This window comes from Lotus japonicus, chromosome 1 (assembly GCF_012489685.1).
Source record: "Lotus japonicus ecotype B-129 chromosome 1, LjGifu_v1.2".
Taxonomy (NCBI): Eukaryota; Viridiplantae; Streptophyta; class Magnoliopsida; order Fabales; family Fabaceae; genus Lotus; species Lotus japonicus.
Window position 1 is genome coordinate 48,289,759 of NC_080041.1, and position 70,661 is coordinate 48,360,419.

General features: G+C 36.5%; 7 protein-coding genes and 1 long non-coding RNA gene across 19 annotated transcripts in view; 6 read left to right on the top strand and 2 right to left on the bottom strand.

Moving 5' to 3' along the window:
* Positions 1–4,256, top strand: part of LOC130740254 (microtubule-associated protein RP/EB family member 1B-like) — a 4,790-nt gene extending 534 nt beyond the window's left edge. The window contains exons 2-8 of the mRNA XM_057592821.1: positions 556–624; positions 714–800; positions 2,071–2,177; positions 2,624–2,763; positions 2,886–2,962; positions 3,322–3,435; positions 3,884–4,256. Coding sequence (XP_057448804.1) covers positions 556–624; positions 714–800; positions 2,071–2,177; positions 2,624–2,763; positions 2,886–2,962; positions 3,322–3,435; positions 3,884–4,033 — 744 coding nt within the window. The 3' untranslated portion in view covers positions 4,034–4,256. The remainder of the gene's footprint in view (positions 1–555; positions 625–713; positions 801–2,070; positions 2,178–2,623; positions 2,764–2,885; positions 2,963–3,321; positions 3,436–3,883) is intronic.
* A 10,841-nt stretch (positions 4,257–15,097) lies between these two features.
* LOC130737357 (uncharacterized) lies at positions 15,098–16,081 on the top strand. Its single transcript, XM_057589105.1, has one exon. The coding sequence runs from the start codon at positions 15,098–15,100 to the stop codon at positions 16,079–16,081; it is 984 nt and encodes a 327-aa protein (XP_057445088.1).
* Positions 16,082–20,529: 4,448 nt separating this feature from the next.
* LOC130731880 (HVA22-like protein a) lies at positions 20,530–22,872 on the bottom strand. The gene is made up of 5 exons (XM_057584062.1): positions 22,702–22,872; positions 22,261–22,287; positions 21,978–22,100; positions 20,887–21,130; positions 20,530–20,800 (listed from the first exon to the last, which is right to left on the bottom strand). Exons 1-5 carry the CDS (start codon positions 22,761–22,763, stop codon positions 20,762–20,764), a joined length of 495 nt encoding a protein of 164 aa, XP_057440045.1. The 5' UTR covers positions 22,764–22,872; the 3' UTR covers positions 20,530–20,761.
* A 2,357-nt stretch (positions 22,873–25,229) lies between these two features.
* On the bottom strand, positions 25,230–32,810 carry LOC130740330 (uncharacterized). Of its 6 annotated transcripts, none has more exons than XM_057593006.1 (10): positions 32,604–32,808; positions 32,185–32,351; positions 32,046–32,110; positions 29,022–29,062; positions 28,780–28,868; positions 28,584–28,697; positions 27,963–28,072; positions 27,559–27,618; positions 26,993–27,073; positions 25,230–25,603 (listed from the first exon to the last, which is right to left on the bottom strand). In XM_057593006.1, exons 1-10 carry the CDS (start codon positions 32,761–32,763, stop codon positions 25,546–25,548), a joined length of 945 nt encoding a protein of 314 aa, XP_057448989.1. In that variant the 5' UTR covers positions 32,764–32,808; the 3' UTR covers positions 25,230–25,545. The 6 variants fall into 6 exon arrangements, with proteins under 6 accessions (XP_057448989.1, XP_057448915.1, XP_057449197.1 ...); XM_057592932.1 differs by having other exon boundaries at positions 27,995–28,072; positions 32,604–32,805; XM_057593214.1 differs by lacking the exon at positions 26,993–27,073 and having other exon boundaries at positions 32,604–32,810.
* A 305-nt stretch (positions 32,811–33,115) lies between these two features.
* On the top strand, positions 33,116–40,757 carry LOC130740673 (protein FAR1-RELATED SEQUENCE 5-like). 6 transcript variants are annotated; one of them, XM_057593443.1, is made up of 10 exons: positions 33,116–33,469; positions 34,906–34,978; positions 35,381–37,661; positions 37,758–37,841; positions 37,962–38,090; positions 38,461–38,544; positions 38,786–38,869; positions 39,836–40,162; positions 40,252–40,339; positions 40,433–40,757. In XM_057593443.1, exons 3-10 carry the CDS (start codon positions 35,391–35,393, stop codon positions 40,507–40,509), a joined length of 3,144 nt encoding a protein of 1,047 aa, XP_057449426.1. In that variant the 5' UTR covers positions 33,116–33,469; positions 34,906–34,978; positions 35,381–35,390; the 3' UTR covers positions 40,510–40,757. The 6 variants fall into 6 exon arrangements, with proteins under 6 accessions (XP_057449426.1, XP_057449360.1, XP_057449724.1 ...); XM_057593377.1 differs by having other exon boundaries at positions 35,391–37,661; XM_057593741.1 differs by having other exon boundaries at positions 35,391–37,661; positions 40,442–40,757.
* Positions 40,758–55,528: 14,771 nt separating this feature from the next.
* LOC130741131 (succinate dehydrogenase [ubiquinone] iron-sulfur subunit 2, mitochondrial-like) lies at positions 55,529–57,223 on the top strand (the record flags this gene model as incomplete). Its single annotated transcript, XM_057593968.1, has 1 exon — positions 55,529–57,223. A coding segment is annotated over one exon (711 nt), but the record flags the coding sequence as incomplete, so codon positions are not given.
* On the top strand, positions 57,223–60,469 carry LOC130741047 (uncharacterized). The gene is made up of 13 exons (XM_057593856.1): positions 57,223–57,358; positions 57,460–57,532; positions 57,645–57,728; positions 57,825–57,887; positions 57,965–58,201; positions 58,544–58,641; positions 58,733–58,817; positions 58,907–58,993; positions 59,088–59,174; positions 59,268–59,408; positions 59,504–59,625; positions 59,718–59,790; positions 59,891–60,469. Exons 2-13 carry the CDS (start codon positions 57,461–57,463, stop codon positions 60,035–60,037), a joined length of 1,296 nt encoding a protein of 431 aa, XP_057449839.1. The 5' UTR covers positions 57,223–57,358; position 57,460; the 3' UTR covers positions 60,038–60,469.
* Positions 60,470–65,198: 4,729 nt separating this feature from the next.
* LOC130741213 (uncharacterized) lies at positions 65,199–68,923 on the top strand. 2 transcript variants are annotated; one of them, XR_009020353.1, is made up of 5 exons: positions 65,199–65,712; positions 65,798–65,853; positions 66,571–66,668; positions 67,861–67,942; positions 68,456–68,923. It is a non-coding gene; the product is annotated as an uncharacterized LOC130741213 (long non-coding RNA). The 2 variants fall into 2 exon arrangements; XR_009020348.1 differs by having other exon boundaries at positions 65,200–65,681.
* Positions 68,924–70,661: the final 1,738 nt, after the last annotated feature.

Here is a 70,661-nt window from a genome sequence, read left to right on the forward strand (position 1 = left end):
TCTCTAATGCCGTTGGTTTTTACCTTGTGGGGTGTTATGTTTTGCATTTTTTTGGGGACCCTTTTTGGCTTGTTCAATTTTCAACGTGTTTGGGAAGACTGTTGTTATCTCCTTGTGCGTTAGAAGAATGAGAAACTGGGAAGATGGTAGTTATGGTTTCATTGAAAATGGTGGAATAAGCAAACCTTTGAAATGTTAATTGATTGTGATCTGTCTCACCCTAGCAATTGTTTGATTAGGTTTTTGAAGAAACCACAATGATACTGTTTCAGGGTTTCTGTAATTTAGATGGTTAATTTATGATACCCTGACCCTGAGGTCCCTGACCCTTTTCACCTAATGATAAAAATTTACACCCTTTTCCCCTCAAGTTACTACTTACTAGTTATAGAGTATGCACCACTTGGTACAGGTTTCAAAACAATGTGGACAGTTAAGGGTGTTGATTATCCCATTTCGGAACTATTTCGTGTTAATAGCGTGTTAATTGAACCTATTATCTATGATAAAAACTACTTTTGGGTTCTAATGGAGCTATGCCTTGCTCTTGGTTAGGCGGCATCTGGTGCCGTACAATGCCAGATGATGGACATGACATTTCCAGGGGTTGTTCCAATGCACAAGGTGACAGCATGACTTTGGTTTTAGTTTCTTTTATGCTCTTATGGTAACTCATTTCCATGGAATTTTTTTAATTTGGGGTTTCATTCTAGGTGAATTTCGATGCAAAGTCAGAGTATGATATGATCCAAAATTACAAAGTTCTGCAGGAAGTGTTCAACAAACTGAAAATTGAGAAGGTATGGGTTTCTTCTCTCGCAATTGTAATAGTAAGAAGAATGTTTGGAAGAAACTTGAGAGCTTTGTTGTAGTAAATATGAAAGAAAGAAATGACGACAGGATGGCTCATTATAACTTATTATTATAGTATTGAAGTCAACATTACTTCTTTGTAGTTTTAAATTTTCAATGGAATGATTTACCGGATAACATATTACCATTTCAATGAAGGTTAAGTTTGATAGTTAGGTTCTTCCATTTTGTTAGAGATATAATAAAAATCATTTATGAGTCCTAATCTAATAGCCAAGGTAGTCAAAATCACGCTTCAATGCACTAAATTGTAAGCTTTGGCAATTCTGGACCCTTGGGCGATTTGAGCGACATCTAATCGCAAATCTACCTAGATCGTAGCTGAATTGTCCCTAAATCGCAGAATCGCACCTGAATTGCGATTTTGAAAGATTTTCCGCTTTAGCTTGGTTCCAATAGGGAAGGGTCTTTAGAGGAACCTGATGATTTTAACTTGGCAAATTTCCTAGCTTAAGTTGGATGTTTAAGTTTTATGCTTTGATGAGAACCTGATGTTTAAGTTTTATGCTTTTTTAGTTTTATGGTGTTTGGATTAATACTTTCTGACTCATGTATGACATTCCTATGAATTATGTTTTACGACACTTTATGATGTATGTATGACATTCCTATTTGTTATTTATGCTATTTTAAATGCATATAAGAATTTATATGCATTAAATAAATATAAATAGCAAAATCTACTAAATCTTACGATTTATGCTCCGATTTAGCGATTCACAATTTACAATTTACTACCCTTCTCCAATTTAGATCTAGATCTCGATTTTGACCACCTTGCTAATAGCTTAAGGTTTTGGATTGGTTCGTGAGAATAAGTGGTTTAGAGTTTTGTTACCCGCATTCTTCTAATAATAAGTTGAATTTCTAAACAAGCAGGGTAAGCCCGTACATTGTCCATGCTTCGAGCTCAAATAATTCTTGCATGAGAGCGCATGTTAACGATATGATATAAAACTGCATGTATATCAACTTGAACTTTTGAAATTGTTGGTTAAGCTTCATTTCCATATAACTGAGAGTATTTATATTTCCATCCTGGCTTCCTCTCTGCCTTCCCCTTCCTCTCCCAGTTTCATATCTTTCTTTCATTGGCTGCATGTGTTTTATAGTGAACGTACTTTCAGATTGTAGCTTAGATTTGGCACAATCAATAGTTGATTCTTGCATTGGGCTAACTTGACTACCATGTGGCAGCATATTGAAGTTAGCAGGCTTGTTAAAGGTCGGCCATTGGATAACTTAGAGTTCCTACAGTGGATGAAGCGTTACTGTGATTCTGTCAATGGTGGCATTATGAACGAGTATGCTATTTTCACTTTCGCTTCTGATCTTTTAAACATGCTTAGCTGTCTTGTGCACATCTTTACTAATATTCAAACATACAACATTATGCCATACATATATGTTCTCATAGTGTATTGCATATGTTAAAAATATAATTTAAAACTATTCACATGTCTTCACTTAATAACTTCAACATTTGAGATAATTGGTCTATGATATGGTATCATATGCTTTATGACCCAATGATATAGAATTAGACCCTTGTCCTCATTCCTCTACTAAAAAGTTAAATTCAATACGAGATAGGTCGGTTTATGTCTTGTCCATGCTTTGAGCTCGAATGGATCTTGGATGAGGGGACATTTTTAATATGATATAAAATCATGTGTCTTCTTCACATTACAACTTAAACTTTTGGGATTAGTTCATGTCATACATTTTACCAACTCTTTCTTTTTTGAAGGAACTATAATCCTGTGGAGCGTAGGTGTAAGGGTGGAAAGGACCGAAATAATAGGAGTTTAAAAAGTGCAAAGTCGCTGCCGGTAAATACTATGAATAATTCTGGTTCAGGCCATACACTCAGTCCAAATAAAACCTGTGGTTAGCCTCTTGTTGTCTTTGATCCTGAATTCTTTTACATTTTTTCCTAATGGTTTCTCTATGTTACTCTACCTTTTTCCCCGTTGCTTTACTGTTTTCGGTTTTGGGTTTATGTGGTGAAGGACCCAAACAATCAAGATCAAGTGGAGGAGCAGGTGCGGCTAGCTCATTGGCGGAGATTCAGGCTTTGTCCAAGCAGGTATGACTATCAAAATTATGTTTGCTGTGTCTGCGACAATTATAGAAATAAAAATGACATACAAGTTAAACCTCCTTCAAGCATTGAAGCATTACTGGGTACATATTACCTAGCCAAAGAAGCCCTAGGGCTTAAAATATACTATAGCATGAAATTGCTACATGTTTGTACTATGTAGACATTGATGATTTTCCTGATGCTTGTGCCTGATGGCATATATAATGCCTTTGTTTGACGGGCTCAATCACCTTTACTTTTTATATAGGTATCTGCATTGAAAAGTTGTTAATTTAATGGAAACATTATGTACCTTTAGTTTGTTCACTCATTGTTCACTTTATTCTTCTTCTTTTTTTCAGGTTACTGATCTCAAACTCTCAGTGGATCTCTTGGAAAAAGAACGAGACTTTTACTTTTCAAAACTAAGGGATATAGAAATTCTTTGTCAAACTACAGAACTGGAGAATGAACCTGTAAGAATTCTCACGAAGGCTTGTATTTTTGTTTAGCTTAGTTTATTCACAGTAGATTGGAGGACTTTTCCTTTTCCTTTTCATCGTGCCTGACATCTTGTCTAACTTCTATTTGCTTCAGCAAATGTGTCATTTTACTCATGATTTAGTCAAAAAAATTCTTTTATCTAAATATCTTGATACCTTTGACTTTAGTTGACTAGTAATGGGGGAAAGAACCATTAAAATATCTGGTTTTGGCAATGGCATTTATTCTTGTAGAAGCTGTTTTGTATCAATCATGGTTTGGTTAACTGGGTAGGATAAGGCATGGTCTTTGTTCAGTTCTGAATTTATTCTCCAGTCAAATAAAAAAATGGTACTTGAACATCAGGCTTGTTAGAAAGTAAATTTAGCACTCATTTGAAATGAATTATACAAACCAAATAATTTTTATGTATGTATGCAGATGTCTGTAGCAGTTAAAAAGATTTTGTATGCCGCTGATGCATCTGAATCACCATTAGAGGAAGCTCAGGAGTACCTTAATCAAACTTTGCATGCTGTTGAAGAAGAACCAGAACCCGAACCAGAACCAGAAACTGAAACTGAAGCTTGATCACTCTGAAAACTCCTTGTCGAACAAGCTCAGTGCAATCTGTGATGATGATACTGGTAATCCTCCCCATGCAATGGCCATAAAAAGTGCCATGTAATTTAATCACATAGTTGTAGCTATTATGATGCTTTTTGTTTTGTTCTTGTAAAAGCGTGGATGGATAATCAGATGATATTCTAGCTGATCTTTCCATGAATAAAGCTCATCTCATCTTCCTTTTTCATGTTTTCAACAAGAAACTTGCGTAATCAACATTGCGTTGGAAATGGATTTGGTATAATAGCCTATGTACTCCCTCCGTCCCTAATTATAAGCTAAAGTTGTAAAAATCACGCTTATTAAGAAAGTCTTAATTAATGCATTGGTTTTCAAAAAAAAGGTATAACTTTCCATGTCTACCCCTATTTAAGATAGCACTTTTTAATCATTATACTACTAATAGTGCTCCATTAACAATAAATGCAAGGATAAATATGGAAAGAAATATTAGCTTTTACAACTTTAGCTTATATTTAGTGACAAAACAAAAGTCTCAACTTTAGCTTATAATTAGGGACGGAGGGAGTATTTCTTTAGAATTGGAGGCTAAACTCTGTTTGAAATGACTTCCCCAGCTGAGTACTTGGTGATTGGAAATTTTCTGATTTGAAATGGCTCAATTATTTTTCATTGGCCACATTCGAAGTTATAACTTTTCATGAGAGTTTAGGTTGAAGTTGTAAGTTTAAATTGTGCAACTCTTGCTTATGACTTTGTAGTGTCTACCTTCTAAGTGTGTGTTTGGAATTTCGGTAAAATTATGATAAAAGAGAGTTTGAATGTGAAATGATTTATGTCTGGATCCATTTATGAGAAAAATGATCCAGAATGAAATTCAGTTGTGAAATCTCGTATTTAATTATGTCACCACTCAAGTTAGGATTTGCATATTCACCACATGATTGATGATGAAGGCAGAATTAATTGTAAAAGGAAACATGATACGCCCCAAGTTGATGCAAGGGCTGCAATGGATCGTCTAGGATTGATCTTGGATGATGAGAACTCTGAAATGTGAGAAAGAAGAAGAAGAATTTCGTGATGGAAGGGAAATGGACAGAAAAGAGGGGAAGTTTTAGTGAAATGGAAGATGAAGACTTCACACAAAGGTGGTGACAAACCCTTGATAAGCCTAATTCTTGAATCACTCAAGAACTATGAGAATCACTCTCACAAATCTGAATCACTCAGAAAAGAAAATACTAATTCATTCATAATCTGTCTATTACATTGAAGGAGTGGTCCTTATAAAGAAGAAGGAAATTCAGCCTTGTTACAAAAAATGATGAGGTGTAATTTCTCTAGAAGAATCCTAGGCTAGGAGTTACAAATTAAAAGAGGAAGATAGTGATTTGCTTCAGCCCTGAACGTGTATTTGGTGGCTGATTGCTTCATGTAACTCCCTTTCTTGATTGTTATTCTGACCAGAGAATATAGCATTCAATGCTCTTTATGAACTTAATTTCCCTTTCTTTGTAACTCCATTCTTGGCTTTGAAAGCTCTTCAATCCTTTGACTTTGCTGATGTAACTCCTCCATTCAGAACTTATTGAAATTCAAACACATTCAAAGAGTTTTAAGAAAGGAATGGATCCCTCCTTTTAAGCCCTTCATGCGCCACATGCAATCACATACCACTTGAAGTGGATTAAACACACTAAAATAAAATTCAGCAACATAATGCATTTGGATCCAACTTATTCAATTGGTCCTTTGCATTTTTATTGAAATAAAATAAAACAAAACATCACATGGCAGCCCCTATGCGTGGGCTGGCTCTTCTTCTTGGGCCTGAATGATCATCATGATTTTTGGTTCCATCTCTTCTACCACTTTGTCTTCAAGAATGGTTGCCACTACTTGCTGAAGAGTCTCTTTGGCCTTTTTAGCTCTAGCCCTTGTCATTGGTCCTCCAAGTCCTTTTAGTGCTCCATGACCCTTGTCCTTGTCCTTGTCCTCATCATTCCCTCCCTCTTGAAAAGGATTTGACCTCAAATCAAATTCTCCGCCATCTGCATCAAAGAGAGATAAATCAGAGACATTAAAGGTTGAGCTGATGTTATACTCACCTGGAAGCTCTATTTTGTAGGCATTGTGATTGATTCTCTCAAGCACTTGAAAAGGTCCATCCCCTCTAGGTTGGAGTTTGGATTTCCTTTGTTCTGGAAACCTTTCCTTCCTCATGTGCACCCAAACCCAATCTCCGGGTTGGAACACCACCTCCTTTCTTCCCTTGTTAGCTTGCCTAGCATAACTCTCATTCTTTCTCTCAATTTGAGCCTTCACACGCTCATGCATCTTCTTGACATATTCAGCTTTGCCCTGTCCTTCCTTGTGCTTGAAAACAGAAATGTTAGGCATAGGCAACAAATCAAGAGGAGTCAAAGGGTTAAATCCATACACTACTTCAAATGGAGAGCAATTGGTAGTGCTATGGACAGCCCTATTGTAAGCAAATTCAACATGAGGCAAACACGCCTCCCAAGCCTTTAAATTGGCCTTAAGGACAGTCCTAAGCAAGGTGCCTAGGGTCCTATTAACCACCTCAGTTTGCCCATCAGTTTGTGGGTGGCAAGTGGTAGAGAACAAAAGTTTGGTGCCTAACTTCCCCCATAAAGTCCTCCAGAAGTGACTTAGGAACTTGGTGTCCCTATCACTAACTATGCTTCTAGGCATCCCATGAAGTCTTACAACTTCTTTAAAGAACAAATCAGCAACGTGACAAGCATCATCAGCTTTCCTGCAAGGAATAAAGTGAGCCATTTTTGAAAACCTATCAACAACCACAAAAATGGAATCCTTACCATTCTTTGTTCTAGGGAGGCCTAAAACAAAGTCCATAGACAAGTCAACCCAAGGGTATTCAGGGATTGGCAAAGAAGTATACAAACCATGTGGCATCACCTTAGACTTAGCCTTCTTGCAAACAATGCAATGTTCACAAAACTTGATCACATCATGTTTCATTTTGGGCCAATAGAAATGTTCCTGTAAAGTTTCTAGAGTCTTTTGGACTCCAAAATGACCCATTAATCCCCCAGCATGGGATTCTTTAACAAGCAGTTCTCTAATGGAACTTTTAGGCACACACAACCTGTTTTCCTTAAATAAAAATCCATTGTGCCTATAGAATCCATTTTGAGAAACTTTCTCACAAGCCACAAAAATTTCAGCAAAGTTATCATCTTTTTCATACATTTCTTTCACATGTTCAAGTCCTAGCAATTTAGTCTCTAACATGGAAAGCAACACGTGTCTCCTGGATAAAGCATCAGCCACAATGTTACTTTTCCCTTTTTTGTGTTTTATGACATAGGGAAATTGTTCCAAAAATTCAACCCATTTGGCATGCCTTTTGTTCAACTTACCTTGCCCCTTCAAGTATTTCAGCGACTCATGATCACTATGAATCACGAATTCCTTGGGCAAAAGATAATGCTGCCAAGTCTTCAAAGCTCTCACCAAAGCATACAATTCCTTATCATAAGTAGAATAGTTAAGGGCAGCTCCGCTTAACTTTTCACTAAAATAAGCAATTGGGTGGCCTTCTTGAAGCAACACAGCACCAATACCTACATTTGAAGCATCACATTCAAGTTCAAAAGATTTAGCAAAGTTAGGTAAAGCAAGTATAGGTGCATGGGTAAGCTTATGCTTTAGGGCAGCAAAGGCCTCTTCTTGATTCTTTCCCCAATGAAAACCCACATTCTTTTTCACCACTTCATTTAGGGGTGCTGCCAAGGTACTAAAGTCCTTTACAAACCTCCTGTAGAAACTGGCCAAGCCATGAAAACTTCTTACATCACCCACGGATTTAGGAGTGGGCCACTCTTGAATGGCTTTGATCTTTTCCTCATCAACCTGCACTCCTTCCGAACTCACAACAAAACCAAGAAACACAACATGGTCAGTGCAAAAAGTGCATTTCTCAAGATTGGCAAACAATTGTTCCTTTCTAAGCATACTCAAGACGGATCTTAAGTGCTCAACATGCAGCTCAAGAGTAGTGCTATAGACCAAAATATCATCAAAGTACACAACCACAAATTTCCCAATGAATTCCCTCAAAACATGGTTCATTAGTCTCATAAAAGTACTAGGTGCATTAGTTAAACCAAAAGGCATAACCAACCATTCATACAAACCATATTTAGTTTTGAAAGCAGTTTTCCATTCATCCCCTTCTTTAATCCTTATCTGATTGTAACCACTTTTCAAATCAATTTTAGAAAAATAACATGCTCCATGCAATTCATCAAGCAAATCATCAAGTCTAGGAATAGGGTGCCTATACTTAATGGTGATGTTATTCAAGGCTCTACAATCAGAGCACATTCTCCAAGTCCCATCTTTCTTTGGTACCAAAATCACCGGTACAGCACAAGAACTCATGCTATTTCTTACCCACCCTTTGTTCAAGAGTTCTTCCACTTGTCTTTGAATTTCAGTGGTTTCTTGTGGGTTGCTTCTATATGCTGGCCTATTAGGCAAAGAAGCTCCCGGAATGAGATCAATTTGATGCTCAATTCCTCTCAGTGGTGGTAGACCACTTGGAACACTTGTTGGAAACACATCCTCATAATCCTGCAAAAGAGATTTAACACTAGAAGGCAGCTCAAAATTTTCAAAAGTGTTAGTGTTCAAAATCTGATTTTTGCAAAACATCAAGTATAGGATCTGTTTTGAAGCTATCATCCTTTTCACCTCTCTCTTTTTGATCAAACAAATTTCTTTTCTCTCAAGTATTTCACTCTTTTCTTTTTGCTCTCTCTCAAGTGTTTCACTCTTTTCTTTTTGCTTTCTCTCAAGTGTCTCACTCTTTTCTTTTCTCTCTTGTTCAATCTTTTCTCTCATTTTCTTTTGATCCTCACGCACCTCCCTAGGGCTCAAAGGTTTGAGCGTAATTTTCTGGCCATGATGTTGGAATGAGATCTTGTTGGTGCTTCCATTATGATCAGAGTTGGTGTCATATTGCCATGGTCTTCCCAGCAGTATGTGACTAGCCTCCATGGGAACAACATCACAAAGAACCTTATCCCTGTATTTGCCAATGGAAAAGTCAACTTCAACTTGCTTACTTACTTGTATTTCTCCATAGTGGCTGAGCCATTGAAGTTTGTATGGCCAAGGATGTGGTTTTGTGACCAGGTTCAGCTTCTCCACCATTCTTTCACTAGCCACATTAGTACAGCTTCCGCCATCAACAATCATCAAGCAAATCTGCCCATTGACAGAACATCTTGTGTGAAAGATATTCTCTCTTTGGCTTTCTTTCTTTGGCTTTTGTTGGCTACCAAGCATTCTTCGGATCATCAACAGTTCACCATTCATGGCTGCCTCCTCTTCTTCTTCACTTTGTTCTCCTTCGGACTCACTGGTGTAGTCTCCATCATCCTTAAGAATCATGGTCTTTTTGGAGGCACATTCATAAGCATAATGTCCCATACCTTGGCATTTGAAGCACTTGACCTCTTTGCTCTTTTTGGATGGTTGTTCAAGAGGTTTTGAAGAAGCTGAAGCTTGTGGTTTGGTGGCTGGTTTGCTAAGGGTGCTCGGCCCTTCATTCTTCATTCTGTCTCTCCAAGATGAATTGGAATTGGTAGAACTCTTCCTTGCAAGCCCTTTCCTTTTGAGTTGTTGCTCAACTTTAGTGGCCTTGTGCAGCAATTCTTCCATGTCTACATATTCCTGAAGTTCTACAATATCTCTAACATCATTAGACAGACCATTAATAAATCGAATCATGGTTACCTCTTCATCCTCCTCAAGATTGGCTTGCAACATAAGCACCTCAAGTTCTTTGTAATACTCCTCAACACTCTTGCTGCCTTGGGTAAGTTTTTGAAGTTTAAATTTTACATCCCTAGCATGGCTTGAAGGGACATATCTTTTCCTCATGATTCGTTTCATTTCAGCCCATGTTTCCACCGCTGGCTCCTCATTTCTCAATCTCTCTTTTGCAAACTTATTCCACCAAACAAGAGCATAGTCTGAAAAGTGAGCAGCTGCAAGTTTCACCTTTTGGTCCTCCTCATAGCTGTTGCAAGCAAAGACATGCTCTATTTTGAGTTCCCACTCCAAGTATGCCTCTGGATCACTCTTTCCCTTAAAAGGAGGAATTTGGAATTTGACTCCTTCAATCCGAGCAGGTCTAGGATTTTCATGAATTCGTCGTGGCCTCCCGCCTTCACTGTCACTATTGTTCCGGTTCTCCATTTGATCCAGCCTTTCGTGGATCTCTTCAGTTTGCCTCCTCATTAAGTTTTCCAGATGTTGTGTAAGAGCCCGCATTTCGATGGTCGAGAGTCGCACTGCTGGTTGCTCCTCCTCTTCTCCTGACATCTTTGACAAATGAAAAGATTCAAGTAGAACAAACAAATGTTAGTGTTTACCTCACTTCTCTCGTGTTTCCCTCAAATTGGCTTTTCTATGATGTGCACTCTTGCCTTTTTCCACTCAAAAATTCTCACAATCTCTTGAGTAAATCAAAGTTAAGACACACAAAGAATTATGCCACCAAATTTGTGTAGAGTCACACAGATTAGAATAGACTTTAGAATATGAAACAAAAGAAGACAAGACAAATCACCACAGAAATGGAAAGGACTCAAAATATTTAGAGACTAAAGAAGAATTCAAGAACAAACAGAAAGAAGAAAATAAATTGGAATGCTAGCAACAAAATTACCTTGAACAATTGAATTTGGCTAATTAAACAAGAACCATTCAGCCATTTTTTTTTTGAATTTTCGTTTTTTTTTTTTTTGAATTTTCGTTTTGTAATTTGTTTTTGATTCTGAACAATTAACAAGGCTTAACTTTTGCAATGGTTCAGCCAAAAGAAACAAAAACTAAAATCAAGGTAACAAGAAATGATAAAGAGTTGCAAACCAGAATTCCAGATAAGAAAAGAAACCAAAATCCTAGAACCGGAGCTCTGATTACCAAATGATACGCCCCAAGTTGATGCAAGGGCTGCAATGGATCGTCTAGGATTGATCTTGGATGATGAGAACTCTGAAATGTGAGAAAGAAGAAGAAGAATTTCGTGATGGAAGGGAAATGGACAGAAAAGAGGGGAAGTTTTAGTGAAATGGAAGATGAAGACTTCACACAAAGGTGGTGACAAACCCTTGATAAGCCTAATTCTTGAATCACTCAAGAACTATGAGAATCACTCTCACAAATCTGAATCACTCAGAAAAGAAAATACTAATTCATTCATAATCTGTCTATTACATTGAAGGAGTGGTCCTTATAAAGAAGAAGGAAATTCAGCCTTGTTACAAAAAATGATGAGGTGTAATTTCTCTAGAAGAATCCTAGGCTAGGAGTTACAAATTAAAAGAGGAAGATAGTGATTTGCTTCAGCCCTGAACGTGTATTTGGTGGCTGATTGCTTCATGTAACTCCCTTTCTTGATTGTTATTCTGACCAGGGAATATAGCATTCAATGCTCTTTATGAACTTAATTTCCCTTTCTTTGTAACTCCATTCTTGGCTTTGAAAGCTCTTCAATCCTTTGACTTTGCTGATGTAACTCCTCCATTCAGAACTTATTGAAATTCAAACACATTCAAAGAGTTTTAAGAAAGGAATGGATCCCTCCCTTTAAGCCCTTCATGCGCCACATGCAATCACATACCACTTGAAGTGGATTAAACACACTAAAATAAAATTCAGCAACATAATGCATTTGGATCCAACTTATTCAATTGGTCCTTTGCATTTTTATTGAAATAAAATAAAACAAAACATCACATGGCAGCCCCTATGCGTGGGCTGGCTCTTCTTCTTGGGCCTGAATGATCATCATGATTTTTGGTTCCATCTCTTCTACCACTTTGTCTTCAAGAATGGTTGCCACTACTTGCTGAAGAGTCTCTTTGGCCTTTTTAGCTCTAGCCCTTGTCATTGGTCCTCCAAGTCCTTTTAGTGCTCCATGACCCTTGTCCTTGTCCTTGTCCTCATCAAAACATCCAAACACCAAAACTTAATTTTGACAGCAGGGAATCAATTGCAGTACTTAAAAATGTGAAACCAAACATGCTTTCAGTTTTTTTTGAAAAAAGTGTGATGATTCCACCATATTACCTAAAAATTGATTGAAATATGAAGCAAAAAGAAATGAAAAGGAAATAAGAAAGGAGTGAAGGAAATGAAAAGAGAATCGGAGGATAATTAATAAGTTACTTTTCCTCCTTTATTTGTGTATTTAAAAATCATTCCAAGTCAAATATTTTCGTGACTTAAAGGCAATGTTTGGATGGTTATGCGGAAAGGGAAAAAGATAGTGACAGTTTATAGTTATAGATTTTTGTCAAGGAAAACAAATACTTCCAAAATAATTAATTTTGGGAGAGTAGAAACGGACAAACAAACCGAATGAGTGTTTTGCAAGAAATTGTGAAAATGTCATTGAGCATCACTAGAAATTCTATCATGTAATATATATTATTTTCAAAATCAAAAAGGAACAACTCCGACAAGTGCCACTCTCTCATTTTATGTCTTTTTTTATAAGTTTTCTCTCTCATACTATAATTAGTAGGTAGATAATGTCATATTTATATTTTCTGATTTTTTTAATAATTAAAATATTAAATAATTCTATATTTTCAAAAATCATTAATCTATTAATATTGCATTTAATAGTTATGATTTTTTTTTGATAAAAAAGATGATGCACCGTCAGTGCATAGATATTAAACTCATTTTTTTTGGTACATCGAAAAGATAAATTGCATCCGACAAGAATTGATCCCTGGAGTCCTGGACCTCCCCTTACCCAACCCATATGTCCCCAGCTCCTACCACTTGAGCTATACTACGGGATGATATTATCGTAATTAACAAAAGTCAATTGTGACTTTTTTTTTGAAAATAACAACCGTATTAATTTGACATTTAATGGTTTTTAATGACATTATAATAATTAATAAAAGTCAATTGTGACTTTTCTTCCATTAAGATGTATGCTGACAATTTTTTTTTTAATGATTATAGATTACAAAATATATTTTTTTGAATATAATATTTTATGTTCAAAATGATATTAAATATGCCAAAAAAAATTGATATCAAATAATTTTTAGGGATTGATTTTGAAATTAACTCAAAAGATTTGTATTTTATGTATTCATACATACTTCTGAAAGGTTAAAATGATTTTGCTATATTAATTCAAAGCATAACAAAATAGAAAAAAGAGACAATTAGAATGTAATTAGAAAAAAAATTTAAAGTTTGATGTATGTTGACAAAGTACTTTTATTTCATCCGTGCACGACGCGAGATCAATACTAATTATGATTACTCTTCTTTTTGAAAGTATTTAGAATGAAGGAAAATGGAGTTATCAGGTTCAGCCTAATTAAGAAGTTAAATATATGAGATTTGTGTCAATTTACATATATTTGGTATTTACCACTAACAGGAATACTAGTAATTAAATATAGCTTTTTTGGTTACATAGGAAAATACTAGTAGGTATAGCTTTCGGATTAACTTTTGGGTCAAGTAAGGTTTAAAAACAAAACTTTTGGGTCAAGTAGGTGGTAAGGTAAAGTTTTCTCTAATGCGACCACTGTGAGATTTGGCTTATTGATGTGAAAAATGTAAACACTAGATACTAGATAGCAATCTAAGAGGGGACTGAATTAGGTTTTCAAAAATATTACTAATTAAGAATTGTAAACTTAGAATTTTTAAAGTTATAGACGCGTAAAATAAAAGTTAGAACAAAATTACTCAATAATATTAATAGAATGAAATTATCAAGATAATGAAAGTAAAGAGTAAGGGATGAGGAAAATTTCTCAAAGTCATGTATCATGCTTCACTTTCATCAACCAATTGAAGGTTACGTTCAGTCCCCTTTCTGATTCAAGGATTTTTCTATTATGTTATTGATGTTTAGTAGAAGCTTCACACTGAGACTCTCGAGAGCATCCCCAAAAAAGCACCTCCCTTTCTTGTTACACATCATTCACCAAACCCTATAGTAGACTCTGAATCACCGTGACTCAGTACGTTTTCACTATTACCAAACCCAATGGTGGACCAAGAATCAAACTGATGATTCAAGATGAAGAAAAAGCTTTTACAATGGCTTAGATTTCAACTTTAACTAAGGGTTTTTTTCAAAAGAAAATTATAAATCAATAAATGAGTCTTTAAACTAGCATATCCTTTTTTTTAAAGGTTAAATTAGCATAACCTTAATCAACAACCATTCTAAAATGGAGGGATTACTTGTTAACCATCATTGTTTGATCTCGTAAACAGAATGTACCTATTGCCATTATTTTTGTTATAACTTACAAATAAACAATTAAGGGGAGAACACCATTGCAATTAAAGTAAATAGAGTATGAGAAACTTGTGAATTTTTGCTACCGTTGCGGACGGCTGAACCATATTGCTCGTTACTGTGAGTTGGAGGAGATGGTGCCACCTGCCTATGGCCCGTGGTTGAGGGCAGAGGGGGAGGGTAGTGGTTTGGGTCACCGTGGGGCAATTGGAAGAAGGAGGAAGCCATACCCTATGGTGATGGCGATGAGCACGAGGAAGAGGATAACGTTGAGGAAGAAGACAAGGAACAAGACTTTGACAACAAGAGGGTGGCGGAGGAAAATAATGATGGGGAGGCTCCATTTGAAATAAACAAAGAAAAAATTCTTGCTGCCCTGTGTCTGATTTGGCAGTGGGAGAGAATTCTAGCGGTGTGGGGAAGTTGGCAGGTGTGGCTTTGAAGGACCTAAAGGACTTGGGGAAATCTCCACAACCGTTTTATTTTGACAGCAAAAAAGTTCCAAAGCAAGTGGGGAAACAAGTGGTAAGGAGGGGGCTGGGAGTGCAAATCCGTGAGCCACATGACAATGAAATAAATGGCAGGAAAAGAGATACTGTGGCTTCATCTTTGGCAGGTCATTTGCCTACTTGTTTTTCACCACCGTTGAAGAAATCTAATACCGATTCTGGATTGGGGATGGCGGAGACTGCTAAGCAGTCCCGCCCACCTCAATGAAGATCCTATCGTGGAACTGCCGTGGGCTTGGGAACCTACGAGCAGTACGGGCCCTCAAAAGGCTCATCCACTCAAAAGATCATGATGTGGTTCTAGTTATGGAGACAAGGTTGTATAGTGCTGAGGCATCGAGACATAGAGGTATTGGTGGTTTGCAGAATGTTTTCCCAGTTCAGTGTGCGGGACAAGGTAGATCAAGAGCAGGAGGTTTATGTCTATTCTGGGGTAATGAGGTTGAGGTGGAGGTAATATCAGCTTCTTTAAATCATATTTTATTTAATGTTGTTAATTCAGATGACAGGTCAGAGATGAGGTGCTTGGGAGTTTATGGCTTCCCAGATGAGAGGAAGAAAGCGACTTGGGATATGATCCGACGCTATACTCCATCGAGTTCTATTCCTTTCATGTGTTTTGGAGATTTTAATGATACTCTCTCCCCGGCAGATAAACTGGGTGGGGATCCACCGGATGTTGAGAGATTGCAGGAGGTGTCGCAGGCGTGTGTTGATTGTGCTCTACATGAGGTGGATTTTTCGGGTTACCGTTTCACATGGTCAAATAAAAGGAAGAGGCCTGGGACGATTGAGGAGAGATTGGACTATGCACTTGTTAATGAGGCGTGGAGATCTATTTGGCCAGTTACTTCTGTATACCATTTGCCTCGATATAGATCTGACCATAATCCGATTTTGATCTTTAGTGGCTCTCGGAAAATGCGGAAGGAGATGGCTAGGGCTAATTTGTTCCGTTTTGAGCAGTTGTGGCTTCAAGAGGGAGAGGAGTGTGCGGAGGTTGTGACAGAGACATGGGGGAGGCTTCAGGCGGACCTTCCATCTAAGATTTCTCAGGTGGGAGATGCCCTTCAGGGGTGGGGAAAAGAGAAGTTTGGGGACTTACCGAGGAAAATTTCCGATCAGAGAGGACTTCTTGAGAGGCTTCAGAGGAGGGATCAGATCGGAGGAGGTGGTGGAGATAACTAAGGAGGCTGAGAGAGTGTTAGACGGTTTACTTGAGCAGGAGGAGATTCTTTGGGCCCAGAGGTCGAGAGCAAATTGGCTTAAATTTGGGGACCGAAATACAGGTTTCTTTCATCAGAAAGCATCCCAGAGGAGGCGCAGGAATCTGATTGAGATGATTAAGGAGATCGAGGTAGAAAATATGAGGATGACAGAGACATATCCAGGGTAGGGTTGGCAATGGGCCCCGTGGGTGCGGGTTTGGCCATTCCCACACCCAAACCCAAACTTAACACCCAAACCCAAATCCAAACCCAAATTCAATATGGGTGCAAAAGTTAAACCCAAACCCAAATCTCTGGGTTTCGGGTTACCCGAACCCAAACCCAAAACCCAATGTGAGCATCGAACCGACAAAAAATCAAAAATATCAATCCGGAAACAACATGTACATAAGAGAACAACATGAACATAAGCTGATTAAACCTCATTATCATTCCAATACAAAGGAAAAAATATAGTTCATGAACATAAGCCTACTTAGTAACTTTAAAAAAAACTCTACTTAGTAGCTTTAATAGTATATATATAAGGGTTGGTAATTACATGCATAAGACTTCGGGTTTGGGTTTGGGTTTGGGTGCGGGTTTAATCAATCCCACACCCAAACCCAAACATGTTTTAAAATTTGGGTGAAACCCAAACCCGCGGGTTTGAGTTTTCCTGCCATCTCTAATCCAGGGTGCTCTCAGAGTACTTTGTTACTTTATTTTCTACCTCCAATCCGGTTGGGGTGGATGAGACGACTGAGCTGGTTTCTGGCAGGATATCTGCGGCCCATTTGGGGATTTTAGCTCAACCTTTCACGAAGGAGGATATTGAGGAGGCCCTTTTCCAGATGCATCCGACAAAGGCTCCGGGGATTGATGGCTTGCCGGTTTTCTTCTATCAGAGATTTTGGCATATTTTAGGAGATGATGTGACCCAATTCTGTTTAGAGATCTTGAGTGGAGCACGCTCACCAGGTACTATTAACCAGACTTTGCTTGTTTTAATCCCTAAGATTAAAAAGTCTGTGCATGCAAATCAATTTAAACCTATTAGCTTGTGTTGTGTGCTTTTTAAAATCATCACTAAAACAATTGCAAATCGTTTGAAAATGATTTTGCCTGATTTAATTTGTCACTCCCAAAGTACATTTATACCTGGGCGTTTAATTACAAATAATGCTTTGATTGCGTTCGAATGCTTCAACTATATGAAGAAGAAAATTAATGGCTGAAATGGCATGATGACTCTAAAATTAGACATGTCAAAGGCTTACGACAGAATTGAGTGGCCTTTCTTAAGGTCGGTTTTAGTGAAAATGGGCTTCCCACTCTGTTGGGTTAATTTGATTATGAGCTGTGTCTCATCAGTTAACTTTTCAATTATGTTAAATGGGAACCCCCAACCTCATTTTACACCAGAGAGGGGATTAAGACAGGGGGATCCTTTATCTCCTTATTTGTTCATCCTTTGTGGTGAGGTTTTTTCTGCTCTCATTGAGCGGCAGGTGTTTTCTTCCAGTATGCATGGTATTAAAATTGCTCGTTCTACACCTACTATTTCCCATCTTTTGTTTGCAGAAGATAGTATTGTGTTTTCCCGTGCTGATGCTCGTGAAGCAGAATGCGTGAGAACCATTCTGCGGACCTATGAACTAGCATCGGGTCAAGTGATAAATTTAGATAAATCAATGCTTTCAGTTAGCCGAAATGTGACAGATAATTGTTTTTATGAGCTTACACAGCTGTTGGGAGTAAAGGCAGTAGAAAGTTTTGATAAATATCTGGGTTTACCCACGATCATTAGGAAGTCAAAAAAACAAATTTTTAATTTTGTTAAAGAAGGAGTTTGGAAAAAATTAAAAGGTTGGAAAGAAAAAGCTCTTTCTCGTGCTGGAAGGGAAATACTTAGTAAGTCAGTGGCTCAAGCTATTCCATCTTATGTTATGTCATGTTTCATTTTGCCTGATGGTATTTGTGCAGATATTGACAGTATGATTGCTCGCTTCTTTTGAGGCGGTGATGTGTCTCGGCGGGGACTACACTAGACAAAGTGGGAGAATCTTTGTAAAAATAAGTGTGATGGAGGTCTTGGTTTTAGGGACTTCCGAGCTTTTAATGAGGCACTAGTGGCAAAAAATTGGTGGAGATTATATATGTACCCGGATTCTTTGTTGGGTAAGGTTTTTAAAGCAGTTTACTACCCAGCTGGGTCTCTAATGGAAGCAAAAAAAGGGTATCGACCGAGCTATGTGTGGTATAGTATTTTAAAGGCAGGAGCTAGAATTGAAGGAGGCTTGAGATGGCGAGTGGGAGATGGTGCCCGGATAAAATTTTTGCAAGACAGATGGCTCCCAGATGGGTCCTCACTAGTTTATAGACAGGATGCTATTGAAAGTCTAGGATTGGAAAAGGTGGCAGATTTAGTGGTTAATGGAAGCTGGAATACAGAGTTATTGGATGAGGTTTTCAGCCCTCTAACAGTCCAGAAAATTATGGCAATTCCCCTTTCAATCCAAGGTAACTTGGACGTTCTTTATTGGCATGGAACCTCTAATGGTATTTATGAATGTAAATCTGGTTACAATTATATCAGGAGCTTGGTCACTCGAGAGGAGGCTTCTAGTTCCTCACGTCCGCTGTTGTCCGCTAGTCATTGGCGTCGGTTCTGGTCGAGCACAGCTCTTCCACGGTGCAAGGATGTAGCGTGGCGAGCGGTGCAAAATTTTCTCCCGGTGAGAGGTGAGTTGGCAAGGCGCGGAATGCAGCTGGACCCTTGTTGTGCTTTCTGTGAATTAGAGATAGAAACGTGTGAACATCTGTTCTTGAAATGTCCAGCGGTTGAAAGAGTGTGGTTTGCTTCAGACATGGCAATTAGGACGGAAAATTTCAGCTCCATGCATGCGTTGATGGCTGCGGTTCTTGAAGAGGATGATGATGACTTCACAGCAGCGGTCCAGCGGCTGATTTACGTCACTTGGGAAGCCCGCAACTCCTTGGTTTTCAATGGACGACGCTTGGAGGTGGTGGACGTGCTCCGTAGAGCTGCCACGCTCATGCCATGGAATGATGGAGTTCAAGTTCCAGGTCAAGCCACGGGTTCAAGCTGTGCATCTTGGAAGAGGCCAGAGGTAGGAGTTATTAAACTTAATTTTGATGCTGCAATTAAGAATGGTTTGGGGGGCTTTGGTATGGTGGCAAGAGACTCATATGGGGAGGTTTTAGGGGCTGCTGCTTTATACCCCGTAAATGCTCCTTCTCCTTTGCTTGGTGAAGCTTCTAGTTTCCAGTGGGCGTTACAATTAGCGGTGGATTTTGGCTTCCGTTCAGTGTGCTTTGAAACGGATTGCTTACAGCTTTTTGAGTGGTGGAAGAAGGGGAGAACTAGCTTATCTTATCTGGATACTATTGTTAGGGATTGTCGTTTACTAGCTACGGTTTTTAGTTCATTTAATTTGCTTTTGTAAGACGCACTGGTAATTTAGTTGTAGATTTGCTGGCTAAGCATGCATCTGACTTCCCCAACTCTGTGTGGGTGGAGGAAGTTCCGCATGCTGTAGATCACTTGGTGCTCAATGATGTAATGACGTCTGTTTTGATTTAATTTAATTGCAGGTCAATTTCAAAAAAAATAAATAAATAGAGTAACTTGCGAGTATAATAACTTATTTGGCATTGCTGCAGCAGGAGTTTTGTTCTTTTAATTTCTTAGTTAAATTTTGTTGAGTTTTCTTTTTTCTGCCATGGTGACAATTGTGTTGCAGATTTTTAGTTGTAACGTTGGTTCTTTAGCTATTATGTTTGAGTCGGCTTGTAACTGCGGATATGTTGGCTTGGCGCCCTTGTCTTAAGAAAATATAATAGATGGATGGCTTTACTTCACGGTTAAGTTAGAGAGATAGCCTCAACTGAGCTTACCTTCATCAATCGCCATGTAAGAGTACCTAACGCTAACAGCCCTGGTATGATCACCTAAGTGTACATTGTGTAATCACAGTCTTGAAGGCTACGAAGCACATTAGACAGAATTGCAGAATAATGTGTAGATTCGATTTCATTTAATATTTCGAATTAAAAGCAAAAAATACAATTAATTTTCTTAAAGAAAATTCTTTTGGTCAAAACTCAAAAGGCCTTTATGTTTTTTTCTTGGACGGTTGGTGAAAAGATATAACGGAAAAGAATCAACAAGCTGATTTGTGCCTCCATTATACACAATTCTATATAACCTCAGTTGTCATTATAGCCACACGACAAAACATAGATGACAAAGTGAGTGTTTGGATGACCATTAGCAGAAATAATTTTGGATAGAATTGATTTTACTAAAATTGTGTATGGTAAAATAATGTGATTTATGTGTGAATAATTTTATGAAAAACATGATTTTTGTAGGGTAGTAATATGAAATTCAGTTGTAAAAGCTCATAATTTATATGTTGAAAGCAGAATGAACTATTTGTTGTGGCAAGGAGAATTGATTCTTGACATGTAATTAATTTTAATGGTACACACAAACACCAATTTACTAGTTAGAATTAATTCTGCTTTCCAAACATGAACTAAGCACGAGATAGTTGCACTCTAACAAGATTTCAATCAGGTAAACCTTTCCATGCTCCTCCTAAGTAGTGATTATTGCATGCAGTAGCTCCCATCACAATGCATGAGTATGTTTCTTACTTGATTTATCAGCCTGCATGGTAATGGGAGTACATCAGGTCAGAAACAAAAGATAGAATAATTCTGTAATAACTGAATTTTACCTAATGAAATAAATACCTTTGTGATCATATTCTCAAATGCTTCAGTTCCATTCTCTTGAATGTACTTCTCTGCTGCAGTTAGAATGTCACCTGGCTTACCTGAAGGGTCCTTTTTGCTTGGAACATACCAGATGTTAACGGTCTGAGGATTGACAATGAAAGGTCTAACATAATGGTGATAAACATAGGCAGCACCACTGAAGTAAGGAAGGACCAACCAGCCGGTTATCATCAGCTTTGCATATGGCCAGATAGGAATCCTGAAATATAGAATGAGACAATTTAGTGGTACTCTGCCCCCATCCAATTATCTCTCTAGACAGTCACCATGGTTGTTAATGGCTGACAAATAATGATGGTAGATGGCAGATTATGGTGGGATAACGGCCATGGAATAGAGCCAAAAACTAGCCATGAAATTCCGCCAGCAAGACTACCATAATTGTTTGTCCGCCAGAGCGATCAATGCCCTTATCCCTATCATGGGATTTCTCCAGAGCGATCAAGTCAACGAGAGGCTCAATATTGGTTCTAGTCTATGCCATGATACCATATTGGAATTCATGATGAAACTAATTCTACCTAGCTCAAAGATGGGGATTGTCCAACCATTTATAAGTTCTTCATTAGCCATATCTCTAGACAATGTGAGACTTAACAGTCTTGCATGAACTCAGGGGCAGGCTATCATTTATAAACTATCCTTGTATTTTTCTTACATATTGCTTATAAGTAAATTACTTTAAATGCTTCAGATTATACAATTATGACAGCAAGACTACCAAAATGGACAAATACAGCCACAGGTTTTACATGTCAAGTAAGAACACTCTAAACAAAATTAAACTTGCATTCAGAGGCTGGAATGCTACTTTTACTAAGACCACAAAACAGTGGTCAAGACTCAAGACTCAAGAGTAAAGCTATCAACAACATTAGCTAGGAAAAAACCACTTTTATCTCCAAATATGAAGTTTCAACCCTCAATGTAACAATTGTGGGTCAAAGTCTTAGGTTTTTTGCATCATATTTAGTGATTACAAAAAATTAGGTTAAGAAAACAAGAAAAATGAGGAAAATGATTCAGGTAAAGGGAAGCTTAGTTACCATTGAAGAAATTTGGCAAAAGTTAGCTCAAAGAGTGTGATCATGGAATACAGAACCCAATAAGGAAGCCATTGCTGGTCATCAACAGGAGATTTGGTCTCAATTGCCCTAACTGAGGCATATCTGTGACATTGTAAAAAAAGCCACTCAAACCATGAATAATCCATTATCAAACAATAGCTTAACCCATCCTGCAGGGGCAATAAAATAAGTGCAAGAAAAATATACATTACAAAGTAGCTAACTTCTTAACATTTTTTTGTGTTTTGAACAGAACACTTACAGAGGATATGCAAGACTAAGAACAGGCCTGCAAGAGAAACTCCAAAGTCAGGGGTCTCAGTGAAGAAAGGCATGAAGGAAAAACAAAGTGAACTCAAAAAATACAATTAATTTTGTTATTTGGGGTGCTGTCTGAAGCCCTGTAATACATAATTAAATGTTATTATATAAAAAGGAATAAAATATAGAGCACTGAGTTTAACACTAAGAAGGTGGGGCAACCCAACTGGTCTCACTGTCTTAGGTTTAAGGTTTAACTTTCACCTCTCATCATTTAAAAAAAAAAAACTTTCACCTCTCATAAGTTGAGAGTTCATAAGTTGAGAGTTCGAATTCCCTACTCAAAGTAAAATCTCACTTGGAAGATCCTAAACCATTTTTATAATATAAAAAAATGCTAAGAAGGTGGTTTCTTAGAAAAGGTGGAAAAAGTCCAACATACCCAACAATTACATCAAAATTCTTGAGAACCAACTTCAGGAAATTTCCAGCTCCAGATCCCATAATAGTATCTCTATAACAAAGGGAAGGGAGTATGTGAAACTAAAGCGGTGTTGATTTTCAGTATTTGCTGCTAGTTGTCTGTAAGAGAACAAATCAAAGTAACTTTTATATGCTTGTCTTCCAGCTTTGTTGGTTAAGGTTAGAGAAACAGCCACAAAAAAAAAGTGGATGTTGATATGTCCCACTCTATTCTATGTCGACGCATCTTTTCCTTTGTTTTTTAATAATAGGGTTAAAAGGAAAGGTTTTTCCATTACAAATAATTTTGCAACAGAACCTACGAGAACCAAGCATTCAGTGCAGGAAAAAGGATGTGTGACCATTAATAGTGTCGACATCCATATTTTGTAGACTTATGACACTCAGAGTGGAAATATGGTCCTTACTTAAAATTGTTCAATTTGTGACGAGAAAACAGCTACAAAAATACATATTAATGTGATTTGTATTAGAATTTCTTCTACCTCTTGATTTATGAAATTATGGAAGTTCAAAAAAAAAAAAAATTTCTTACTTTTTAGAGTATTATGTTTTTTTTCCCCGTAGGATAGCTCAAGTGGTAGGAGCTGGGGGACATATGAGTTAGGTAGGGGGAGGTCTAGGAATCAATTCATGGCGAATGCAATTTATCTTTCCGATGTAAAAAAAAAAGAGTATTATCTTTTATATATTCTTCCCAATCACATTAATTATCTTAGCACAAATTTCTCTCTTTTACCTCTTTACAAACAATTATATAATAAACAATTTCTCTTCACCTAAAAGTTTAAAGGGAAAAGAGTACCACTACCGACATGATCAGTTCACCAATATTGTCTTCAATTTTACGCAACGCCACCGATCCGTGCAATTATTCAAAGAATTGTACAACAAGCAAGCCTACAGTGTTCAAGAGATGTTAATTAAATTATATTGTCAACTCCTTTTACTCAATAGATTCACTCAATAGATTCATGGGCAATTCTTTTAAGTTGATTTTCTTTTAATGGTTACTTTATCATGTTATTGTTTCTTTTTATAAAGTTGTATTCACACTTTTTTTTTTCACCCAAAGTTCGAGTGTTATAAGAAGAGAAGCGATAGAAATAAAAGATACGATAGAAAAATTAAAATAGATAATAAAAGAAAGTGTTGGGAATTGGAATTGAAGAAAAAATTTAGTGTGAATGAATTAAAACCGTTTTTAAAGACTATTATTTTACTGTTGAATCATAAGGTTTTTGGAAAATTCTTAAAGAGCAATGCTATATAGTACGAGAGTGCACGTACGAAGAATGCACGAGAGTAATTTTGTGGCGGTTTTAAACGGCCACAAAATTACAACTGCCAAAAAAAAAGCAAACCTACTATTTCTGGCGGTTCAAAACCGCCACAAAATTACAACTGTCAAAATAAAAAGAAAAGCTACGGTTTCTGGCGGTTTCTAACCGCCAGAAAATGCTTCGTGCGTGGTGCACGAGCCCCAAGGTCGTGCCCCACAGCATTTTCCATTCTTAAATTCAATTATGACAGGTAAAACAACTTCTACAATTTTTTTAAGAAAGCAATGCCTATAAATAAAACTTATTCATTTGGTTAGTCCAAAATGCTATTAGGCCCCAATATATTGTTTAAGTGAGAGACATTGGTCAGTGTCAAGACAACCAGAAGTGAGTTCTTATCATCCATAAACCAAACAGATTTATGTCAACACACTTATAACATCATTATAAGGTTGCCTATGAGCAGTCATACATAAGACTTCACTAAAACTTAATGCCTCTTGTAGGTCTCGATCTCACCATGTGTATAAATATATTCTTGAGCTAAGCTTTAAATTCCATTCTCATTTATTGAGTTGAGAAACCAGAGTTTGTTAGATTTGAAGTTATTTCTTGTAAAATATCTTATTATTTTTAACCTAAAGATGCCTTAGAAGAATACTTTTGTAAAGTCTAGAGGCATGAGCAGAATTATTGGTTGTAAGTTCAAAGAGTCACTGACGAATACTTATATCTTTAAGAAGATAGTGAAAATCTCAAATATTTTTTGGGGATTGAAGGTCTATGGCTGAATAAACCGGGATAAATATCTTCGCATGATCGTTTATCTATTTATCTCTCACATTTTCATTTCCTCTAGCCCTCATAAAAACAAAAATAATTCTGAATCCGTTACTAGGCGACCCCAAGTTGAATGGAGACTTCCATAAAGGAGTAATGAGCAAACTCTCAAGGGTTACACAATTTATGAGTATAACTCTGATTTACGATATTTAAGTGTTTCCATGATTAGGGCTCCTCCCTCAGGAGATTTTAGCACAAGTTAAAGGATTGTTCTCTTTAACTTCTTCAGTATGTATAGGGTGTTGGATGGGATTAGGAAAATCATGAAACTTATACTGCCTTGTACAACACAAGTCCCTTGCATCGTTATTAGTTCAAACTTGTGGGACATGACATTTAACAGCAGACATAACCGCAAAACTTTGGGAAAATGCAGTACATTAACCATTTAAAAGATTAGTGATGCTAAATGCACAATCAATGTTACATTAGTACCAGCTACGATATCTAATACATATTTGTATGAGTAAATTACACTCCACTACCTTAAGGTTTTCTTAAACTCCAAACATACTCAAATATTACACTTCACCCCATTTTTCTCATGTAGGTAACAAATTCTTTAACAATATTTCCTAACAAAAAAGGGGTGATGCATCCGGTAAATCTAACATGCTTGTCTAAACTTCAATCTCTTGAGCACCCAAGTTTGAATTTGCGAACGTTCATTCTTCCATTTAGTGCAAGGGCAAGCACATCATATTCCTCCACGTACCAGAGTTCGGACACCACTGCCTGGATGTTTGGAGGGACGTCAAAGAATGTAAAATAAAGGTTAGGGATCCATGTAACTATAGGCAAAACAGTTTCAACACCAACTGCTAAAAAACCATTTTAGATTTCAACTTTTTAACTGTTATTCCTATTGTTCCTTACTAGAGAATTTCGACTAGGTCACTTCAATATTGTACTTGTAGATATCCCATGATGGGCATAATGACATTGACTTAACCTCCTTGTAGATATCTCATGATGGGAATATGGACATTTCGATCAATTTGAAATTGGTCATATCCACACTCCACACGTCATGTCCTGGGTGTGAGGGGGGTTTGACTAGAGATAAGACTAATGATATACTTATAAATGGGAGGACAATTGTAACCCTGAGCTAGTTTTTGAGGTAGAGTTAGGCTCAACCCAAATTCTAATATGGTATCAGAGTCTATCCTAGATCCATTTTTCTGTCATTTGTTAACTGATCGTTATGGAGATATCCCATGATGGGGATAACAACATTGACCTGATCAGCCAAGTAGATATCTCACAATTGAGATATGGGCATTCTAATGATGTCCTCCGCAATCAGATAACCAGTCCTGGGCATAGGGAGAGTCTTAAGTCGAACATTGTCTAGAGATATGACTAATGAAGTACTTACAATTGAGGTTGGGTCAAACTATGACCCCAAAACTAGCTTAGAGATGAGGATTACTTTGCTATGTATAAGTACTTCACTAACCATATATCTAGACAATGTGAGACTTAACACGCCCCTCACACATGAGATTGGTTATCTAGAGAGTCGACGTCATCATCAGAATGCCCATATGGCCATATCCCCATCATAGGATATCTACCGGAACAATGGGTCTAGACAATGTGAGACTAAACACCCCCTCATGCAGAGACTAGACGTCTGGAGCGCAGACGTCATCATCAAAATGCCCATATCCCCACCATAGGATATCTATCGGGCGGGTCAAGTCAATTTTTTTATTTCGAATTTCAATGGGTGGCTCAACAATGGGTCTAGGATAGAAACAACGCATCTAGTCATATTAGAATTGAGCCCGCCAAACTCTACCCCAAAAACTAGCTCAAAGGTGAGAATTGACCGGCCATTTATAAGATACTTCATTAGCTATATCTCAAGACTATATGAGACTTAACATTCCTACCCTATAAAATAACAAAGAAGAGGGCTAGCAACTCACTCTTTTGAACATATTCTCTCAAACACTTCATGCGATTGGTCTATTTGAGAAAAAATATTCAACACATTTGTCTCATTTTTCAAAAAATATTGACTTTTTAAAAATAAACCAATCACATGGTGTGTGCAGAAGAATGTGTTGAAAAGAGTGGATTGGTAGCATTTCTTAATAGAATATAATCACAAACCTTGAATCCATGTATCTGATTATTAAGTCGATTAACAAGTTCATGGAAAAATTGAACATCATCTGATGTTTCAAGTCGTTCCTGTATATCACAAGAACTAAAAGTAAATAATGACGTGATTAATATGATACAGATATCCATCTACCAAGAAATAAGAGATATTCCTTGGTATAGCATCTTGTGCAACCAATTTAAATTTGTAATGTAATTCCTTGGTATACTTTATTTCATATTCATTTCATCAAACTTGGATGTCAATAAGAAATTTGCATATCATATAATCATTCAAAGCGTAAAAATATCACATTATTGGTCTATTTATATAAAGCCAATCAACCATGTAACTAAATACCAAATAACAATAAAAAAATACAAACTTAAAAACCCTAATTATGAAATTTAAACCCCAAATAAGATAATAAAATTAGATGACAGAATTTACATTGCTACAGGTAAAGGACAATTGTGCTAATGTCCAAGTCAGGACCAAATGAAATTCTAAATGAGCAATGATGTCCCTCAACAGTTAACTCTAATAAATTTGAAGAACTAGAGTATATGTGCACCTTAGTCGACGACGGACCCAAAAGCCTTGCAAATGTAGTGTGAAGAATAGAAGCATCATACTGTAGATAAAAACAAAGTCAGATCATCAAGTCCCGCAAAGCAATGCAATTTTCGTGGCGGCATATAAGATTTCGAGCCACCAATTAACTTAAGAAAAAACATAGGATTAGATTTCATAGAGGAATCTAGTAATCATAAAAAGAACTCTAAAGAGGATATCTAAAATTAACGCAACACTAAGGACATGAGATTTCTGATTCATGGAAAGCCAGGACCCCTGATTTTATTCCCAAAGCTTCCAAGTTTGCATATGGATAACATAATGTTCTAATTACATCTTGAAATTCACAAGGTAAAGCCATAGCAATTCACTAGATACAAGACATATCTTTGTTGCACTGACATAGCTAAACTGTGTCGTTCAATGAAGCTTACAAGTTGCTTCTCTGGTGCACGAGGAAGCACATTCTTCAACTTAGCACGAATGGTTATGGGATCTGTCCCTGAGATTACCTGTGAAACAAATATAAAATCGATAATCTAGGCTTGCTACACAAGTCCAACTGTTATACGTGAAAATGAACCTTTTTTTATATAATGAGTGATGCACAGGTTGAAAGTTCTGTTACTGCCAACGAACCAAGCAAACATGAAACTTAATAATCAGAAATAGGTTTTACTCAAAGGCATTAATAACAGGCAAAGCTTTTCCAAGAATCAGCAAATCAGAAAATACTGAATGAATCATACAAATCAAACTGAAATAGAAGTATACAACTCCTGTTGTAAAAAAGAAAACTTAGAAAACTGAACCACTTAAGGCTAAAAGCTAATAATCTTTATGCTGATCAAGCTTCCCCATTATAAATTTTCACTTGACAGGACTCAGTATATCACACTGCTTTGATTTGTATGAGAAAGAAGAGAGTAGACAGAGGGGAAGAAAGGCAGTGCCTAGGACGTATGCAACTCAATACATGAGTGAAGGATAAGGAGACAAGTTGTTAAGATTATGAAAAACAACCTGCCAGCAACCCAGGAGCACTCCAGTTGAAGTCAAAACCACCCTGTCTAAAACGATTTTCAAAGGGCAAAGCATTGCAGCAACAGCTTTCACAGAAGATGCTTCAACTTCTATCTGAAACAAAAATGGTTCTCATGAGTTAGGTCAGCAAACTGCTAAGATGAAACAAAGACATCGATACATAATTGAAGTATACCTCTTCTTTGCTGGCAGGTACAGGTACAATATGGTGAGAGGCGTGGAACATGCTAAAATGGTACATAGTAGAGTTCTGAAACCAGATTGCTAATTGAAACACATGTAAGAATGCCAATAAAATAAAAAGCAATATAAAGAGAAGGTTGAAGAAACACAAAAAGGTTGCAACATACAGACCAGTGAATAAATAAGAACTCTACTATCATTTTCAAGGTATAAATTGATCCAACTACAGCTTACCTTTCTCAAAGTGAGGACTAAAAATACTTTTGACAGCCTCCCTGCATCATGCAAACCAAGCACACGTTATATGCACGCAAATGAAGTAATGAAAAATCAGACTAGAGAAGATAAACACAAGAAAGAGTGACATGTTAAGGTGACGATATAATGATCATCATCATTGACAGAAGTACTATAATATTCCCTATTTATCAAGAAAGCAAAAGAAAAATTTAATACTTTTTACACAACAAGTTTCAAAATGACGCACTACATTCCTCGAATCTTCAAAAATACAGCAAGTGATCTTTATTTTCTTTTCCTTGTGTCTACTATAAACAGAACAATATTCATCATGATTGATTGAGAAATGTCTTTTATGCATAATATTATAAGAAAACATTTGTTCAGTGGTAAATTTGAAGAAAAAAGAGAATTTGAGGACTGAATCTCCCAGTCCCAAAATAGTAGAAAAGAGAAAAAGTTAGGAAAGGCATTATCCTCTGTTGATGAATTTTTGGCAAAGAAAATGATTGTTGGTGTGGCAGACAGCCTCTCATTTCAGTATTGACTAAATTATTCAGAGTTTTAGATTCTGAAATCTGAAACTTCAAGGATGTTCAAAGAAGGAAACGGATATATTTCTGAAACATGAAGTGGGTATTTTTAAACTTGGTGTACTGAAATTAATTGAAAATAGCCATTCTCTTTTCTTCCCAGATCTTGTCTTATATTTTTCTGTTTGAGGGTCTGGTGAGAGTTATAATTTTCTCTTATATTTTACTTAGCCGTTAGTCTCAGATATGACCTTGTTTTGCTTTTTGTTGGGTCTGATGATTAAAGGATCCACAAATCCTGTACTGTTCGAGCAGCACCCTTTGCAACACATGGCCTCCGTAATTCCCATGATCCATCTATCAGTCCCGGTGCCATGTCAATTCAATATACTGATTTTTTGAGGTGGTTTACAGAGTGCCAACTCTCGAGCCCTCTTAAATCACTTGATGCCTATACTGATTTCTTAAAGTGCTTGGAGCGTCATTAGATCATCAGTTATGGCCTCTATTGGGCATACAGGCAATGGACTCTGTGCTACTGATTACATTTTTAGTAATAAATCTTTATTTTCTCACCTATCAACCTCTGGCTAGTTACCTTCGGTTACCTAGGCAAATGGTTCCCAAACACAATCTGAGATGGGCACTATCCATCCTCTAACCTCCCTATCCGTTGACTCAGTTTGTATGTTCCAGGTTTCCCCTTTAATTTGTTTTCCATTGGCTGTTTGGATTACACTCCTGATTCGTTATTTATTGTACTAAAGATTCTGTTTTTCTACCAGACCAGAGTTCAGGGTGGATGATGGCGTTGGATGAGTTCAACAGTATAATCCAACAGTCTCTACCAACTCTCTAGGAAACCTTGTATTTGCACTGGTTCGTCTCTCCAATTACATGCTCAATCCGGTCATCATGGCCTTGCCAATTTACAAAAATTGGTACCAAGTTTGTGTGAGTTATCCACCTTGTCTTGTGAGTCTTGTCAACTAGGGGCACATAGTCTCAAAATAGAATCTATAGCTGAGCCAAATCTCCATTTGCTTTGGTCTATTCTGATGTTTAGGGTCCTAGTCGTCTAGGTTTTAGATACTTTGTCATCTTCTTTGAGTCTACTTGTTTTATCCAAAATCTCAGTTCTGGTCTCAATAAACTTTCTGCTCAGTCTCACACACGTGTCTCCCTGAGTTATAGTTGATCTCATAAAGGATATCAATGTTACTCCCCAACTCTTCGCTCTTACTTGATTTCGGTTGATGTTACCTTTTTTGAGTCTGTTCCATTCTTTGCGTCCACCTCTGAATTTGAGTCTGTCTCCACCACCTTACCCCTTCCTCCTCTTGTCTCTACCACCCATTAGAAATGTCTAATTTTCCAAATAATCCAGCACTACTATCGCCTCCTCTGCGGGTGTATGACCATTGGCAACTTCACCCCTCTCTACCACAACCAACTATTGACGGACTCACTGACTCACATCCGGAGCCAACACTTCCAGTCCCGCCACCAGAGCCCTATCTCCCTATTGCACTTTGAAAAGGTGTACACTCAACTCGAAATCCTTCTCCTCACAATGTTACCTTGAGCTACTATCACTGTTTGTCTTCTTTGTATTATACTTATCTCTCTTCCTTGTGTCCGTGTTTATTCCTATATAGGCTTATGAAAAAGCCTCGACGTTGTTTATTTATTAATTTGGCCTGGTCTCTCTTGGGTCTAACCTATTTCCATACCTACTCTTCCATAACCTGATAAGAACTGGAAGAATTGGAAGATGAAAGAGAATTATTATAAAGATAATAGAGAATAATTCTCTTGATAATTACAACTAAGGTTTTCGAGAGCCTGTCTCTCGACAACTACCATTCCCTCACAATTTCTCAATCCCTCCATAATCAGATTTTCCCCCTATTTATAATAATTGAATATACCCATTCCTAACACTCATAATTGTCCAGTCATAACTACTCCTAACAGTCATAACTGCTCCTAATAGACATACTAGTTCAGTCATATTTGTTCAGAACTGATGTACTTGTTCCTTCCTTGTTCCGGGTTTGTTCGGCCGCACTCCCCTGTATCAGCCATGGTGGGTCACACCCCCTATCATTACCCCATTTTAATGTAAGGATGGAAAGAGAGACATACGAGCTCAAGAAGATAGTCTACTAAGAAACAACATAGTTTTCAAATTCCCCCATAATATTAAATCTTGTTCTCATCATGAGCAATAGCGCTATAGCCTATAGTATGAATCCTCTCAAAGGCTATCTTATAATGCAAGTTTTCAACATGTCAAGCTAAAAGAATATAAGAGGCAATTTGATGATGGCATAAAGGAAAAAACAATTTTTAAATGAGTAGCAAAGTTTGATCTTCCTATTTAAAACCATGGCCAAATTCAGAAATATCATATCTTCATGGAAGCATAGTTGCATGGAATGATCATTAATAACAATCCAGGAGCCAAATTATTAATGCTTACGCTATGGGGACAGAGAACTCAGTGCTCAAATACAATATATTAGCTCGAACTGGAGGATTTGCGGCCTGCATATGAAAAATTATCATCAGTTGCTGCCCAAGTAACCCCATGAAACTCTGCTTCAATTGTTACATGTTACCTTTAGTACAGGTGTCACATATCCATCTTTCACTGTGAAGATATCTGAAATAGTCAAGGACTGAGAGGTTTCACCATGTTTCATGAAAGCAGCTCCATGCTCATCGAGATCTCTCGCCATCTTGTCATATAACTTGGATCTTTGCTCAGTGTTTAAATTTGGAGAATCTAAGACAGACCCATTATATGTTAGTACCAAGCTCACATATATCTCCACCCAAAATCAAATTTTGACAAATAATCCGCAATTTGACAAATTTTAGTGACCCAAATTGAAGAAACTCTCATCTGCTATTACAAAAGGGAAAGAACTCATACATAAAGAACAAAACAAAACCTAACTGAACCAGGTGTAGGCAAAAACATTAAAGCAAAGATTGAAAATTGATTGGCGAAATGGAGAGAATAACAAGCAATTACCAGATGAATTTGATGAAAGGGTTTCTGATGAGTTGCGGAGGGCCATTTGGAACAAGGTGTAGAAGAAGAAGGCAGAGATGAGCCAGATCAAAGCCACCGTTTTAGAATGACTCCACCATGTCAAGTTTACAGTCCTTCCTGTCATAACGTCGAACCGCATATAGTGACTGGGTGAGTAGAGTCACAACCATGCTTGAGTCATCAATACATCATCATCAATCAATACATATATTAAAACAGGGTGACCTCTTGAGTATTGTCTTATTTAAGACAGTTTTAAAACAGTCTCAAATGCAACCAATAAATGCATAACACGTGTTAATTTTTTTTAATTTTTAATAGTAATTAGATATTCAATCTTTTAACACCATCATTTGATTAAACTAAATTTTAGTCTCAACTAATCTACATTATTATACTTTCTTCTCAAGATATCATAAATTATAATTTAACCCATAACATTTATCAAATTATATTTTAAATCTTCAGCAATCAATATTTTATGTTGTATTTTAAAAACTATCACAAATCTTGACTTTGTAAAAAACAATTCAACCACGTTAAAAAAATAGAAACTTCATCGTTAACATCATCTCCGGCAAACGCCGCCGCCGCCGGTGACGCTAGCCGCCTACAAATCCTCTCGCCATACGCGCCGCTCGACTTGTTGACGCCGTCATTAGCCCTCTTTCCACTTGAATCGCCGCATCCTACTGTTGTTGCTCGCCCCAAGCCGCGACTTGCCCCTTGCCTCTCGCCGATCAGCGCTTTCCGCTGGCTGCTTTCTGCTCGCTTGCCCCAGAGAACACTTGCGACTCAGCATCACTTGCCCCTACTAGAGCCACCATTCAATCCCTATCTTGAAGGTATTTCTTTTTCGTTTTTTTTTTATTATGTTACAGTTTTTAGGGCCAGTTTTAAATATGAACTGTGTGGGTTTGAAGAAAAAATTTGTTGGCTAATAGAATTTGATGCTAAGTAGAATCAGAGGCAGCAGAGCCACTAGTCAATCCTCCATGGTTCTGCACTAGAAGATAAACTTCATTTTTTTGTTTGCAATTAATTCTTTTCATCCTTTGTTAGTGTAGTGGGGTCTATTGATTATCATGTACAATTATCATATGTGAATATATGCATCTCTGTTACCTATTTGTCGAAAGGTTCTCTTGGGTGGCTTAATTGCGTCATACTGCTTCCAAGAGTCTCCTTGTGGCAAGTGCAGTGGCTGATCTTGGCCTAAATATTTGAGGGGCTAAAATAATAAAGAATGTTTTTTAACAAACAAATTTTCAACCTTTTAATGAGATTATTGGTACACTCTTCTGATTTTATTTATTGAGAATTCCTTTGACTACATAATTCATTGATTTTATTATTTGGATTTGTTTTTGAAGTTTGCATCAGACTGTGTATGAATGTATTTTGGATTTTTCAGATAAGCTTGCATATACTAGGATTGGGATTGCAAAAATAAAAATGGATAATCTCAGCATTTAGTACTCATCATTATCTAATGTGCAAGGTGAAATAGATATTCAAATAAAAGTCAAGAAAGTGATTCTTTCAACTATAAATTATTTTGCTGCATCCCAAACCCAAATTTTCAGAATGAGGTTAACAGAGAAATTGAGACTAAGAAATTTTTGAAACAGAGAACTCTTTTTCATGGTACTTGAGTGATGAAGGATTGACTTGCATAAACAAGTAGTTCCCAGCAAAAAGATCACCAAAATGAACCTTGTTATCCTTGAACCTTTTAAACACTTTAGCATATGGAATTCTCATGGCAGATACTAGCTTTGCCCTTTTACTCCTGAGTCTTCTTAAGCTTGGAATTTTCAGCTTGAACCTTCTCCTAATTTGAATCCTTCTGAACCTGAACCAACAACTCTTTGGTTCTGAATCAGTACTGTGCCCCTTTCAATTTCATCCCCAACTTCATGTCTGAGCCTTTGGTAAAGAAACTTGCTCACTGATCCAATCTTAAACAGAGTTCCCTTTTGATCACCCTCCCCTGTAATCATCATGTGTTCAACACCAACAAAAGAAAGTTCCCCCAAAATCAATGAGAGACATTACAAGTATCACAAGGGCTCTTGTATGCAATGTAAAGAGTTACTTGCCTAGGTTTAGGAGAAAAATAGAATGATTATGTGTTATGGACAATCTAGAAAAATTAGTAGTTGAAGGTGCTAAAACGATGAGTATGTAAATTAAGTGTTTTTTTCATCTTTTATAACTTTGTCACCAATTTTTGCTTATTTCAATTTTTTTATATACCTAAAGTAACTCTTTTTTATAGTTTTTGCAGAGGTGCCATTGAGAGTCTTACAACTTTGAAGGCACCTGTTGGATGATTTATGTTTGTTTTTTAGGTGAGTTTTTTTTACTGTTCAATAGGTGTTGTGTGTAGGTGTCTAGGTGCAGCTGTTTTTTTATGGCCTATCACTTTCTTTATTTGTGCATTCTTGTCATGGAGAAAGTTATCTTTCCCTCTGAAATCTTGAAGGGTTATTTGTACATCCCTGTCATTGTGTGTGTGTGTGTTTTTTAGTGTTGATAAGCATCCTGATGAAACTTGTTCTGTTCAACACCCAAAGTTACTAAAAGTGAAAGTCATAGAGAAACTTGTCAGTTTATGAATTGTGTTTTAGCCAAATTTATTTCTCAATGAACTTCAAATTTATTACTTTTTTCCGTACCAGAAACTTTTGCTCTCTGATTATTATGTTTTTTTGAAATCTATAATTTATCGTATGAAGTAATAATGTTATTAGATTGGTGCAGATGGCTAGCTCAGATGATGATTCATTTATTAATTCAGACGATGGTAGAGATCTTGATAATAATTCTGATAGTAATTGTGACGAAAGTGGTAGTGAAGGAGACAATGAAGCGGACAATGAGCAACCAGTCTTATATACAACACATGTCGGTCACAAAAAGATAGTCGATCTAACGGTCGATGATATACTTGGTCTAAAGTTCAGCCGACAAGAGGAAGCTTATAAATTTTATTCTGCATATGCAAAACTGCATGGGTTTGTTGTGAGAAAAGACATTCGAAGGCGAGATGAAAATGGTGACTTTATTGTTCAGCAGTATGTATGTAACAAAGAGGGATTGAGGAATAAAAAGCATTTGATGAGGGTGGATAGGAAAATGGATCATAGACCACTCACTCGTACGGGCTGTCATGCTAAGCTACGGGTACGCTTTGATTACAAGATATCTTGTTGGAAAGTGGTTTCTTTTAAGGAGGGTCATAACCATGAACTATACCCGGCAAGTGCAGTTCCTTTAATCCCTGCTTACCGTGCGATCAGTGACGCTGATAAAGCTCAGGTGGATAGCTTGAATTCACAAGGTGTCAAAACTTGTCATATTATGGGTTACTTGTTGGCACAGAAAGGGGGATATGCAGGTGTTGGTTTTCTGAAAGAGGATTTATACAATTATTTTCACCGCCAAAAGCGTGATAAGATCAAAGATGGGGATGCACGAATTAGCTTAACTTATCTTCAAGGAAAGGCAGACAATGATGGCATGTTTTTTTCAAGATACACCACTACGGATGATTGTAGACTCCAGAATCTATTTTGGGCAGATAGCACTAGCATAACAGATTTTCAATGCTTTGGTGATGTCCTTGCTTTTGATACCACGTACAATAAGAACAAATATAATCTTCCCCTTGTTATATTCAGTGGATGTAATCATCATTCGCAAACTGTTATTTTTGGTTGTGGTTTGTTAATCAATGAAACTGCAGAGACATATAAGTGGGTGTTAGAAACCTTTTTGGCAGCAATGCGCAATAAGCACCCAAGAGCTGTGGTGACAGATGGTGATAGTGCTATGAGGAAGGCCATCAAGCAGGTATTTCCGAATGCAACACATCGACTTTGTGCTTGGCACTTACACAGAAATGCAAAAGGTAAAACAATGAATGATTCATTTGTGGATGATTTCGAAAAAGCGTTGTATCATAATATGGGCATTGATGAATTCGAAGAGTTTTGGAAGCAGATGGTTGCCAAACATGGGCTTGAAGGAAACGAATGGGTTCGTAAGACTTATGAGAAAAAGTCAATGTGGGCCAATGCATATCTTCGTGATCAGTTTTTTGCTGGTATACGGACTACGTCACGATGTGAAGGAATTAATTCCTATATAAAGTCATATGTTGAGAGAAAAAATAGCGTCGTTGAGCTCTTGCATAGTATGGAGGAAGCATTGAGAGGATATAGACACAACGAGCTTGTTGCTGATTTTAATTCTCTTTTTACTGAACCGGTTATGACCACTTCTCTCCACATGTACGAGCGGGAGGCTTCAAAAATTTTCACATTAGAGATTTTCAGAGAAGTCAAATTTGAGATTGAAGAGGTAGGTGCATTAATGATCATGGAGCGGATAGAAAATGGAGACAGTGTAATGTTTAAGATGAGTAAATTGTTTCAACCCAATAGGATTATTGGTGTTGTTTATGATACTGTGAATTCTTCATTCTCATGTGACTGTCGTCTATTTCAGTCCCGTGGCATTCCATGCTCTCATGTTTTTTGTGCCATGAAACGTGAGCACATGAAATCAATTCCTAGCAGTCTTATTTGCAAACGGTGGACAAAATCTGTCAAGAGTGAGTTCTTCTCATCAGATCAATTAGATGAAATGGATCCTGATGTAACCAAAATTACCCGCCGTGGGGCTGCAGCTGCTGCATGTAATAGGCTTTGTGAGATTGCATCAAAAAATGGTAAGTACTTCGATGAAATCAGAGATGAAATCTTAAAGTTGACTTCTAAGTATGACAACAAAAAGGGGTCAAGTAGAACTCAAGGTGATAATTTTAATGATATTCGTGATCCCACTACGGTACCGACTAAAGGCGGCCGTCCTTCAAAGAAGCGGTACAGTAGGACGAGAAGAAGATGTACAAATTGTAGAAAGACTGGACATACATTGAGGACATGTCCCAAGCGCATTGGTACAAAAGATGAGCATATTGCGCATGATGCATCATCACCTCATGAGGATAATGAGATGAGAAGACAAGTACAAAATATAATTTTCATACTTTTATGAATTATGTTTTTCATATTAATTTCTTAAGTGCATGTGTTGAAAATTCTAATTATGATTTTTATGCAGGATAATGAGGACAACACAACATTTAATGATGACAATGTCCAGCACAATGATCACAGTACCCAATATTCAAACTATGCTGAAAATGTATTGGCAATTTATATGTATTTCATTTGCTTACGCAACTGAATTTGTAGAAGCATATTTCAGTTTCTGATTTTTGTTCTACTTCGTATTTTGTTAATTCTAATTGTTACTTTTATGCAGGATAAAGAGGGAACAACACTCAATGAATGCAATATCAAACACAAGGACACAGAGCCGAGTAGTAAGAAAGGAAAAGAAAGAAAGGAAAAGAAAGTTAAACGTTCCACACAAAATTCAATCAATGACTCTGTATGTTCTATTTGAACACAAATGACTTTTTATTTTTGTAATTATACCCTGGTATATGATCAAGGATTTGGTGCAACAAATAGTTATACAATAATAATAGGCCAAACAATCATGATAGTCCATACATAGAACTTATCTTGAATCTATATGTGCATTTCTTTTCTGATTTTTCTTTTTGCTCTAGGCTTTCATGTGCCCATTAAGTTGAAGCCTTGCGATCCTATAGTTTGAAAATTGTCATAGTTTTTCTTTCTCTTTCTTTTTTTAACATGGACTCTACATTGAACCGGAGCATTTGAAGTGTAATGGAAATATTCATTTTTTAACACTGATTTAGATGATATCTTGTGTTTACTCTTGTTTGTTATAGGGAAAGCAACCCACTTTGTCTGCTCAGAGACCGCATCTAGAAGCTTATAAAGTTCAACAAACTGGTCTCACAACCCATCATACTGTAAGTTCTATCTGAACACAAATGGATGCAAATGGTTGATATAATGTTTTTTGATTATTTCTTGTGCCCATTAAGTTGAAGTCTTGCGATCCTATAGTTTGAAACTATCGATTGGTTGTCTGTCTTCTTTGTTTTAGTTACATGGATTGTAGGTTGATCACAGAATGTGGAGTGCAATAGAAATATTCAGTTTTTAATATTGACTTAGCAGTTATCTTGTGTTTACTCTTGTTTGTTATAGGGAAAACAACCTATTTCTTCAGCTCAAAAACCGCATTCGGAAACTCATAAAGTCCAACACACTGGTCACACAATCCATCATATTGTAAGTGGTATATGAACACAAATGGATGCAAATTGTTGATATAATGTTTTCTTTTATTAGTGTTTAAATACTTAGGCCCCGTCTGGAAGAGTTTATGACCAGCTTATTTGAGCTAATTCTATAAAATAAGCTTTTATGCGTGTGTTTGGGAAAACTTATTAAAATAGCTTATAAGCTCCCAATAAGCTGTTTGTAGCTTATTTCAATAAGCTCATAGTAATAGCTTATGGTAAACATTTACGGAGCTTATTCCCATACCCCCCATCGAATCCTGCCCACCCCACTTTTGTTACTTATTTTTTTGCCCCCAAAACAGTTAACAGTGACGGCATAGCGTGCACGAACCCACTCACTGGCGCCTCTCTTCATATCTTTGCAGCACCTCATATGTTTTTACATGATTTTCTCATTAATAAGTGTTATTATGTAATCTATGTTTTCCGAATTTAAGGTGTTGAAGGTGCTAATGAAATGTTTGTTATGTGCTGGTTTTATGTCGTCCTCTTCCTCAACCATTTGCCATTGTTTTCTATTTCTATAATCGGGTTAGAATTATTTCGTAGTGAAGCTTTGCGTTGGAACAAGCTTATGCTTAAAACTGTAACACGAATTTTTGGCTCCTGATTATCTCATCTCGTTCTTGTAGTTAATCTAGTTCTTGTTCTGGTGAAAAGTTTCATCCACGAATTTTATTTTGACTACTGTTTGAAACCGATTGGGAATCTAAACATGAATTCTTTCCATCCAATAGATTGCATTATACCTGTATAAGTGTTTATGTAAAAATGCATCCAAATGGTTTAATTTTGTATAAGCTACTTTTTATTATGTGCATCCAAACACAAACAACTTATTAAATTTAAGCACTTATGACATAAGCTCTTATCTGATAAGTGCTTATTCAATTAGAGCTTAATTAAACGAGACCTTATTAACTGATATTGTGTTTACTCTTGTTTGGTACAGGGAAAACAAACCATTGATTTTTCCAATAAAGGGAATCCGGAAATTACTCATCGGGTATTGGTTGCACCCCCACCCCCACCGGGGAATGTTGCATTTGCTTATGGCACATCAAACTCACACCTAACATCTTCAAATGATTATGGCACATCAAGCATACCCCATAACATACCATCTGGTTATGGTGCCCTAATCCAGGGGATGCCTATGCCTCCCTTACCATCTAGTTATGGTGCACTTAGTCATGAGATGCCTATGCCTCCCTTTCACGGTGCAGGTCCTTCACGCCCCCAATTTCCCAAATTCCTTGCCGCAATTCACATGTCACAGGTTCGTATGGCCTTTGTCACATTTTTTTATTATGTTTTATTTTGTCTCGACTCAATTGCTAAAACAACTCACATAAAATGTTGTTTCAGTATATGGGTGGAGTGCAAAATCTTCATGGTGGTACAAACTTGAGTCATTTGCTTCAAAAAGAAGTAAAAAAAAAAAAAATTGGAACAAGTAAGTGTGATTTATTTGGCAGTTCTCTAAATATAACCTGTGAAATATTTTTTTGTAATTTCAAACAAGACTTATTACTAACAATTTACTTAGCTATTGCAGGTAATAAAGATGAAGCTGACTCAAGCAAAGAGCAACAGAATATGAACAAGCCAGATGGTGATAAGTAGTATATTGGTAGTGATGTGTAGCATTGGAAGAAGTAAAAGATAAAATTGTGAAATTATTGTTGAAGTGTTGTCGGAGATATTTTTATTATCTATGGACAGACTTAGTTTGCCTATATTATTTTTCTTTTCGATGCAGATTTTTTAATGTTTTTATTTTTGAGATAATCTACTTAATACTATACTACCACTCTCTACAAATTTGAAATTGTATGATTTAAAATATTTTGTTTAGTTGGTTAATTGTCAAAGTTCATGGTGTGCTATAACTGATTTTTTTGTGCTTTTCTCCTTGCTGGTTGCCTAGTTATATTGCTCAGGTGCAAGTTATGTAATAGAAGCCTCTGTAAGTTTCGTTTTTATTTTTTATTCATTTTACTTTGCTATTTTTTAATCTCAGACTTTAACTCACTATTATTATTAATATTATTTTTAGTATTTTGTCAGTCACTTTATGGAACTTTTTTTTTTCGTTGAACTACTCTTTAGGGAGCATTATAAAAAGCATTAAACCAACTTTTTTCATTTTATCATCTATTAAAATACATTTAATTATTATGTTTTTTTAAAATAATATAAAATTGAAAATAAAAACATAGATAATTTGATTTTAAAAAAATATCACATAAAGATAGGAGCCGCACCCTTGATACGCCCCTGTCTATATATAACCTTACTAAAGTTAAAATATTTACTATGGCATACTTACAACTTCAATCTTATGTCAATGAGCTTTATGAACCCACTAAAAATCCTCATTTTGTAAGTTAAGTACTTTGTCACTATAAAAAAAAAGTTAATCTATTGGTTTTCTCCTCAAAAAGAGTTAACCCATTATCTATTCAATATATTTCTCTTTTCAAAAAAAAACAAAACATGTTCAATTAAGCAGTATATCCTAGGTGGTAAAACAATTAATGAGGAAAAAGTGGTTGTTGAAACGGAAATTAAAAGATATGACGAGAAAAAAAATATTAATTTTGAAATGAAGCTGATTTGGGGAGAGGTTTTTTTTTTTTTTTAAGAGATTGGGGAAAGGTCAAGGTAAAATAGTTTAGGAATTTTGAGATATATACACATTCAAATATCCATATCTCAAAGTGATGATGATGAAATCAGTTAGTGTAACAAATATTTTTTTTTTAACATCAGTTAGTGTAACAAATAAATGTGGAAAAAGAGGACAAATAAATAATACAATAATACCTCACTTTTGTTACGCCGAATTTAGATAATTGCGTTAAAAAAAAGAATGGAGATAATTGAGGTTGAAGAAAATACGCAAGTTATAATGGATCCACACACGTTCTTCATTGTGGGATATCAATATTCAAGGAAAGTGGCACAAGGAAGGAGAAGATGGGAGAGGTGGAGAGAATATCACGTCTCCTGCAGATTTTATTTTGTAACTCCTTTGATCCCCACTATGAACATGTTGATTAATTTGGCTCCCAACTTTCCCATTTACACGTATTTGTTTTCCATTATAAATCATTCTTTAACTCCTTCATTATAAATCATTCTATAACTCCTTCAGGTGCTGCCACCTTTGGTAAAAGTATTTCTTTGCTCCCAGCTGCAAACTTTTCTCTTAGGTAAGTTTTTTTTGTCTTCAATGTAGCTGAAACCAGTCTATATACTCACACATTCTCACCCACAAAGCTCTAAATACCTCTTGATGATTTTCTTTTTGAAAATTGAAACCTAACTAGCCTGTCACTAGTATTTCTCAACTTTATTACTCTTTTATACAGAAATTATTCGCTCCCAATTAAACATGAAAAGACCATGGAGCTGCGAAATTATTGATATAAGGTCTCCTTCTAACTTCTTTTTTTCACTTACATAGATTTATATAAGATTACTTTAAAAAAAGATCAATTGTTGTTTCAGTGACAGCGACTCTGAGGATATGCCAAACATAGAACCAAAAAAGGACACATTAGTATTCGACATGTTGGCAAAACAAAGCATGGATATTGCGGCCTTAACATCAATGGTTCAAATTGCCCTAGCTGATATTAACTCCATAAAAAATGTGATGGTGGCGGGCGACATATGCAACAGTCCATGTCAACCTCCATGCCCCCCTTCAACTGTTTCGACGGTTAAAACCAACAAAGGTGAAGGGATTGATGAAGGGTTGCCAAAATCAAAACAACCGAAAAATATAACTGCAAAGAAATTGTTCTCTCCCGCCAAAGAACCATCCAAAACACCTCCCATTTCCCTAAGTTACACTGATTATGCACCGCGCCATGCAACAAATTATGTCAAGCGGACATCAGGAGTGACTATACCACCCGTAAGTCATGTGTCTTCAGTTTATTTAGATTGTATTAAAGTCTCAACATAACAATTACAATATTTTTTTTTTCTGTTTCAGTGGATACCTGTGGTGTTTACACCACCAAAGGAGTTCATACTAGATGAGATGCAAGCTGCTGTGGTAGCTTACATATTTGGCAAAAACAAAGATGATGCTAGGTGTTCCATTTCTTTCAAATATCATACATTTAACAAAAACTATAAAGGGCGTAAGTGCTAATTTTTGAATAATCTAATTTTGCACATATTGCAGAGAAGAAGTCATTATTGAAACAAGTGTTGTCTTTGTGACCAGAAATGCATTGTTATCTCTTGCTCCGAAACAAAGAGTTTATCAAGATGTTAGATTCTAATTTATCAATCTTATTTTTTTATCTAAATTTAGTTTATTATTTCTGTCAAACGTTTTTTCACTTTTTTTTTATTCATACTTACTAGGTGCTGAACTGGGTTGCATATTCATTAACATGTAAACAAGACAGGACAATTATGGACTACCCAGATGTGTGGTTCTTACCTACCATGTTTTCGGTATACTTCGTTGATCTTTTATGACATGTTTATGAGCAAGATTTAATTTTCTCCATATAAGTGTTTTTTTTGTCAATGGCAGCAATGTGTGAAGGTGTGAAAAACGACTAGAAGGGGGGTTGAATAGCGTTTTCAATATAAAAACTTTCCCCTTAAGATTTAAAGTAAATCTTTTCGGTTTCTCTACGATAGATGGTGCAGCGGATAAAGATAGAGAGAAGAGAGAAGCACACAAGTATTTTATCCTGGTTCACTTGATAAATCCCTCAAGCTAATCCAGTCCACCCGTTAAGGTGATTTCTTCCTTCTTAGAATGAAGGCAATCCACTAATCAGATAATTGTTACAACTGCACTTGAAACCTACAAGTGACTAACAATACACTGACTTAGCTCACACTAAGATTCACTCTCTTAGTCTTCTCTAGGATCCGATCAACCTTGATCTCCTAAAGGAATCACCACTAAGATTCACTCTCTTAGTCTTCTTAAGGATACTGACCTACCCGGTCCCTTAAGGAAAATCAAACAACTGTTTGAGGTTGGTGTTTACAAAGGTTTGCTTCTAAATAAGCTGAGTGTAAACTAAATAAGAACAGATGAAGAAAGTAGAAGCTTGAATCTTTTCTTGTATTGCAGCTCTTGATCTCTCTCTCTTAGCTTTCTTCTTTTTCTTCAGCCTTTTATAGTCCAAGGTGCAAAGGATATTTCTGTTGAGAGAATATGACCGTTGGAGGGCATTTCTGGAACTTCCAGAACCTGCTGTGGCTGAACCTTGGTAGGTAGGCTTTTCAGAATAGTACACTGCTCTTGTACTTCTTGATAGAGACATTTGCCTTTAACCAATGACTTCTGATCAGAGGAATACTTCGTGTTGGAACTTGTGAAGCTTGGTGATCAGAGTCAGAGGGATGCTTGGATCCTCTGACCTTCGTAACTTCTGCTTCTGGACCTTCAGAGCTTCTGGACCTTCAGAGCCTCTGGTCCCTCAGAGCTTCTGGTCTTCAGATCTTCTGATCCTCAGATCTTCTGATCCTCTGATCTTCTGATCCTCTGATCCTCAGATCCTCTGATCTTCAGATCTTCTGATCTTCAGATCCTCTGATCCTCAGATCCTCTGATCTTTAGATCTTCTGATCTTCAGAACTTCTGACGAATATATCTTCTGGTGTCAGAATCAGAACCTGTTTGTCAAAACACTCAAGACAAACATTAGAGTATCATAGTTGTTCATCCACAAATAAATACTTGTTATCATCAAAACATAGAGTTGTACCACATGACCAAATCTTGATCTTACAATCTCCCCCTTTTTGATGATGACAAAACCATGTATTTTGATGAACAACTCTAAACAAATAAACTGAATACACTCAGAGTATAAGGTATCAGAGTTAAAACTTATCCTGATGTGTATAGTTTTTCTTGCTCCTTCTGAATCCAAGACTCGTGCTTGATTCTGAGCTAAGCTCCCCCTGAATCTAATACTTAATATCAACGTTAGTAATATCTAGATTCTGAGCTAAATAATATAGGAGTTGTCAAGATACTATCAGTTCTCCCCCTTTTTGTCATAAGCAAAAAGAATGAAGGTGGGAAAAAAATAGTAAGAGCATAAGACGAAATACTCCCCCTCAGAAGGAATACCAAGGGATACTTGGCTTCTGATTAGCATATCTTCTGATGAGAGCAGAAGTGTGGTTCTGGTGACATCTCCGTTCTGGACAAAATTTCATCTTCAGATACTTCAGAATGAGAAGCTAGGAACCTACTCTTCTTCTGATGACGCAAGTCAGAAGTTGTAGTAGCATCTTCTGATGTTGTTGCTTCTGGTTCGACAAGTTCTGAGTCTTTGTTTCTTTCTGAAACGGTCATGCTCATCTCTGCAAGCTTTTTCAGCTAGCTTTGACTTGACCAAATCTTACTCTACTGATGCCTCCAAGATCAACTTCACCTTCAGGTTCAAGTTTTGGATCTTGGGACATATGCCTTTCTCCCGTCATGTGTTGCCTGCATCCACTGTCCAGGTTCCATGGTTGGAGTTTCGATGGACCTATTGAAGATATCTGCAACATATATAATCTTATCCCTAGGTACCCACTTTCTGGGTCCTTTCTTGTTAGTTAGCCCAGAAGTTCTGACAACTTTGGGTCATTCAACAGGATAATATAAAGGAATTTGAGCATGATATTTTGACATTGAGAAAGTTCCTTTCTTAAGAGATGATGGAGCAACTTCAGAAGGTTTAGAATGACCAATGTCATATATTCCATTTCTGCTTACGCCATAGATCATTGAAGCCATTAAGCTTCTGTCTACGCTTTTAGCCAGGAATCTTTGAAAAGATTTTTCATACTTAGATTCATTTCTACAATCAGAGGCATCACAGGCAACAATTTCTTCTAACTTAGCAATCTGGTTCTTAAGCACAGAGTTAGAATTGATCAAGGCATGATTATCATTTTTCAAATCAGAATTAATTTTCTCATGTTCGGAAGGAGTCTTGGAAACAGCAGATAAGTCCTTTTTCAGCTTCTTATGCTTAGACAATAAGGAGTTATACTTATCCATGATATCAGACAATGCATGTTTCAGTTCAGAGGTAGAGAAAGAAGCGAATACCTCATTTTCATCGTCTGAGGTAGGATCTCCTTCTGATGCTGAGTCAGAGTCAACAGCATCCTTTGACTCTGCTCCTTTGTCTTTGATAATAGCCATGAGTCCTTGAACTTCACCATCAGAGTCAACATCCTCTGACTCTGATTCATCAAAAGTCACCATCAGACTCTTCTTGGTCTTGAAGTGCTTCTTTGGCCTTTTGTCCTTTGATGAACCTTTGTATTTGCTCTGCCTGTGCTTCCAGATGCAGTTGAGCTTTCTGGATATCAGAGTCAGCTCATCTTCATCAGAATCTTCAGAGGCTTCTTCAGATTCTTCTCCTTCTGCTTGGAGAGCCTTAGCCTTTTCAGATTTGGATTTCATGGCTATAGACTTCTTCTTCTGATCCTGATGTTCAGCACGCTTTAGTTCATGACACTTCAGTATGCTTATGAGTTCTTCCAAACTCATCTGCTCAACATCTCTAGTTAGCTCCAAGGAAGTTATCAAAGGCATCCAGCTTTCAGGAAGACCTCTAAGGATCCTCATGACATGATCCACAGTGGTGTAGCTATTGCTGAGGGGTCTTATTCCAGCAATAATCAACTGGAATCTGGAAAACATATCCTCAATGGATTCGTCAGGTTCCATTTGGAAGGATTCATATTTCTGGATCAAAGACAGTGCCTTTGATTCTTTCACTTTCTTGTTTCCTTCATGAGACATCTTCAAGGATTCAAAGATGCCCTTGGCGGAATCACGATCAGTAATTTTCTCATATTCTTCATATGAAATGGCACTTTGCAGAATAGCTCTTGATCGGTGATGATCTCTGAATTCCTTCTTTTGATCTTCACTCATCTTCTTCCTTGGGATCTTTACACCATGTACATCAACAGGAGGGGTGTAGCCATCAACAACAAAATCCCAAAGATCAGGATCAAAGCCAAGAAAGAAGCTTTTGATTCTGTCTTTCCAGAAATCAAATCTCTGACCATCAAAGATAGGTGGTCTTGCACTGTATTGATATTTGCTTGTAGTAGTGGTGGAATCCATGAGTTTTTCACACTGGCCCGGATCTACTGAACACTGTTAAGTGTGGTAATCAGAACTTGCGCTCTGATACCAATTGAAGGTGTGAAAAACGACTAGAAGGGGGGGGTTGAATAGCGTTTTCAATATAAAAACTTTCCCCTTAAGATTTAAAGTAAATCTTTTCGGTTTCTCTACGATAGATGGTGCAGCGGATAAAGATAGAGAGAAGAGAGAAGCACACAAGTATTTTATCCTGGTTCACTTGATAAATCCCTCAAGCTAATCCGGTCCACCCGTTAAGGTGATTTCTTCCTTCTTAGAATGAAGACAATCCACTAATCAGATAATTGTTACAAGTGCACTTGAAACCTACAAGTGACTAACAATACACTGACTTAGCTCACACTAAGATTCACTCTCTTAGTCTTCTCTAGGATCCGATCAACCTTGATCTCCTAAAGGAATCACCACTAAGATTCACTCTCTTAGTCTTCTTAAGGATACTGACCTACCCGGTCCCTTAAGGAAAATCAAACAACTGTTTGAGGTTGGTGTTTACAAAGGTTTGCTTCTAAATAAGCTGAGTGTAAACTAAATAAGAACAGATGAAGAAAGTAGAAGCTTGAATCTTTTCTTGTATTGCAGCTCTTGATCTCTCTCTCTTAGCTTTCTTCTTTTTCTTCAGCCTTTTATAGTCCAAGGTGCAAAGGATATTTCTGTTGAGAGAATATGACCGTTGGAGGGCATTTCTGGAACTTCCAGAACCTGCTGTGGCTGAACCTTGGTAGGTAGGCTTTTCAGAATAGTACACTGCTCTTGTACTTCTTGATAGAGACATTTGCCTTTAACCAATGACTTCTGATCAGAGGAATACTTCGTGTTGGAACTTGTGAAGCTTGGTGATCAGAGTCAGAGGGATGCTTGGATCCTCTGACCTTCGTAACTTCTGCTTCTGGACCTTCAGAGCTTCTGGACCTTCAGAGCCTCTGGTCCCTCAGAGCTTCTGGTCTTCAGATCTTCTGATCCTCAGATCTTCTGATCCTCTGATCTTCTGATCCTCTGATCCTCAGATCCTCTAATCTTCAGATCTTCTGATCTTCAGATCCTCTGATCCTCAGATCCTCTGATCTTTAGATCTTCTGATCTTCAGAACTTCTGACGAATATATCTTCTGGTGTCAGAATCAGAACCTGTTTGTCAAAACACTCAAGACAAACATTAGAGTATCATAGTTGTTCATCCACAAATAAATACTTGTTATCATCAAAACATAGAGTTGTACCACATGACCAAATCTTGATCTTACAATGTGCATTGTCTTGGAAAGGAGAAACTATTAAGACAATGACAAAATTTCAAAAAAAATATATGGGGAAAATGGAGTATCTATCAAAGGTCAATAACTAACATACCTTTCCCTCGACACTTATTTTGCATTAGTTATACTATCATACACTAAACTGTCTTTACATTTTTAATTTGTAGATTGTTGTGCCAATGAATGACAACAATGAGCACTGGTTCCTCTTTATTGTTGAGATCAATAAGAAGAGAATAACTTTGTTGGACTCTTTACCTGAAACGGGAGGAAACAAAAGAAGGATTGATTTAGTTAATCATGTGGTAATTGCACGAATTGTCATGATTCATACAGAGTTATTACTTATTATATCACATTAAAAAATTTGTTGCAACAAATCATTTTTTAAATATTTTTAATAATGTTTAGGTATATTGCATGGAGCATATGTTGAAGCAATCATCATTTTATTTTAGTATCATCAATTCTCCTCCACCAATAATCACTAAGTACGAGTTGTTCATGCCAGATGATATTGGTAGACAAGGATAGTAAGTAACTTTTTCCCTTCTTTATATAGTATATCATTTAACATAAGTATTTAACTTATGTTAAATTTTTCCTACTTTCATAGCAACGACTGCGGAATTTGGGTTGCCAAGTGGATGATGGATGATTGTATATGGACGGAGGATTATGCAATAACGGTACTAACCTATTTGCTTTCATGGAATTTATGATCTAATCATTCAACTTATTATGAGTGGCTTGTGTCATGAATTGACAGGTTAACAATGAAACAAGGATGAAACTTGCCCTTGATTTGGTTCTCAACTCTCATAATAAGATCGAGCGGGAAATTATAATGCGGGCAACTCAAAATTGGAATGAGCTGAAAGAGAAACATAATAGACTAGTCAATGTTTAGTGTTTAAGTTATTTATGACGCATTTAGTTATGATGGTTTGAATATTTAATTTTATTCTAGAAGGAGGACGTGACTTATGAGATGCTTGTTGAAGGGAGATTTGAAATTCTTAGATGCATTAGTCGTGATCCTGCCTTTGTTGTCTGCTCTTGCTGTCTATCTCTGCTTTCTGTCTTTCTGTTTTCGGTTTCTTTGCTTTATGTAGGACTTAGTCTGCTATGCTTAATGATCTGTCTTTCCTTTTTATGTATGATGTTTAAAAACTCACTTGGGAGAGTTTGTTCCCAAGATCTGTTTCTTTTAATGAATCAAGTTCTCTTTTCTAAAAAAAAGTGTGGATGAGCAATGGTTGTTACAGATGTACAGAACAAGTTTAACCAATTTTAATTTATTTGGCTATAGTTTACATGAAACATTGAGCAATGGTTGTAACAACTTCCAAACATCAGGATTGTAAGGAGAAAAAGACGCATATAAGAAAGAAGAGCAACATTAGATGACAGATATTTAAATAAATGTTATAAGTTATAACAACCACAAACAAAAAGTAAAGAAGTACGGAAAATAGCATTTTTCTATCTGTCAAGAAGAATGATCTTACCCGAGCTATTCTATCTGTCAAGGGATTAATGCAAACTGATTTAGAAATATCTCTGACTGGAATTGATAACTAAACTAGATTTTCTCCACATCATAGATATCATGCAGCTGATCTCAATCCTTGACTGATGTCCGTAGTTCTGTGTGCATGCTTGTAGTACAGCTCAACGGTGAAGGAACCCATGGAAGTTTCCAGCGTAACCTCCGGCGACATGATAAAAGACTATGTTTGAATGATACAGTCACTACTTGGAGCCACATCAGTAAATGTAGAATCTGCACCAAAAAGATAGGACATCTTGAAATTAGAAGGTTGAATGATGGGTTTAAGATAATTAAGTGAGCGAAAAAAATACAATAACACCAAATGAGCCTTTAGAAGAATAAGATCTAAAAATGGAAAGGCCAAAAGTGATTAAGTTTCCATCATAGAAGTGGCTTCAATACTTTCCAGGTTAAGTTACGTTCATTGTGTTCTTTTTTTGTACCTGGGTTTGAAAATTGCATTTTAAATATAGAAGATCTAAAAAGCTAATAATGTTCTTACTATATCACCATTTGAATTACACTTGAAAGACGAAAAAGAGACTAAAGTCCAAAATCGAGCACTGTCCTCTTGGCATGGCTGGTAAACCTAGCTATACGAGTGCTCCTCTGACTCAAACTTCTTAAGCGAAAAAGTCTAATCCTATACAGGAAGATAACTTCCAAAGTTAGCATTAGCTCTATGAAGTTGACCGAAAGATACATCACAATTCACAATACAGTACTGCATTAAGAAAACTCCTAAAATCATATCCAGAGATTCCAAGTAAGATATCTTAAAAGAAAAAAAAGTGACACGGGCCTATTGTAGAAAAACTTACATTCCCTCCTCCCATTAGGGGAACTAGAGAGCTGACTATTGGAGAAGTTGTTCCGAGTATGACCATGTAATGTTGAAAAGCAAGTAGGATTGCCTATAATTCACTAACATAAAAAATTAAACGCAGTACAGGAAGAAGCATCATTTATCACCTTATCAATACCATTAAGTCTAAATGCCAATAGATGATAGAGAGAAAAAGAGCAAAGAGTATAAAATAAAAAATAAAAGGATCAAATGATGTAATGAACTTACCCCATGGAGAAGGACTTGTGTGTAATGTAGTTTAAAACATTTTGCAATTGATCTTTGACTGGATATGACTGATGCTCATCCTGCTTGCGTTGCAGCGCAGCTCCTCCTCCTGCCATTATTCTCTCAACTAACTTCAATGAACTTTAAAAACTCAAATGCGCTACAGCAACCCCAAACTCAAACTTCTCATAACTCAGCGACACAGAAAGAAAAGCTTTACAAGTTCAATGGTTCCCTAGACCAAAATATTCGCAGTGAGTAGAAATAGATTGAAAAGATGCAGCTAGATTATATTACATAGGCATGAATCATGATGCTCATTAATTTGTGAAAAAGAATTTAAAATTTTCACAAATAGTTATAGTTAGATATCTAACAAAGATAATGGACATATAACAAACAATATGTTATGTCTGTTTTGAGATTCACCATATACTCTTTAACTATTATTCCCTAGCTTCTCACCAACATAAATACCATGCAGGAACTTTTGGATATCCTTATTTTTAACAAGACATTTCTGTAACAAAGAAAAGACAAAAACAAAATTGAACTCAGGGCAAGACCAAAATTAGACAGGAACAAGGTCAGACATTGACGTGTAGCCATATAATGAGAAAAATGTAGTTAATCGGTGAGGGATTAAGGGCACATGACCGACAAACAAACTCAATGTCAAAACAACCTCATCCTTGACATTTTATGTAACAACAAAAACTCCATCACGCAGGTCTTTATCTAAAAGATATAATAACCAAACACAGTTCAAGTTAATCGGAAAAAAAAAACAAAAAATCTCACAGATCAACTGTTGTTGGTGGGAATGGTAATCTGATTGAAGCAGAAGAAGGGGTCCTTCAAACCTAACCACGACGGTCCACTGCTCACTGGAATCCAGACACCTTTTCCATCCATAAACCACAGCGGACCTCCTCTTTACTCGGCACCAGAACCCTCGCCGGAACAACCCTCACAAATCCAGAACTTACACCTAGCCATCCAGATCCAAACCATCTCCACTCCTCCATTCAAAACTCAAATGAACCGAAATCGTATTTCACCATTCGACCTCCCCCTCTTTCCTCTCTATTCTATTGTAGTGGTGCGGCACAGAACGACTCGACGAGATGAGAAAATTTTCATTCTTAATTGACTAGAAATTTCAAGGGAGATGGTGGAGAGAGAGGGAACAGATAAAAGGCACATTAGCGGGAATGAAAAAATTGGAGAGGGAGACAAATTTGTTTAAACCTCAAGTGCAAGTTTAACTTTATTTTTAAATTAGATTAATTAATTAGCGATGGATTCTTTAGTTTTTTTTAAAACAGGATTCTATAGTTCCTAAATAGTGTTGATTGTGGCTGAACTAGTTAATCTTCCGAACTAGCTAATCTTAGTAACTAGTCAACCTTAAAAACTTAACTAGGTTGTTTTGACACGCCGATATTGGTTGACTCAGCTAATATTAGTAACGTATAAACCTTGGAAGCTTAATTAGATTGTTTCAACATGTAAATCTTGACTGAACCAGCTAATGTTATTAACTTATCAACCTCAAAAGCTTAATTAGGTTGTCTCGACATGTGAATCTCAGTCGAATTATCTAATTTAAGTAACTTATCAATATGAGAAGTTTTATTAAGTTGTTTCAACGCATCAATCTTGTCTGAACTAGCTAATCTTAATACCGTATCAACATTGGAAGCTTAATTAGGTTGTTTTGACATGTTAATCACGCTCAAATAGTCTAATCTTTGTAATTTAACGTGGTTCAGCCTGAATGCTTATGTCCACATAGGAGAAACACTGTATTCTCATTAATACAAACATTACATCATTCAACTCTCTATCTCTAGCCTCACCCACACTCAAAGCTCTCATACAATTGCTCTCACAGCCTCACCACGCTCTGGTGCCCATAGGGATATCTTCCAACACAGAGAGGCATGAGCAGCCATTACGTTGTCTTTGTATTGCGTTGTTAGGTCTTGGATGCGACGAGAGGCGGTCTACGGCGAGCGACACTCAGCGGGGAGTGACAGTCGCAGATTGAGGAAGAAGATGATCTTCACAATGAAGATACATTTGTTTAATTTAGGGAAAAAATGGTTTAAGTGATAATTTATGAGGTTAACAGCACAATCATACAACTCATTCAGCATAACCATCATCATCATCATATATTATCAACATGCATCATAAATCTCATATATCAATCAACACTTAGCACAAGCCTCAGGTATCACAAATATCACCAAGATTATCATTCTCAAACAACACATATAGCATCAATCATCACAAACAAACATGCATCTTCACATAGCACATATCTCATCAATATCATCTTAAGTCATCTTCATCAGCAAACATCGAGAATTAACACAATATGTTCAAATCCTATATTAATCCTATATTTTCTTTGATTTTAATTTCTAATAAATCCTATATTAATACACTAATGCACTAATATGTTCAAATCATTGGCCCTAAAACAGTTATTTACTTCATCGGCATATTTTCTTTTCATTTTATGATAATGCACACACAATAATAATCATAATAATGATAATAATGAGACAATACTAATACTACTAATAATAATAATAATATATTAGTTGAGGGAAAAATGGGATGTTACATCTAGCATCGTCCACACAATCACATATGTCACTGTTCACAGCTTGGATCGTCCAGAGAGTCACTACCTTCTAGTTTCAATGACTCAACAATTCTATCATCTGACCTGAAACAACTATGCAAATAGATTCTATCACATGGTGAATTAAGCAAGAGGTAGACGAATCGTTTATTGAAGAAAATGAAACAAAAGTCTAAATTTGTTCACATGTGAATAGTCGAGACTAACAAGAGTACAATGATCAGAATCAACAATACAAAGTTATTGAGTCATCAGAAAGCTATTAAGCGTGCTTATATGCGAAAAGGAGAAAAGTCTAATTTGACATAAAGTTTTAACCGTCAAGAAAAATATGTTTTCACAAAGTTATAAACTAAATAAATCGTAACTGTAATTCTATGCAGAGGAAATCACGAGGATCGACAGAGACATGGGAGTTCATCAAATACTAAGGTAAGGGGGGAAGAGGTCACCAACTATGATGGGGGAATAATACGAATAAAAGAGTATTGGACCCTCCTTAAGTTCCTTGCCTGTTGTTTGATTCTTGTTGTGAATTTCCCTTAACTTATATGCTTTATGTTATTGATTGCCAATGTGATTATGATGATTGAATTGATAAGTACTTCACAGTGATTTATGTGATTTGATCCTAACCCTGATTATTTAAATGATTCACTATATTAATTATGTCATTGATTGGTTGTTTATACACAGAGATGATGGTACCTTAGATTGATGACAATGATGATATTGGTGATATCTTAGAATGATGACTTGTGATATAAGTATATTTATGATATATGAGATTGATGTTATGTGACCTTGATGATGGTCTGTGATTTTAATGATGCATGTGGTTGAAGATATGTGACTTTGATGAGTCATGTGAATTATGAGATTTACTGGATGAACATATGTTGTTTACAACTCTGATTCAGATTATCTTGATGTATTTACCTTGGCTCCGTGAGCAAGGTAATGTTTATGGATAAGTCTTGGTCTTGTGGACAAGATTTTGCTTTGGCTCCGTGAGCAAAGCCATTCGATTATGATGTATGGTTATTGTTAATGTAATCAATGGTTGTATATATTTGTTTATGTGTTGCTCATTTATGTTACATTATTCCCTGATGAGATTGAGTTGGAATGCTTCTCACCCCTTTGCTGTTTGTTTCGTTGTTTTTCTCATCTTTTATCAGTGACGGGCACCGAGGATGGAGATGGTGTTGTTGAGAGACGTGGGGCAAGACTTTGGGCGTAGATCAAGTTTTGTGCGTCGAAGCTATTAAGCCATGGTAGCTATCGGTGGGTAAGAGCCTAGGATTCAGGATCATGCATTTTGTGTACACTAGGATTTACTCCTTGACTATACGACTTAAGGAAGTTTCTAATTGGATTTTTTAATGTGATCCCCGGTTTAGAAATTGGGCGTTACATCGTAGGCTCCCCAAATCCAAACAAATTGATCTCGAAGATCCATTTGGTCCAAACATTCCCTTGATCTGAATGGCTCAACTTGTCCCAAATAGGCTTCATCGTATTTTCATATTCCCATCTGGAACCAAATGAAGTTCCATTGTAATCTTAGAGGCCTATGTGATACCAACAGTGTTCCGTGTTGATATTATTAATCTACAATTTACAATTTAAAACAATCATGTTTATCTTTCTTGTTTCATCTCCTTTGAAAGACACATCCTAGAAGTCTCTCAAAAAACATTCATAGCTTTTGGTCCCACAATTTTTTATTTTTTATTTTGAAATAATAACCAATAACATTATTTTGGTTAAATGAGGGTGATACCCTAAGTACAATTTGTAATGAGACCCTAAGTACAATTTGTTTTATCCAAATTTTAAATTCCTCATTTCCCGCTAATATTTTGGTATTTAGAGCCACTCCAAATCTCCACCCGCAGCCCTTCTCCTAAAAACGTCTTCATCCCGTCAAGCACCTCAAAGCCCTTATTAGAGCACCTAAGTACAATTTGTTTTATCCGGTTTCATCTCCGCCGTGGAGGCTCGCCCTCCTCCGTGCCCACGTCTCGGAAACCCAAGCTCAGCAGGTGGAACCCGAAGCCAGTGAGACAACCCGGATGAAGAAGTTCCAAATCTACCGCTGGAACCCTGAGAATCAGACGAAGCCGGAGCTGAAGGAATACACCGTCAACCTCAAGGATTGCGGCTCTATGCTCCTCGACGCTCTCATCAAGATCAAGAACGAGGTCGATCAGACCCTCACCTTCCGCCGTTCCTGCAGGGAAGGCATCTGTGACTCATGCGCGATGAACATCGACGGTTGCAACGGGCTTGCTTGCCTGACCGAGATTCCATCGGAGGCGAAGGAGACGATGGTGACGCCGCTGCCTCATATGTTTGTGATTAAGGATTTGGTGGTGGATATGACGAATTTCTACCAGGAGTATAAGAGTACTGAGCCGTGGTTGAAGAGGAAGAGTCTGACGCCTGTTCTAGGGAAGGAGATTCTGCAGAGCAAGAAGGATAGGGAAAAGTTGGATGGGATGTATGAGTGTATTCTGTGCGCTTGTTGCAGTACTTCTTGCCCTAGTTATTGGTGGAACCCTGAATCTTATCTTGGTCCTGCTGCTTTGCTTCACGCTAATAGGTATCAATGCTTTCTTCTGTCTCTCTGATTTGGTGATTTTGATGTTTTCATCAATTTTATACTAGTGCAACATGAAATGAGATTTCTGAACTAATTTTTCTTTCACTGAATGATATGTTTAATCTGTCATCAGAATGCTTGCAAATGATTATCCTTGAGAAATTTGAATTTTTTAGTATTTTTTTTTGTCAATTTTGACACTGTCTGCAAGTGCTTTAAGCGAAGGACACTACTGCCTGATTTCACTCATGAAGGAATTTAATCTGGTATCTTGCTTATATTCGCACACAGTGGAATGCTCGTTGAAGGCTGAGGTGGGATTGATCGTTTGTTATTGGGCTCCTAGTATTGCATCGATTCTGAGCAAATCTAAGTGGTTCTGTTTTTTTATTATCGTTTGGTGTTGGGTTATTTGGTTTCCTTGCCTTGTTGTGTTGTTACAACTCCAGTCTCCAGACTTGGGTTTGGTACAAGAGCAGCTGGATTTCTTGTTACTAGTGTGGGTTTAAGTGGACAATTGGAATTGAAATTGATAGAGACTTGTCTTATCACCTAAGCAACAACTTTTCTCCTAGAGTATTAGGATTTTCTACTTGCAGATCCTGTTTTTTTGCTTGTTGGGGTAACTTACCTCATCTTTTGTTTTGTTGGTTGGGTAAGTCTTGAAAGTAATACTCATGTCTCACTAAATTCAATTGTGCGGTACATACGTGACTTTAAACAGAAATCATAACAGATTAAAATATATATGGAAGAAATAAACATGTAAAGTATTAAGGACCCAAGTATTAATACGTGGAAAACACTCCATTATCTTTCTTTTTTTTTAAAGAGAAATCATGCAACCGTAGTGCACTCCATTATCTTTTTTTTTTTTAAATACATTCCACTCTCTTAAACGGTTAGGTGTTTTGAAGGAAAAAATATTAAGAAGATCCCACTACATTGAACCGTTACCAGGTTAGAAGAAAAAGAAACTACCCCATGTTTCAAACGTGGGATTTTGAATCACGTGGGTGCAACTGAACACTTCAATCTTGCCTTTGTTTCACTCTTATATAACACATGATCTAGGTTCATTATCTGCAGTGCTTCATCAAAGGGTGATAGAGTTGGGAAGAATCAAAGCCTCATTCAGCAATACTAGGTAAAGGCAAAAACCTTACTTTTTCTTCTTCCATTTTATAACTTGAATTGACCAATGAACAAGTTAAAAAACCAACAAGTAACCTCACTCTTGGATTGTAGCATGGAGTTGGGAGGCAAGAAAGGGTCTGATTTTGCTGCAGAAATCACTGATTCAAATGAGATAGATTTGAAGGTAATATTTTATTTAAATATGAGACTTTGGATACACACTAAGGAATTTCAAATTTTATGCTATGTAGAATCCAAGCTTTTTTGTTTTAATGGTGGAATAATTTAATGAATAGGGCTTAAGACTTGAAGTCAAGGAAATGAGCCTTGCATTCAAGGCTCTTGCTGACCTGGTCAATGAAGCATTGATTAATAATAAGGTACTGTCATTAACTTAATTGCATAACTATAGATTATTTTTTTCACTGATTTTGCTATCTATACTTTGTTTTCCTCACATGATGATTTAATGCTAGGCTTTGAACTCAAGGCAGAGTGCCACTGGTCAAAGAAAGCTGAGCAGTCCTACTCCAACTCAGGTAGTAACGCATTTACTTATGTGTTTAACCATACGCCTAAGTTCAGTGCTAAGTTGATACAATGAGTATATTTTCAGAGTCTTATTGGAGCATTTCGTAAGGAGCAAGCTGTTAAGAAGCTATTTAAGACACCAACTCCACCTCGCAGAGCTATGAACTCCCCAAAGTTGGATAAAAAAAATACTGCTTCTCGTGCATCTCCATTAAGTACTACAAGCAATGGTAAAAGTATTGCTTCTTGTGGAAAGAGGAAAATTTCTGAATGTAACGAAGAAGACACTGCTACTAACCCCGGGGGATTCACACTACCCATGGTTAGCTATATTGATTATGTATTTCCATATTATATTTAACGGATTATGATTGCTGAATTTTTTGGGTATTGCTGTTTGATGCTCTTTGTTGTTAGTCTTCAATGTATCTGTTGGCGTTTTGCTTGTAAAGAAATAAGAATTAAAACAGAGAGCAAGCTTTTGTGTTTTTTTCGTATTCCTTGCTGAAAGTATTGGCTTAAAACATCATGTCCTGTATAATTGACTGGAGTAATATGTGATCATATGCATTATCTGATTCTTAGACAATATTTTTTCCCTCCCAATAAGAACGGGTTTGTTGTTTCAAAAAAAAAATGATTGCTGAATTTTTGTCTTAACCAGGGAATGGAAAGCAACTATCCTCCAACACCGGAGATGCTTTTGCTGAGAAGAGAAATGATACTTGCACATTACATTTTCCATCCAGAAATGGATAATAAGTGAGTAACGAGCCTCGTAGTTAAACATGTTCAATTTGCACTGTTTGACTGAGTATGCACTAATATAGCTAGTTGTATTTGAACACAACAGTGAGATCCTCTTCCAGCTAGGAAATAAGAAGGTAACAAGGCTGGACTTCCAATCCTTTTGTCCGCCAAATGAAGTAAACCATGAGGTTATATTACTACAATCAACTTTGCTTCTCCGATGTTATAAGTTCCTTAAATAGAAATATAGATTAATAACATGTGTGTTCTTAAATAGATAATTACTTTGAAGACTATGAAAACAACCTACCTGCAACGTGATGAAGAATTTCCTTCGGTTTGGTCATTACCTCCATCGTTTGTGGTATGAAAATATTACCTTATTCAATTACAAAGAAAATGAAAATGGCTGTACACTGTGATTAGTAGGTTGACATTTTCTGTTTTTACATTGCTAGGATGATGTATTCAATGGACTAACTATTAATGAACTGAAAGAGACATATGCCAAAGTCTGGATGCCGCCTTATATCGGATTGAAATACGTAATTATGAACATCCTCATCTCCAATACCATTAAAATTTCATTTTTTATGTATTCACTATCACATTTTGACTTGATCAAATAATGTCTTTAGGTGTATGTTCCTATAAGAGATGAGCGTGGTCACTGGTTTGTCATGGTGATCTCCTTAGTTGATGAAGCAATTTACCACCTAGACTCTAATCTTCAAATGGGTGATGATTTGATCGAAAGAAGGAAGATCATGGCCACTCTGGTATAGACTCATACCTTTAACAACAATCTAATAAAATTGATTGAGTACTTGAAAAGACAAGACTGATAGCTTCAGTTTTTTTTTTTCATCCCTAGTGTGCTGCAATCTCAGACATAGTCAGTGAATGTATGTTTCCGAAGATGTTGCTGACCACTGCAAAAAAGTTAACATCATGGAATATTATTCAAGCTGCCGGCATTCCAAACCGTGGCACAAGGTAAGTTGAATCACACATCTACCATTATTAATGTTGTTAAGAAGTTCACATTTCGTATTGGTACAAATTGGCTAATATTATTGTAATTTCAGTGTGGATTCAGGTGTTTGGGTGTTGAAATGGCTTGAGCTGGAAAAAGGCTTTGGGTCACATCTGGATGGGAACGTGAGTTAAATATCCTCATACTTGTTTTAATTATTTTTTATGCAAATTATTAATTAAGGAACATTAAAAAATTATTGTGGGGCAACACATGTTATTGCAGCTTAATGAAGATGCTGTGAGAATGAGGTCTGCAACAGATTTAGTATCTGGCTGGTACAATGAAAAAAGGCGAGAGATTGAAGAAAGCAGTGAAGCTTTCTGGAAGATGATGATTGCTGGGGAAGCTCCAATAGGCTGGAGAAAATAGAGAATCATTGTGGCACATGATCACTAACAGACTATATCAGCTCTATTAGGATGGAAAAAAAAGAGTGATTAAAATATTGAACCACATACCTGCAAGTGTTTTGTGTTGGTGGCATGTGCCTTATTATCTTTTCCGTGACCTACTAGCTAGTATGCAACTTTTATTCATTAGGATAGATATCTATTTTGGTTTTTATATTTCATGTAATTGGGTCACGTTATTTAGTGTGTAACATTCACAGATTAGTTTCTACGCTTCATGAATTTGGGTTTAAAAATTTCTATTTGTTGCATTGTGGTATCTTATCTTGGAATGAATCTCATAGACCCTGTTTCATTATAGGGTAGTTTGATGTTTAAAACACGTGATCTCACATGGAACTTATAATCTTTGATAACATCATGGAAATGTTTATGGCTCCTTATTTCAGATTGTAGTTTAATTATTTTATATCTTCATTGAACTCAGCCTATTTGATAGCTAAGTTATTTAATTTTGATGGTTTACACAGAAAACTAGTGATATTGTAAATGACCAGGTTATGTTTACAGCTAGAATACGAGCACTGACTGGATTTGTGTACTGGAATCTAATCACCATGAGTCCATGATCATGCTTCTTTCATTTTTCTTCATTTCTGTCTTTTTTTTTTCTTTTTAATATTTTCTTAGATGAGTTGAGCACTATATATATATATATATATATATATATATATATATATATATATATATATATAGTATATACTTTGTAAGCTAGTATATAGGCACAGCCCACCCAAACCAACACAGGGATTTCTATAACATGTCTAATATTTACCCCACCATCTTCCAATTTACTAAACAGTATAGCCCCACAATTCCACATCAAAATCACGCATGTCCAGATACAATGGATGCAAGCGTAACTTCAAGCAAATACAAAACACACGGTATGCAAGTTTCATTCCCTTCCAAATGAGATTGTCATGAGCATCCAACATACAACAAAACCTGTACATCTTAAGATTGTTGCCATTTAAAATCTTGAAATTCACATTGCCCATGTCTTGTACACCATCAATGTTAATTGTAATTCCTTCATCATTGGCTGCAATGTGTCCTGGTACCTCGTTTAGATCAGCATTCGAAACATCGTAATCACCTTCACTATCCATGTTATTACCATAAGTTTCCATTGTAATGTTATCATCACCTTCCACTTCCATGCTATTCCTGTCACTGTTTCTACTGGATCCACTGCCATCATCATCTAAAATGGGTTCAGAGTAGTCAATCTCATCCACTTGTTCAACTTCTGCTTCAGGTTCAATGTTGTTCACCGACGAAACTTCATTTAAGTTGGCCATATATTCTGCTTCAGGTACGCCTACCATAATATATATTCCAATAATCAGACTTTGAACAAAAAATTAAATAAACGAAAAAATTTGGAGGAGGAATCCAAAATTGAAAGTTTGACAGTGAAAGAATAATCCAAATAACAATTTACAAATGCATTCTATCTAAAGCAACTTCACTTGAGAAATTATAGATATATAAGATAAATTATTAACAGGGTAACAGTAGTACAAGCTACATCAATTAGAGTGAGCAACTGTTTTAAAATCACTAGCTGAAAACTACATCTAAGTCCAACTTGTCTCAACAGCTATTTTGAAATCACCAGCTGAAAGTTAGTTCACAGCTAAAATATATGCAACTGTTCAACATTAAGGTGCGAAATATGAAGTATGGACTATATATTTTGTTGAATCCGAAGGATGTGAATTTCATCATCCAATCTCCTTTTGTGGTCAATTAATAGCATATATGGGTCAATTAATAGCACATTAAATGGACCTTCAAACGTGAGTGCAAATTCTTCAATGAACTTGAAAAGCAAAGGGTGTTTCTGGATTTATCTATGGTGCACAACTTTTTAATTGTGTAAAGTTACACACAAGGAGGCATTTGACTCCCTACCACAGGTCAATGTTGATTAAATTAATTTAAACCTAATTAAACTCTAATTCAATTTTCTATAGGCGAAATTCTTATTTTACCCTTAAAACAAGTTTTAATTTTCAAATCCTACCCTCTTCTCTTTATTTGCACCGATTCATGGGGAAAACGCATAACTGCAGTCTAGCGGCTGAACTCCAGCCACACCACCGTCGCGCCGCACAGCCACCAACGTGCGTCACAACCACACCACCGTCGCGTCGTACAGCCACACCACCGCCGCGCTGCACAACCACCAACGATGCTCTAGGCGGTGGCGGACAAACCACCCTCAACCTCATTACACCAGATCTGCAACCTACAACCTCACCGAAACCATATCTGCAACCCTCAACCTCGCCGGACCCCTGAACAAACCACCCTCAACTTCACCGAACCAAAATCTACAATCCCAATTTCTTCCCTTCACCGAACTGTTACAACACCACCCGCAACCTCCATATCCAAACCTCTGAACAAAACCCACGAATGAGGTGAAATGGTTAGGGGATGGGGGTGGGTTCTGGGTTGGGGATGAGTTATGGGTTCTGGGTTAAGGTGGGTTCTAGGATCTGGTAGTAGGTGGGTTCTGGGTTCTCTTTTTTGAAATCCTTTTCTATAAAAATGAATATGTTGAAAACTTCTTTGCTGACTAACCATGTACAAGAAAACTTCCCATGAATATAGCTTAATCCCCATGTTATTCGACTTTTCTTTCTCTACATCTGTTGAAGTGAAGCACACAAGAGCTATACCCAAATTCCAAAACCAAACTCAGTTAAATGTTCTCTGGAAGGAGGTTGATGATGGGGTGGGGGATTGAACTAAGAAGAAGATCGAATTTTATGGAGGGAAATGGAAGAGGAAGAATCGGTGGGTGAGCATTTTTAGAATACAATATAAAATATAAAATATTGATTGATGAAGTTTAAAAATGAATTGTTTTTTAATGTAAGGGTTAAATTATAATTTATTACATCTTGAGAAAAAAGTATAATAATGTACATTACTTGGGACTAAAGTTTAGTTTAGTAAAATGTTGGGGTTCAAAGATTGAATATCTTGTGACTATTAAAAATAAAAAATAAAAAATAGAAATAACACGTGTCACGTCCTTATTGGTTGATTTGGGACTGTTTTGAAATTGTCTCATGTGAGGCAATACCAAAAAATTACCCTTAAAACAGAATCACTCCAATAAGTGATTAGCTGATGTGTCAGCTCCTCACATATTTGGGAATATTTTATTCCCCTAACCTAAATAAATTATAATATTTTATTCCTCCATTCATTATTTTATTATATTTTATTCCATACAACCTCTCTCATCCCTCTATCATCAATGCGTTTTCTGACTTCTTTTCTCTCTCCCACCAACCCCTCATTAACTCCGTCTTCTGACTTCTTTTCTTCTCCTGTAACTAAATCCTCATTTTCAAACCCTAGCTCTTTATTCCATGAAACTCATTCACATTCTCCATGCTGAATTGATGGTTGCCGCCCATCCTGGCCTCCCAATGGCCTTTCCTCGCCCAATCATTTATTTTCGGATTTTGATTTTTTATCTTTCTCAAATTTTTGTCCAATGATCGTTGTTCATTCCCACTGAGTTTCACTACTGATTATTTATCTTCAATTGTCTTTTCTGTTTCCAAGTTCTGCACGTTTCCAAAGTTATATCTACCCAATTTTCTTTACATATTGTTTGGTTCAAAGGAGGGGAGGGGAGGGATTTTAATGGAGGGGAGGGGAGGGGATGGAAAGGGAGGGGAGGGATTTTAATACTTATTACGTTTGGTTCATAGGAGGGGAGGGGAGGGAAAATAACTTATTTTTATTTAGTTCATGAGGGGAGGGGAGAGATTTTATAATTAAAATTACTTTTATACCCTTGTATATATTTACTTGAATTAAACAACACAATATAACATCCTTCTTCATCAACAATTATTCTACATAATTTTAAACATTAACCACAGCAAAATAGTCTGCATAAGTTTTCAGGATCTGCACTTCCAACAAAAATATTCAAGTCGGAGCAAAAATTGTCAATTAAAAGTTGAGTAAATGGTTTCAACGTTAGTGATGCATGCTTCCCCAAGTTAGGTAACGTGTATACAGCAATTTTGTGTCTTCAAGCAATACACTAAAAGAGATAAGTAAGTGAGGGACTTGCTCTTATAACCCTCTCCCTCTTCTTCTATTCATCACCTCCTGGCCGCCCCATCCTCTTCTCTCTCACGCGTCCGTACTTTTCGAGATTTGGATTTCCCACCCCAAGTATTAGATTTGCCACCCAACATTTTTAAAAAAATGCCAGGAGTACCCTTCGGAACATAATATTCCGAAATATGTTATGTTCGTAAGATAAATTTCCGAAGCCACTGCCATCTGCCTGCAAAATGCCACTGCCACTGGTTTAATTATATAGTTTCGGCAGTTTATGTTCCAAAGCCATTCGGCAGTTTAAGTTTTGAAACCTCTTGGAACTATAAGTTCCGAAACATATGTGCAGAGATGAATGAAGCGCAATACAGAAATAAAGAACATACATTAAAATAAAAAATGTGGTGGGAAATTTAAACATTTGTTATGTAAATCTGGTGGGAGAGAAAGAGAACTTACACACAACCTTGAAACTTGGAGATCTGGAACTTGGTGGCAGGGTGGCAGACTTGTGCAGTCCTTTAATTTCGGAACTTTATGTTCTGCATGATTCTCGTGATTTATATTTCGAAACAGTAAAAATGTAGATTTGCCACCCCTTATTTGTAATGTTTCGGAAATTTATGTACCGAAAGCTATTGGGAATTTATGAACCGAAAGGTTTTGGAACTTTATGTTCCGAAAGGTTTTGGAACTTTATGTTCCGAAACCTTTCTGACGAAGATGATGAGAAACCTCCCCGCTGATGATGAAAGTTGAAGAGGTCGAATGGAATTCGCCGGAATCGCCTCCTTTCAAGGTCGGAAAGTCGAAGAGGGAGAGGATGTCGAAGAGGGAGACGATGGGAGTGAAATGAAATTGAATCGTTTGGAACTGGGAATTATAAAATCGATTAGTTTCGGAACTTAAACTACCGAAACCTTTCGAATATTTATCTCCTATAAAATAACACGGAGGGACATTTTAGTAATTCCCCACTTTAAGTGGGGTGGCAAATCTAATTCTTGGAGTGGGAAATCCAGTTCTCGTCCTTTTCCTCCGTGCCCTGCTCGATCCAGAATCCACAACTTCAACCTCGACGCTGCCGTTTCAACCTTCCTAGACGATACTATCATCAACATCCTCCCCCACCACCGCTGCCGACGCCGTTTCACCCTCCAAGCCCTCTGCGCCCTCTCTGAGCTCTGATACCGCAAGATCCTTTGCAAGAAACCGTCCTCATCCTTCAACGGAACCCACCACAGCGTCTCCCTTTTTCAATCTCCTCCTTCGCTCCCAGCTTTCACCAGAAGCTGTCTTCTTCTCGAGAGCCACTACTTAGGCCTCACCGCTACCGGTTCAACCTTCCTAGACAACACTCACAAAAACAACCTCAAGCTCCCCACAGGCGACGCAACCACCGCCATTTCACTCTTTGAACCCTAATCCCCCCCTCGAGCTCCGATACCGCAGGTCCATCGGCAAGAAACCCTATTTCGCCTGCAACAGAACCCGCCACGGTAGAATCGACCATCTTTAACGAGATCGAATGTATTATCTTCCTTTTTCCTTGCAAATGTATTGCCTTTTTTGGTATTTAATAATCATGTTTGGTTTTCGTTTTGTGGGCATGCAGAAAAACTGTACTTTTGGAACGTATGCAGAAGACCTGTGCATCGACTCATCACATAGGTGAGGATGGTGACCTTGCCTAGCTTTTATCATCAATTTCATGTAGAACATGTTTAAGCTGTTTTTTTATAATTCTAATTAGAATCAGAATTTTTTTACCTCTTGCTTTTACATCTCTTATGATTCTGTTCTTACTAAAAATGCTACACAGTAATTGAACTGTAAACTTTATAGTTTGTACCCTGTTTTTCATTTTCTGGAATTCCTTTTGAAATAATTGATTTGGCCATATAAAGTAGTTATTTTGCAGGGTTTAAAAATGGTCAATTTTTTCTTATGTTGTTCCATTCTTGGTTTTTTTTTGCAAAGTATCTGTATATTTTTTTTCTTGGTTTCATGAAATTTTCCAGGATGGAGATAAAATCATTGAATTACCCTGAGGGTGTCTATGGCTCTATGCTATAGATTAGGCAATGAACTGGAGTTGAATTAGAGGATAAAGTTATAGATGTTAGGGAAGTTGTGGATGTGGTGAAGAGCAAAGACATTGCGGATTATGTTATTTAAACTTCCTCTTTATATTCAAATGCATTTTTGTTCAATCGGTTAACTGATTTTTGTTTTATCAATCTGTTATCACCCTCTATCTGCAGATTGCTACTTATCTTTTGTAGCCTATTTTAAGCAAATTACAATAGAAATTATATATAGCTACAAGTTGAAATTAAATTGATAGTCTTTCAAGAATCCTTAGTTAAGAGTTTCTTGATTTTGCAGGAGAAGCAAATACGAGGATAAGCTTCTGCCTCCTTATTTGGCAATGAGGATTTACTGCAAGTTTAAATAGAAGCAGAAACGTGCTTTAAGCCACTCAGGTTTAGATTCAATGTATTTAGTAGCCAGTCTAAAGATGTGTTTTTATCTATACTTGCATTTTTTGTTCATCTGATTCTTTTTAGAGAAATATGTCGTCTTTTCTCTGCCTTTTTAAAATGTGTTGTTATGTGTAATTCTAATGCAGAGTGATGTTTAAGCATATGGTTTCACTAGGAAGCTGATGTTAACTTTCCTTAGGACATATTACACAGTTAGTGATGTACCTTGCCAGACATTTTACTTGATGAGAATAGTGCATCATTGGAGTGTGACTCATCAGTTGACTTATTGAATGTTAGTATGTAGGAGCCTCTTTGGTCAAATGTAGCAGCATCAAGGCCCCATATCTTTATCGAATTTTAAATAACAATACATATTTGGAAACTTGGGATTTTAAATAACAATACACATTAAGCCCTTTTGTCACAGTTCAATTTGCATTCCAAAGTTTCTTTTTGTCGGTCCATTTTCTTTTACTGAAAGTTAATTTCATGCTGGATACTCGGAGGAGAATGGTGAAGGCTCACTTGCATGTTCAACTTGCATGTTATAGTCATGGTAAATCATGGGTAATATATGCAGTAAATTGCTGCTTGAGATTAATTTATTTACTTTTCTTGAAATACTGTCTTTCACTTACAAGAGTTAAATTACTGAGCTTTGTGCGGGGCGTTGAACAATACAATAAATTGGAAGATCCAACTTTTGAGGAAAATGACATGTTGGACCTAGCTTTTGTGATTTCTGAAACGTGTGTTTCTTATCCAAGTAACTTAGAAACATCAATTTTTATTTTCCATTTTCTTCCCCAAAGTTCTTCTTAGACCAATTTAGTTGTTGTACTGATCACACCTGGGTTGTCAAGTGATCGCTAGACCTGAACTTGATAGAATTCGTTTAGTTATTTCTGCTGCCACTCTAAACTTTGTTGTTGACGGTTTGGTGCTTCTCTGTCGACCGGTCATAGATTTCAGCTACTATTGCTCAATTTATCTAAGCTGGATTCGTTGATTGCAATATTACATGTTTCCTTTCAGATTTTTTATTCTTTTATTTGTAGTGAAGAACTCGGCAGATTTAGTATGGTAAATATGAAGATCTATGGGATAGATTTTCCTGGATTTTATCAGAGTTCTTTTGTAATGGATTTCTTTGTTCCTCACGTCATTGGCTTACTATGTATTGTTGCAGGTATGGTGTTATGTTAAAGCATTTTCAAAACCAGGATCCATCTATTAATGGTTGGGGAAGCAAAGTGGAATTCTCTTGACAGGTGATTTTTGTTTATTGAGCCTAATAATGTAGAATTTCAATAGAAGTTCTAGGAAAATATTTCAATAGAAGTTCTAGGAAAATTTCATCAATTAGCTTTATTTAGTAAGTTTTTTCTGTACTTTAGTTATGGTAAAATGTTCTTTCATAATAAGAGCCCATTGAAAAAATATATGTGCCACAATTAATGAAGTAGATTTTCTTTCTATTGTAGCTTTCTGGGCCATGGAAATGGGTTATAGAATAGTTGAGATTTTACAGTGTTTCACTTTAGTGTGAACTGAAAAATTATCAAGGCAAGCTAAGGAGTTAATGTCTGTGGGAGATAACTAGGAAGACAATTCAACAAATAACATGGGGACTATGTCTGCTTTTAAATTGAAGCAGGGTGATTCGTCTTTATTGGTCTGTATAAACAAATCTCGGGTTGAGTTTTTTTAGTCATTGCTTATCTGTTTCAGCATGAATGTTGCTTTACTTTATCAAGGCAATGATTTTTGCAACTTGGTTTCAGTAACAGGGCAAGGAATGAAGGAATCTCCATGTGATCTGAAGTATGGCGAGTTTAGTTTAATTTGATTAGCTATGCTGACACGTTCTTTCAGCTTTGTTTCGTTGGAAGACCTTGCTCTATTGGTTATTATTGCTTTGAATCTCTTTCAATTAAAGCTTTAAAAATACAAGTTGCAGCGTCTAACATCGTTGCATAATCCATTGGGGCTATGAACCGATTCTTTGACCTTAAAGGAGCTTATAGCTTGCAGTTATTCGATGTAATAGATAGCACTTATGCTGAAGTGTATACTTTTATTATGCTGAAGTGTATACTTTTATTGATACAATTGTAAATTACTGAAAGAAATTGTTGGTTACTTTGTTAAGGAAAAATTTGGGTCAATGTAAACAATGAAACAATGGTCACTTTAAGAAGATATTTTTCGTTAGACCAAAATAAAATAAGATGATATTTTTCACATGGTAATTGTATGGTTGATCCTAAATGAAGGAATGATATAAATGGTATATTTTCTAATTCCATGTTTCTTTACAATAAATTTTTAGAATAATTGTTTAACTTTAACTTTTTAGTACTGTTGTGCATTTTAATCTAAAAACTTTAACTTTTTAAAATTGTTTCTCATTGAAACACCTCTTCCACACATCCCACCCTTCTCATCGCTTCCCCCTTGAAGGAAGGAAAAAAAGTATTTATTAATTTCTTAAATAGATTTTTTTCTTTATCAAAAGTAAGAAAATATTAGTTAATGTCTAAATTATAATATCAAACTTCGCCGTGCAGCGCACGGGGAAAAACCCTAGTCAAAACTCATTTGCTGATTCGTTCCTCCTCGATTCTAATAGCAAAAGCTTGATCTGTGTGCATAAAACTCCATCCAACTTCTATGTCAAAAAAATTCATATTTGTATTTTGCTTAATTGCACATTTGCTACCTGATCTTTCACCATTGTGCAATATGTCTCCCTCCCCGGTTTAAAACGAGCGAATTTTTTTCCTCATGTTTTAATTTGTGAAAATTGGCCTCTTCCATCATTTTTTTCCTCATTTTTTTCCTCTCGATCCCAACAAATCATTTTCCATTGACCAGAGATCGATCAAATCATAATAAAATATTAAATCCTAGACTAAATGTTTAAAAAACTCAATTATCTATCAATTGTGCTTTGAAAATTGTTTGTGCTCGTATTTTATTACTATTTAAGTTCAACATGGAGTATGGTTGCTGGTGCCACACCTATATTAACGCACATATAGCTTGAAGCCTTGAACTATAAGTAAAACTATATACACTACCTATTGGGATATACACACTACACTCATTTGTTTGGGCAGTTTAAAATCTACAAGTCTGGATAATGTTATCTTGATATCCCATTTCCACCTCCACCTTAGGTAAATGAGAAGAAAAAAGAGAGAAATGAGTGATATGATTCGTGATGTAAAAAAAAAATACAAAAAAAGATAAGAACAAAAATATGTGAAAATGAAATGGGGTAAAAGTGAAATGTGTATAAATTATTACCCATCCTTCATTAATCTCGAACAATATTGCATGTGAGTGATTTACCACATAGTGTGGTATTTTTTTCTTGCATTATTGTACCTTTCTGACTACCTATTATCACTATATAAATACTAGATCTGGCAATATAAATGGCTTGTAAAGTAGGACCATTTGCTTACTTGTTCAGCAGCCTCCTTTATTGCTAGCTAGGATGAGGACGCAGGTGGATTTGTCCAATTTGAAAAAATTATTTGAGTACATCTAACCATAAGCTTTATGCAAGTAGAGGAGAGTTTAGGTAAATAGTTTATGATCTACTTAAATAATAGTTTATCTTTATACATATTTTATTTCCTACTTACTTTAATAATTAAGTTTCGTAGATTAATTTATAAAACGTTTAATTAAATTATATACTCAAAAGTGATCATATCTCGCTACATCTTTCAAGATATCATTGGCATCAGTACAAATAAATCTCATTACATCTTTCAAGATAAAAAGTGATCATATCTCTAATAAGTTGTGATGAAAATTTATTCATGTTACATAAACTCAACTGGTACTCAATCACATTTAATCAGCCCAAACATATATGTGCATATGCAAGTAGATTTTTATGTCAACATTTAAATTAGTTACCATAATTTGCTTTATATAATCTAATTTCAGGCGAACTGACTCCATAAATCGCTC

Coding starts and splice junctions, on each gene's coding strand:
- LOC130737357 (XM_057589105.1), top strand. CDS start 15,098: ATGAAGATCCTATCGTGGAACTGCCGTGGGCTTGGGAACCTACGAGCA.
- LOC130731880 (XM_057584062.1), bottom strand. CDS start 22,763: ATGGGATCTGGAGCTGGAAATTTCCTGAAGTTGGTTCTCAAGAATTTT. Junction 22,101..22,260: donor CTTAGTCTTGCATATCCTCT/GTAAGTGTTCTG, acceptor ACAATGTCACAG/ATATGCCTCAGTTAGGGCAA. Junction 20,801..20,886: donor TTGAGAATATGATCACAAAG/GTATTTATTTCA, acceptor ATTACCATGCAG/GCTGATAAATCAAGTAAGAA.
- LOC130740330 (XM_057592932.1), bottom strand. CDS start 32,763: ATGCGGTTCGACGTTATGACAGGAAGGACTGTAAACTTGACATGGTGG. Junction 32,111..32,184: donor ATGTGACACCTGTACTAAAG/GTAACATGTAAC, acceptor TTTCATATGCAG/GCCGCAAATCCTCCAGTTCG. Junction 25,604..26,992: donor ATCAGATACATGGATTCAAG/GTTTGTGATTAT, acceptor CCAAACATCCAG/GCAGTGGTGTCCGAACTCTG.
- LOC130740673 (XM_057593443.1), top strand. CDS start 35,391: ATGGCTAGCTCAGATGATGATTCATTTATTAATTCAGACGATGGTAGA. Junction 38,545..38,785: donor GTCTCACAACCCATCATACT/GTAAGTTCTATC, acceptor TGTTTGTTATAG/GGAAAACAACCTATTTCTTC. Junction 38,870..39,835: donor GTCACACAATCCATCATATT/GTAAGTGGTATA, acceptor TGTTTGGTACAG/GGAAAACAAACCATTGATTT.
- LOC130741047 (XM_057593856.1), top strand. CDS start 57,461: ATGGAGTTGGGAGGCAAGAAAGGGTCTGATTTTGCTGCAGAAATCACT. Junction 58,818..58,906: donor CAAATGAAGTAAACCATGAG/GTTATATTACTA, acceptor GTTCTTAAATAG/ATAATTACTTTGAAGACTAT. Junction 58,994..59,087: donor CATTACCTCCATCGTTTGTG/GTATGAAAATAT, acceptor TTACATTGCTAG/GATGATGTATTCAATGGACT.